Source organism: the organism of the source record quoted next, unplaced genomic scaffold (assembly GCF_019419815.1).
Source record: "Pyrus x bretschneideri cultivar Hongxiangsu unplaced genomic scaffold, Pyrus_bretschneideri_v1 Contig8, whole genome shotgun sequence".
NCBI classification, from domain to species: domain Eukaryota; kingdom Viridiplantae; phylum Streptophyta; class Magnoliopsida; order Rosales; family Rosaceae; genus Pyrus; species Pyrus x bretschneideri.
Window position 1 is genome coordinate 8,625,936 of NW_025999820.1, and position 61,808 is coordinate 8,687,743.

General features: G+C 37.5%; 10 protein-coding genes and 1 non-coding gene across 19 annotated transcripts in view; 8 read left to right on the forward strand and 3 right to left on the reverse strand.

The window, feature by feature from the left end:
- Positions 1-6,280, forward strand: part of LOC103967794 (alpha-mannosidase-like) — a 6,536-nt gene extending 256 nt beyond the window's left edge. Inside the window, exons 2-29 of the mRNA XM_048575237.1 lie at positions 196-279; positions 369-457; positions 554-728; positions 857-976; positions 1,089-1,172; positions 1,276-1,347; positions 1,491-1,604; positions 1,686-1,786; positions 1,927-2,020; positions 2,135-2,302; positions 2,428-2,517; positions 2,605-2,670; positions 2,758-2,814; positions 2,887-3,106; positions 3,229-3,365; positions 3,496-3,561; positions 3,662-3,724; positions 3,861-3,932; positions 4,159-4,206; positions 4,375-4,494; positions 4,634-4,699; positions 4,827-4,939; positions 5,040-5,127; positions 5,216-5,326; positions 5,408-5,503; positions 5,601-5,648; positions 5,751-5,819; positions 5,910-6,280. Coding sequence (XP_048431194.1) covers positions 196-279; positions 369-457; positions 554-728; positions 857-976; positions 1,089-1,172; positions 1,276-1,347; positions 1,491-1,604; positions 1,686-1,786; positions 1,927-2,020; positions 2,135-2,302; positions 2,428-2,517; positions 2,605-2,670; positions 2,758-2,814; positions 2,887-3,106; positions 3,229-3,365; positions 3,496-3,561; positions 3,662-3,724; positions 3,861-3,932; positions 4,159-4,206; positions 4,375-4,494; positions 4,634-4,699; positions 4,827-4,939; positions 5,040-5,127; positions 5,216-5,326; positions 5,408-5,503; positions 5,601-5,648; positions 5,751-5,819; positions 5,910-6,098 — 2,820 coding nt within the window. The 3' untranslated portion in view covers positions 6,099-6,280. The remainder of the gene's footprint in view (positions 1-195; positions 280-368; positions 458-553; positions 729-856; positions 977-1,088; positions 1,173-1,275; positions 1,348-1,490; positions 1,605-1,685; positions 1,787-1,926; positions 2,021-2,134; positions 2,303-2,427; positions 2,518-2,604; positions 2,671-2,757; positions 2,815-2,886; positions 3,107-3,228; positions 3,366-3,495; positions 3,562-3,661; positions 3,725-3,860; positions 3,933-4,158; positions 4,207-4,374; positions 4,495-4,633; positions 4,700-4,826; positions 4,940-5,039; positions 5,128-5,215; positions 5,327-5,407; positions 5,504-5,600; positions 5,649-5,750; positions 5,820-5,909) is intronic.
- Positions 6,281-8,391: 2,111 nt separating this feature from the next.
- On the forward strand, positions 8,392-11,406 carry LOC103967792 (protein EARLY-RESPONSIVE TO DEHYDRATION 7, chloroplastic-like). Its single transcript, XM_009381100.3, has 4 exons — positions 8,392-9,564; positions 9,934-10,100; positions 10,592-10,676; positions 11,007-11,406. The coding sequence occupies exons 1-4, from the start codon at positions 8,606-8,608 to the stop codon at positions 11,194-11,196; spliced, it is 1,401 nt and encodes a 466-aa protein (XP_009379375.1). The 5' UTR covers positions 8,392-8,605; the 3' UTR covers positions 11,197-11,406.
- Positions 11,407-18,212: 6,806 nt separating this feature from the next.
- Positions 18,213-24,321, forward strand: LOC103967791 (histidine kinase 1). Of its 2 annotated transcripts, none has more exons than XM_048575280.1 (13): positions 18,213-18,820; positions 19,082-19,324; positions 19,420-20,220; positions 20,420-20,667; positions 20,905-21,064; positions 21,140-21,266; positions 21,358-21,447; positions 21,544-21,738; positions 21,846-21,915; positions 21,988-22,030; positions 22,276-22,416; positions 22,530-23,696; positions 23,933-24,321. In XM_048575280.1, the coding sequence occupies exons 1-13, from the start codon at positions 18,629-18,631 to the stop codon at positions 24,146-24,148; spliced, it is 3,693 nt and encodes a 1,230-aa protein (XP_048431237.1). In that variant the 5' UTR covers positions 18,213-18,628; the 3' UTR covers positions 24,149-24,321. The 2 variants fall into 2 exon arrangements, with proteins under 2 accessions (XP_048431237.1, XP_009379374.1); XM_009381099.3 differs by having other exon boundaries at positions 18,218-18,820; positions 19,423-20,220.
- A 2,298-nt stretch (positions 24,322-26,619) lies between these two features.
- LOC103967790 (proteasome subunit alpha type-7) lies at positions 26,620-29,048 on the forward strand. Its single transcript, XM_009381097.3, has 3 exons — positions 26,620-26,831; positions 27,560-27,974; positions 28,662-29,048. Exons 1-3 carry the CDS (start codon positions 26,659-26,661, stop codon positions 28,821-28,823), a joined length of 750 nt encoding a protein of 249 aa, XP_009379372.1. The 5' UTR covers positions 26,620-26,658; the 3' UTR covers positions 28,824-29,048.
- A 481-nt stretch (positions 29,049-29,529) lies between these two features.
- TRNAI-AAU lies at positions 29,530-29,603 on the reverse strand. Its single transcript has one exon. It is a non-coding gene; the product is annotated as a tRNA-Ile (tRNA).
- On the forward strand, positions 29,588-31,425 carry LOC103967789. Its single transcript, XM_009381096.3, has 3 exons — positions 29,588-29,744; positions 30,819-30,932; positions 31,157-31,425. Exons 1-3 carry the CDS (start codon positions 29,727-29,729, stop codon positions 31,292-31,294), a joined length of 270 nt encoding a protein of 89 aa, XP_009379371.1. The 5' UTR covers positions 29,588-29,726; the 3' UTR covers positions 31,295-31,425.
- Positions 31,426-33,427: 2,002 nt separating this feature from the next.
- Positions 33,428-35,641, forward strand: LOC103967788 (protein POLLENLESS 3-LIKE 2). Of its 2 annotated transcripts, XM_048575258.1 has the most exons (5): positions 33,436-33,496; positions 33,551-33,791; positions 33,910-34,122; positions 34,210-34,365; positions 34,461-35,641. In XM_048575258.1, the coding sequence occupies exons 2-5, from the start codon at positions 33,615-33,617 to the stop codon at positions 35,373-35,375; spliced, it is 1,461 nt and encodes a 486-aa protein (XP_048431215.1). In that variant the 5' UTR covers positions 33,436-33,496; positions 33,551-33,614; the 3' UTR covers positions 35,376-35,641. The 2 variants fall into 2 exon arrangements, with proteins under 2 accessions (XP_009379370.1, XP_048431215.1); XM_009381095.2 differs by having other exon boundaries at positions 33,428-33,791.
- Positions 35,642-35,796: 155 nt separating this feature from the next.
- Positions 35,797-37,639, reverse strand: LOC103967787 (L-ascorbate peroxidase 3). Its single transcript, XM_048575259.1, has 9 exons — positions 37,477-37,639; positions 37,216-37,349; positions 37,089-37,138; positions 36,882-36,947; positions 36,757-36,805; positions 36,594-36,676; positions 36,417-36,493; positions 36,214-36,316; positions 35,797-36,111 (listed from the first exon to the last, which is right to left on the reverse strand). The coding sequence occupies exons 1-9, from the start codon at positions 37,587-37,589 to the stop codon at positions 35,932-35,934; spliced, it is 855 nt and encodes a 284-aa protein (XP_048431216.1). The 5' UTR covers positions 37,590-37,639; the 3' UTR covers positions 35,797-35,931.
- A 4,798-nt stretch (positions 37,640-42,437) lies between these two features.
- Positions 42,438-46,563, forward strand: LOC103967785 (protein ALTERED PHOSPHATE STARVATION RESPONSE 1-like). Of its 2 annotated transcripts, none has more exons than XM_009381090.3 (5): positions 42,438-42,714; positions 42,887-43,641; positions 44,074-44,291; positions 44,759-44,982; positions 45,369-46,563. In XM_009381090.3, exons 2-5 carry the CDS (start codon positions 42,915-42,917, stop codon positions 46,147-46,149), a joined length of 1,950 nt encoding a protein of 649 aa, XP_009379365.1. In that variant the 5' UTR covers positions 42,438-42,714; positions 42,887-42,914; the 3' UTR covers positions 46,150-46,563. The 2 variants fall into 2 exon arrangements, with proteins under 2 accessions (XP_009379365.1, XP_009379364.1); XM_009381089.3 differs by having other exon boundaries at positions 42,890-43,641.
- An 86-nt stretch (positions 46,564-46,649) lies between these two features.
- On the reverse strand, positions 46,650-48,738 carry LOC103967786 (L10-interacting MYB domain-containing protein). Of its 3 annotated transcripts, none has more exons than XM_048575606.1 (3): positions 48,590-48,738; positions 47,346-47,702; positions 46,650-47,268 (listed from the first exon to the last, which is right to left on the reverse strand). In XM_048575606.1, the coding sequence occupies exons 1-3, from the start codon at positions 48,590-48,592 to the stop codon at positions 46,744-46,746; spliced, it is 885 nt and encodes a 294-aa protein (XP_048431563.1). In that variant the 5' UTR covers positions 48,593-48,738; the 3' UTR covers positions 46,650-46,743. The 3 variants fall into 3 exon arrangements, with proteins under 3 accessions (XP_048431563.1, XP_009379367.1, XP_048431564.1); XM_009381092.3 differs by having other exon boundaries at positions 47,346-47,721; XM_048575607.1 differs by lacking the exon at positions 48,590-48,738 and adding an exon at positions 47,958-48,579 and having other exon boundaries at positions 47,346-47,867.
- Positions 48,739-51,458: 2,720 nt separating this feature from the next.
- Positions 51,459-55,000, forward strand: LOC103967783. 4 transcript variants are annotated; one of them, XR_007255055.1, is made up of 3 exons: positions 51,459-51,638; positions 52,538-54,611; positions 54,699-55,000. XR_007255055.1 is itself a non-coding variant. In XM_048575636.1 (2 exons), the coding sequence occupies exon 2, from the start codon at positions 52,897-52,899 to the stop codon at positions 54,082-54,084; it is 1,188 nt and encodes a 395-aa protein (XP_048431593.1). In that variant the 5' UTR covers positions 51,459-51,638; positions 52,538-52,896; the 3' UTR covers positions 54,085-55,000. The 4 variants fall into 4 exon arrangements, 1 of the variants encoding a protein (XP_048431593.1); XR_007255057.1 differs by having other exon boundaries at positions 54,705-55,000; XR_007255056.1 differs by having other exon boundaries at positions 52,538-54,344; positions 54,412-55,000.
- The last annotated feature ends 6,808 nt before the right edge of the window (positions 55,001-61,808 follow it).

Here is a 61,808-nt window from a genome sequence, read left to right on the forward strand (position 1 = left end):
ATAATATATGAGTTCGTTTGATATGGTTTATGCACCTAATAAGCGTTTTTGCTAGAAATGATTTTGATCACTAAAAAGTAGTTTTTATGATGCAAAAACAGCATATAAGGTTTTTGCCAAAAGTGCTTTTGATTGTCTTAATGTGCTAATTACTTTAATCATTAACTAGTTAATGAATTTGCTCATTTTGATTAGGGTGCTTGTGTTGAGAATACGTTGGATTCTGTTGTTGAATCGTTGGCTCGTGATCCGAACAGGAAGTTTGTGTTTGCTGAGATGGTAAAGCCAGTAATTAAGCTCCACAACATGATAAAGTTTTTCAATTTTTAGTTCTTTTTGTTTTCTGATTTGTTTAGCATGAATTTTAGGCATTCTTCCAAAGATGGTGGTTAACACAAAGTCCGGAAATTCAAGCTCTCGTGCGAAAACTAGTAGATGACGGGCAGTTAGAGTTTGTGTATGCTTCTATCGACTTGAATCTTTGATTTGCGTAAGGAAATGTGTTTGGTTTGCATCTTGTAATCTGTTTCAAGCAATTCTGTTGTATATATAGAAATGGTGGTTGGTGTATGCATGATGAAGCAACAACCCATTACATAGACATGATTGATCAAACGACGCTAGGTCACCGTGCAATAAAGGCGCAGTTCAACAAGACGCCTCGTGCTGGATGGCAGATTGATCCCTTTGGACACTCTGCCGTGCAAGCTTACTTACTCACCGCTGAGGTCATTTTGTTATTTGAGTCCTCAATGCTTCATCATTTTTCTATGTTGGTTTAGTCACATGATTGAATCTTAACTTTATTTGGTATCGTATAATTCTCATGGAGTTGATTCTTACAATGTTCTTGCAGCTCGGGTTTGATTCTGTGCATTTTGCAAGGATCGATTATCAGGACAGAGCGAAGCGCAAGGTGGATAAGTCTCTTGAGGTTATATGGCGTGGATCCAAAACTTTCGGTTCTTCATCTCAGGTTTAGAACTACAACTGCTGCACTGTTACCATTTTAATTACAAAACTTTAACTTTCCCTTAATTCAAAAATGTAATCTAAAGCTTACATACAACTACCCTGGCCCTTTGCAGATTTTTGCCAATGCTTTTCCAGTTCACTATAGTCCACCTCCCGGTTTCCATTTCGAAGTATTTGACAACTTCGAGCCTGTCCAGGTTCTAGTTTCAACAGAGTAACTTTTCACCATCAAGTACTCGATGTTCTTTCAGGGTGGATGTAATGAGGTATCAACTAATCTGTTGAATGATAAAACTGCAGGATAATCCTCTTCTGTTCGACTACAATGTTGAACAGCGTGTCAGCGATTTCATCAGCGCTTCACTTACCCAAGTAATCACCTTATCCCTTGAGTATATAATGAAGTTTTAATGTTCCTAAATGCTCCTTTAAATTTTCTTATAAACTTCTGTTTTATCTAATGGTTAAAGTTGAAGCATGTATATGATAAATGATTGAATGATCTTTCTGTGCAGGCAAATGTGACAAGGACGAATCACATTATGTGGACGATGGGAGATGATTTCCAGTACCAATATGCAGAATCATGGTTCAAACAAATGGACAAGTTAATTCACTATGTTAATAAGGTGGAGTTTAATCACAAACCTCATACTATTATGCGGATTTCAAGTTCGAAGTTGCATCATTGAGCTTATTTTTGTTTTCAGGACGGTCGAGTTAATGCCTTGTATTCTACACCATCTATCTATACCGATTCTAAAAATGCAGCAAACCAGTCATGGCCACTGAAAACTGAGGATTATTTTCCGTGAGTATTATTCTCTCATATTCCCAATGATTGCCAGAGATAAATAAATGTGAAAGCAAAGAACCTTCCCAGAGATAAATAAATGCCTACAGAACAGGACTTACTGACTTAATCTATTGCATACCAATGATTGCCAACAGGTATGCAGATGCGGTAGATGCTTATTGGACTGGATTTTTCACTAGTCGCCCGGGTTTGAAGGGATATATCCGCTTGCTAAGCGGATATTATTTGGTATAAAATCAAATTAGTCTTTATAGTAATCATCTATAGCTTCTGATGCATTCTGTCAGTTTTAAGTGCAATCCAAGTGGTACTTTGGTGTGAACTTCTATTTTTGCAAAATAGGCGGCACGAGAACTAGAATTTCTGGCTGGAAGGAAAGCAAATGGTTCCAATACCGATGGCCTTGCAGATGCTTTAGGAATCGCACAGCACCATGATGCAGTCACCGGCACTGCCAAACAACATACTACAGATGACTACGCAAAGCGCCTTTTCATTGGAGCTTCTGAGGTCTCCAGCTAGTATCTCTACACATTTTGGTCCTTTGAGTTTTTGCATTTGTCTCCGACACTGTTATTCATCGTCTGTGCTAAAATATGCCTTAGATATCTTATGTAGCATATGACATTTTATAGGCAGAAGCTGTTGTCAATTCCGATCTTTTGTGTCTAACTACAAATAAAACAGGAGATCAATGTACTAACTCAACACCGACTTTTAGCCAGGTGATACTTCAATTCATTGTCATTTGGATTATTGATGCTAATTTTCTGGATATACTTATAATTTGCTAATTTTGCATCGTTAAACAGTGTCAATTACTCAATATCAGTTACTGCCCTCCAACAGAGGAAGATATTCCACAAGGGAAGAGCTTGGTAATTTATCTCCTTTTTCTTCTAATTTACTTGTGGACATTTCGCAGATGAAACCTTTTGTTTATCGTTCGTTCTCTTAAATTTCAGGTCGTTGTGGCATATAATCCTCTCGGATGGAATCGGACTGAGACTGTTCGGATTCCTGTGAGCATATGTTCTTCGCATTTAGTTTATGCTGTCATAGTGTAGGTTTGCTCATTTTTTCTGTTCAACCAGGTTAATGATGCAACTCTTTCTGTTCAAGATTCTTCGGGAAATATTCTTGAGGTACAATATGTAAGTTTGGACAATGTAACAGCCAATTTAAGAAACTTCTATGTAAAAGCCTACTTGGGACAGCCACCAGACCAATTTCCAAAGTACTGGCTAATCTTTCAAGTCTCCGTGCCGCCACTTGGTTGGAACACATACTTCGTTTCAGGAAGAGCTACCAAACGTAGATGTACGCATCTTTCCCCTTGAGGATTCTCAAGTGTTATTTCTTATGAAGCTCATGTGCTCAAAGTATACTAGAATAAATTATGTACTATCTGCATTTCTTTGCCCTTTCTTCTGTAGTGAAAAGCGGAAATGGATTTCTTTCGGCGATGGACAGTCCACAGAATGAGACAATCGAAATCGGACCTGGAGATCTGAAAATGTCGTTTTCTTTAGCTTCGGGACAACTCAATCGGATGTATAATTCTAAAACAGGAGTAAGTTGTTTCACATGTGCAAGTGACATAGGTTTAGATTTACAGCCCTCAAAATGAAGAGCCGGTTTACGTTATTTATTTAGACTGGTGGAAGTTTAAAGCAATTTTAATTAACAATCATGTTCACCAGGTTGATGTACCGATACAGCAAAGCTACCTCTGGTATGGTTCAAGCACAGGAGATGCCGATTCCCAGGTGTCGAATATTTCTGCTAGGACTTTGATTTACTTTAGCACGTAATTCTGGTTGATGAAGTGCCTGCTGAACTAACATGCAGTTTATGTGATCTATCCAGCAAGCTTCTGGTGCATACATATTCCGGCCTAATGGCGCCCCTCCAACTGTTGTGTCAAGATCAGTAAGCCTTATTTTGCGTATTATCATGCACTTTCCATGCTTTGAATTAGATGGAATTTCACTTTATAAAATAAGGATTGAGAGATAATATCTGGTTCTTCACTATAAATTCTTAAAGTTTTTATTTTATTCTACAGGTTCCTTTGAAGGTCTTTCGTGGACCGATAGTTGATGAAATTCACCAACAGTTCAGTCCATGGATCTATCAGGTTATTGACACTTTGTCAAATTGCCTTCTCTGGTTGAAACGTCTTTTGTATCGGAAATGCTTAAATAGTTCACTGAATTTGTTCATATGAGGGTTTACGTCCATTAGCGAGCTATACACATCATTTTGGACCCTAATAAAACATAATACAGAAGTGAGGAAGTTGACATTGTCTTATGTTGTTACCAACCGTATTTTTCTGAACGAGAGATTTCATTTGTTATTAGGTTACTAGACTTTACAGAGACAAAGAGCATGCCGAAGTTGAATATACGGTGAGTCATGCACCTTCCATTTTATTTGGAATGGAAACATAATTGCCTTTACTTTGAATGTCCACCGTATTCATCTGGGCCGATGAATCCTTTCTTTAGGCAAAGCAAAAGCAGTAAAGTACTTGGTAGACTCAAATCATGTAGTTCTGACATATTTTTGTTTTGAAGATCGGTCCTATTCCCACAGACGACGGTGTTGGAAAGGAGGTGATCACAAGAATGACAGCAAACATGGACACAAACAAGGAGTTCTACACCGATTCTAACGGAAGGGATTTCATTAAACGGGTAACTCCATTATGAGTTTCTCATACAAATTAGTATTCTCCACCGAAAATTTTAACAGATGAAGTTTTCTGGTTTATCATTGTCTCGTGAATTCTTAATTTGGAAAAGTGAAGTAACACATTAGTCATGGTTTTTGCAGGTACGAGATTATAGACCAGACTGGCCCCTTGTGGTTAATCAACCTGTGGCAGGAAACTATTATCCTGTAATTTCTTCAATTTTCTTCCATGATATACGCACATACACCACAACTAGCTAATTTCATTTAATAAATGGTGTGATCAGTTAATAGTAATTTTGTTCACGGTAGCTATCTTCCTTCTTTTTTTCAGCTAAATCTTGGAATGTTTACTTCGGATAACAAATCCGAGTTCTCAGTCTTGGTTGATCGTGCCACTGGAGGATCAAGCATTGAAGATGGACAAATAGAGATGATGCTTCACAGGTTTGATTCTGACAGACAAATTTTCGGCATCTAGGTCAAATAATTGCTTTATTCTGGATATGGATATGTTGACCTAATTCTTCCGTGCTTGAAACACAAGGCGTATACTTGAGGATGATTCGAGAGGAGTGGGTGAAGCACTTGATGAAACAGTGTGCATCGAAGAAAATACATGCGAAGGACTAACGGTATCATGCTATACAACAATAGTAGTTTCTATTTCTATGCAATGAGAGTAAAAACGCTTATTTCTTGCACATTTTATATTTTTTGCAGGTTCGAGGGAAATATTATATGAGCGTAAACCAGGCAGGGTCAGGTGCCCCCTGGCGCCGCACAACTGGCCAGGAAGTTTACTCTCCGCTTCTTCTAGCATTCGCCCACGAGGTATGACTTCACCATAATTACAGAAGAGTTTGTAAAGCTTCATTGCTGTTGACCTTATAATATATGATTTTAATATTTCAGAAAATGGAGGATTGGACTGCATCACATTTGACAAAATCATCTACCATGGATCCTAATTACAGCTTGCCTCTCAATGTTGCTTTGATTACTCTTCAGGTGACAGTAAACCACTGAACAATGACACAAGTGCTCGCTAATTGTCTCTCTCTCTCTCTCTCTCTCTCTCTCTCTCTCTAACATTCTAGTTTTGCAGGAACTGGATGACGGTACTGTGCTCCTTCGGTTAGCTCATCTATATGAGGTAAAAATATAAGCAAAAGAACATGCTACAGTGACATAATTGATTTGATAATGCAATTAATTTAGTTTGTCTTTGCGTCTTTTATGCTGTTGATTCTAACAGGCAGCCGAAGATCCTCAATATTCAACACTGGCCAAAGTTGAACTGAAGAAGATGTTTACAGGAAAAACGGTAGGTTTTATGTTACATTATTTTGCCCGACATATGTTTTCGGGATTATTGGCGGTTGCCATAATGTGCTTGTTGGTGATTGTATTTCAGATAAAAGAGGTGAAGGAAGTGAGCTTGTCTGCAAACCAAGAGAAGTCGGAGATGAAGAAGATGACATGGAAAGTCGAGGGTGACGGGGGAGATGAACCTGCACCGGTTAGAGGGGGGCCTGTCGATAGCTCAGCTCTTGTTGTTGAGCTTGGAACCATGGAGATCCGCACCTTCGTGTTGAAATTTTAGATGCTGTGTTTTTTTATTTTTGTTATAACTTGCAGCGCAAGCAATAGGTGTGGCATGAAAATTATGTCAGAACTATATGAATGACATATAATTCGATTGTATTAAGGTAGTAAATTAATGAGTATTGTGAAACTAATTATAAAAGTGGGTGAGAGTGAGGACGGGAGAGAGAGAAGGGCTCATATTTATCTATAGAGGAATGTTATACCGTGGACAAGTAGGTTGTGGTGTACTGCAGCGACATTGAAAATAAATGGGCATCATCAAAGTCTCTGAGTTGTGTACCGACCACAGAGATTTGCAAGACGTTGTTTTCTATCAAGGAAACTTATTATGCTTTGTGTTGAGACCGAAAAACTGTAATGATCGATTCTAGCCTTAACGTGATAACGGTGAAGTAGGAGGCGCAGGCTTCTCGGGCACTATTAGCTTGAATCATCGGGGGATTTGCTTTTAATAGAGATATATTGTCAAAAAAATGAGACGTTATGAAGATTATGTGGATGTGTGGCGTGATATTGATATCAAACGCAAGGTTTCCACATTGAATGCAGACAAGAAGCAATGGGTTGAGGTTGATCGTATCAATGACCACATACTGATCGTGGGGCACGAAATTGGAGTGTACAGCTTAGATTTTGAACAAACATGCCGCTCGTGTATCATACGAGTGGTAACATCTAACGGCCCCCAACTTGGACCTGCGTGTCAAGCAAGAAAAGAAAGAGCGCAAAAGAAGAAGAACAAGACGTGTACCTAGACTTCGACATGTTAGATAAATTGGATTTGGGATGTTGATCACTACGAAATTAATTAGGTTGTATAGCGATTTTGTAACTCAGCTTCAAACAAAACTGAAACACTCTCCATAGCACCCAAAACTGCATTGTAAGAAACACATTTCGTTGAACCCCTTTGGCTTCCTTTGCACGTCCCCACATTTCCCTGTAGAACACACTACTCTAGCTAACTTGAGAAACCAAGTGTGCAAATCTCAATTTTAGTTTGCATCGCAATGCTCATTTTTTTTTTTCACATTTTGATATCTAAAGATTGGTTTTTAAAACAAATATAAAAAAAAAAAAAAGTTTAAAGAACGATACCAAACCGTCTCTAAAATTTCAACAAGAAAGTGTGAATCTCCATGGGTCCGAGCTCAACAAGAAGACTTGAATTATTCACAGGACCTCCTCTCACCGGTGTAGGTTCTTCTGCGCCATCTCCCTCGACCTTCCATGCCTTCCTCTTCATCTCTGACTTCTCTTGGTTTGTAGACAAGCTCACTTCCTTCACCTCCCTTATCTGAAAGTTTAAAACACACCACCAATCAAGTTGCTAAATCACCTCCCTTATCTAATGAGTTTTAAACATGTTTTCTAATGTAAAAAGTTCACTTGATCAGTTTTTACACATGTTTCCTAATCAAAAAGGCATTAGGCGGCAGTCAAGTGCCTAACGCCTAGGCCCTATATTTTAAGTATAAGTAAGTTTATTATATAACATATAAATAAATATCTATTTATACTTAAAAAATTATAATTGATTGAGATATATAAATTGTAAAATTAAATGATATATATATATAATAAAGTATTAAAACATATCGAAAACATAAGGAATAAGCATATAATGCATATTCATTCAAATATTTAACAAGTCTCTTACAATTCATTGAAAAAACTGAAATGCAAAATTAAAATCTATTTTTTGTCTGAGTGAGAGTCACGACCTAAGTGGGTATAGATGGGCTAGGCGGTCTAAATTGGTTAGGTAGGCGCTTAGGTAAAGCGCCATTTCTTTTAGGTGCCCTTTCTTCTAGACGGAAATTTTAAGAACAATGTAAAATGTACCTAGAGACTTGATGGTCTAGAGAGACTGTGACAATGAAAAATAAGGGAGTCCCCAAATGAAAAAAAAAGGATCCTTGAAATGAGGGTGAAAGAGCCCTATTGTAGAACAAGGGTTTCTACATTACCTACTCTTATACGTGGAAGTGAGATAAAAAACAGAGAACTAAATATGTATGACAATCGGGTAAACTGACCGACTCATTCAATATGTTTGTAGTTGTACTGACATGAGACGAGATCAAACGATATCTAATTCAAAGAAACTTATTCAGTTGTCAAATCTAAAATTTCATCCTAAATATGACCAAAAGAATGACACAAACAAATTGAGTTAACCTCTCAACGTCGTCGTCATCAGTTAAACTTTCTTTTCGTTTTTTCCCTCCAAAAATAGAAAAAGATAAACACAAAAAATCGTTAACAGTTACTCGCGCGGCAAGGCGCCGAGACAGTTGAGCTAACCTTCCTTTAAAGCTGCGTCTCCTCCTAATCCTACTTGGCATTACCGAACAACCGCCACGTGTCATGCAGACTCCGGTCACCATCTCGAGAAAGTCCGAGCGCCGTGGTCCCATCCATCTTCTTCTCCGTCATTTCGCTTAGTCTGAAACCCTAATCTTCTCCAATCTTCAGAGCCAAACAGGAGAAGTCACAGCCATGGCGAACCCAAACCTCGTTCCCAAACAGCCCCTCTACCCGGAGATCATCCAATCGAACCCAGAAGCACCTTCAATCCCTACCTCCTCAGCCCCAAATCTCTACCCTTCCCTCGACATGAAAGACCTCTACGAAAATCTTTTCCCGGAATACCTTAACCCTACCTACCAATACCCACCCTCCGCTCCGCCCGAGGAGTCGGCTCCACCCGAGGCTCCGCCGTCAGCTCCACCGGTGGCCACCGAAGAGGTTCTCATCAAAATCCCCGGCACCATTGTTAATTTAATCGACACGCACTACAGTGTCGAGCTGGACTCCGGCGACTTCACGATCATACGCCTCGTCCATGGTGACGACATAGTCGCCGTCCTCGCCCGAGTCGGCGACGAGATCCAGTGGCCTCTGGCGAAGAACGAAGGCACCGTCAAGCTCGACGACTCGCATTACTTCTTCTCACTCTACGCTCCGCCGGATTCCGATTCCGGGTCCGGGTCAGACCCGAAATCAAAGGCGAATGATCCGGACAGTTTTTTGAACTACGGATTGACGATCGCGTCGAAAGGGCAGGAGGGATTGGTGAAGGAATTGGATGGGATTTTGAAGAGTTACAGCAGTTTTTCGGTACAGAAGGTTTCGGACAAGGCGAAGAGGAAGGGGGAGGCGTTGGACGATACCCTGGCATTGGAGACCTCGCCGGAGGAGTTGAGCTCGGAGAAGAAGAAGGAGTTGGAGGAGAGGAGCGCTGTGTATTGGACCACATTGGCACCGAATGTGGAGGATTACAATGGAATGGCTGCCAAATTGATCGCGGCCGGTTCAGGCCAGCTGATCAAGGGCATCTTGTGGTGTGGGGATGTGACGGTGGAGAGATTGAAATTGGGGAATGAGGTTATGAAGAAGCGGATGGACCCGCGTTCGAATAAGGAAGTCAGTCCCCAAACCATGAGAAGGATTAAAAGGTACAAAATTTGTGTGTTGTTTGTGTCTTTGATGGATGCATTAGTCCCGGTTGTCTATTGAAACTTGTCAAATTTTAAGACAAATTAATTATGGAAAATTATGAATCTTTCGTACTTAGATTGATGCCCGAGACCAATTTTCGTATTTGGAGTTTGGTCCTTTATCTTCATACGTTCTCGTAGGATCCAGGGAAGACATTAGTTGCAAGTATCTGGACATTGCCTTATTGTTCTACAGCACTGTCTATGAACATTAGTTTGAAGACAAGGGTGTCATCTTCTAGTCGACTGTTTGGGTTTTTGCCCTTTTGCTTTCTGGGGTCGATAGAATGGTTTTGATCAAGAATCTAACTTTTACTTGTTCTGCAGGGTTAAGAAGGTGAGCAAAACGACACAGAAAGTTGCAGCCGGTGTCCTTTCTGGGGTCTTGAAAGTTTCTGGATTCTTCACAAGTTCGGTGGTAAACTCCAAAGTGGGAAAGAAATTCTTCCGTCTTCTGCCTGGGGAAATTTTGCTAGCATCGCTGGATGGATTTTGTATGTTGATCATCTCAGTACCTTGATTTTGATGCTTTCTTAATAACAGGCTTGCTAAATCTTTCAATTAAAACCTCTATCTTGTCGTTCTGTCGTAATTTCATTAATACTTTCGATCTGAATGATACACAAACTGTCCGTATAAATGTGTCATTTCATTGCTGCTTGTAGTGGAACTCCGGTGAGCTCGTTTATAAATTACAAGAGTGGTGCAGATAGTTCCCGAACAAAAGTTTTATTTTTGACCTTTAACTGTAGAAGGGTAGATTTTCTTGCAGCTAAAGAGATTTTTCTTACCGCTATCACTGCGAGTGACCGTGAACTTAGCCAAAAGCCTTTAGATATATAACTACATTTGACTATTAGGTAGATCTAAACATGCCATCATAGATGATGTATTAATTGTCCTTACCTTTTGTGTTTCTGTAATCTTATATGACTGTTTCCAATCAGATGGTTGAATTTTAATGTTTACATGTTCCTGTAACTAGGCAAAGTCTGTGATGCTGTTGAAGTAGCCGGGAAAAATGTCATGTCAACGTCGTCTACTGTGACAACCGAGCTCGTCTCCCACAGGTAAGGTTCACTAGATGCTTGATGCTAGAGTAATGTAACAGTAAATGAAACAAATAAAGACTGAAAAGATATGCACGATTCATGTGGACAGTAGACCTGCTATTTTGGCCCACTATAACTTAGGGGATGCATTACAAGAGGTTATTAACATTTGTGTTGGTTTCGGATCAACAAGTTAACCCCCGGTTTCAAACCCTATATGTTTGTTGCCGGTAACAACTATTGCCGGTAGCAATAGTTGATGGCCTACTTCACGCTTTTCAAAATTCATCAGACGAGTGGTATGCTTCTGTGATAGGGTGTAAACGTTTGAGTATGACTGTCCTGCAGGTATGGTGAACAAGCAGGTAAGGCTGCAAACGACGGGCTTGATGCAGCAGGACATGCTATAGGAACTGCATGGACTGTTTTTAAGATCCGAAAGGCACTCAACCCGAAAAGCGCTTTCAAATCCTCCACCCTAGCCAAATCTGCTGCCAAGGCAGCAGCTGAGGAGGTAAGGACTAAAAAATCCAAATAACTTGTTCTAGGAATCTTCATTTAAGCCCTTCCAAGTTTTCATCCCCCATTTTCCCCAAAGGGTTTCGTGCTTGCATGGAACGTCAAGTTCTTCGTGTTGCTGTTGTACTACAGTCGAAACCATGGATGCATGTTTTCATTGTAACTGTTTTTTGTATATTTATTGAAGATGGTCATGACTCGTATTGGGAATGGGAACTTTCCTCCTTCACAATTGTTTACGTTGCTTGATTTGTTGTGGCTCTGTATCGCTTCAAAATGGAACATCACAACACTCACTGCTCCAGGTCCTTTGTCTAGAGGGATCCCTATTTTTGTGGAGCCCACTTCACATCATCGAAATTCAACGATTCAAACCGTTTATTTTTCTAATTTGTACTTTGTATATTATTCTTGCAAAAATATTAGTCAAAACGAAAATATTTAAAGTATATAGTTGAGTTTAAAAAAGATGGTAAACATTATGTTCTAAGAAACATTGAAATTTCATCATGACAATCAAATGAGTAAATGATTTTACATTAAATTTATTTTTTGCAAAGATGATTTATAAATGAAGTCTTAAAAATTTGACCACGTATTCATATCACATTGGTGTTCCACATGATGTGACAAATTATTCATACAATCATCAGCCAATAAGATGAATTAATTGACGTGTCATGTACACAATATTTGTCAAATCAAATCGTATGCTAATGTGGTATAAAAATGTGGTCCCCGTAGTATTTTTCACTATGTATGCATAAATCACCATACAATTTATAGCGAAATGTTACCTGTAAAAAGTTCTGAAACAGATATTAGCACCTGGAATAGTGAACAATTTGAAAGTTAAATTTTGGTTTAGCTTTTGTATCATTTAGGTTTTTCTGAGCGGCAATTTGAAGTCCTATTTCCACTGAATCACACAAGAAATAATAAAACCATATTAAGCTTTTTAACTTTTTATTATTAATTTAGTTAATTAGTTGGTCTTGGTACACTAAATATGAATTATATTATTATTTCTCTGAAGAATCAAGCTGAGCTGAAGTTTTTCTCGAACCGTCTCATGAAAAATTTCTAGCTGCTCACGTGTTTTATGAATCAAACACATCAATGCTCAAGTTTGATTTGTTTCTTAATTGAGACGAATTAAATTTAGCTTAAATCTTTCACGTACCAAATTTTAACAAACCAAACAAGAGCCGAACCTGATGGAAGCTCGAACTTTTCGAACCAATTTACATCCCTAACCATACTAATGTTGCAGCTGCCACCAGTGCAACCACCATCGGTGTGTCCAATTCTATAACCGATCATGTTACATGTACCAATAATATGGACCCAATAATATAATCCAACACAGTGTGAGTGATTGATCGGTGGACCCAAACACCTCTTGGAACTTGCAAAGCGTACACGCTACAGTCTACACCCCATTTTCTCAATCCTGCAATCCCGTCACCGTCACGTCCAACCTTCGTTGCTACGAACAACAAAAAACCAAAATATTGTACACATTTCTTTGTACATTCAACGAAGTGCGGTTCTATCGCATACGAGAACACATTCAAATTAAACAAGATTGAATGAAATCAAATACATTTTTATTATTTGTTGAATGTGTTGTCGTGTGCGACAAGACAGACAACACATTCAAATTAAACGAGATTGAATAAAATCAAATACATCTTTATTATTTGTTGAATGTGTTGTTGTGTGCGACAAGACAGCTGCACTTAGAATTGGCTTTAATTTTAAGCCACCAGTTCCTCATGACCTCAAGGACATTTTCAAGTCATTAGCAACGAATCAAATCTCTCTTTAGTGTAAATCCTCTCACGTGCGATATTCTTGCCCAAAGCCGATTTATGCAGCAAAGTCTCTCCACTTGATTTGCTTGTCTGATTCTAAATTACGAAGTTTTCTGACCCTCTAATTTTTTTTATTTTTTTTTTGTGATTAATTTGAGAGATTGTTGTTATCTCTGCAAATTACGAGATAATAATATAATTGGCATCAATAATCCTCTCCGACAATGTCCTTTTTCCCACGAATTGGAATTCAAATAATTGACATTGACAATCTTACCTAAGATTTTTCATCATTACTGCTTAAAGTGCGAGGACGAGTCATGATAATGATACAATGACTTGCCTTGACAAAATTGAAAACATCCATTTTTCGGTTTTTCGCATAGAATGACTCATTATTCTTTACAGAAAAATTACAGTTTGACATATGCATAAACTGATTATTTGTGCTTTTGATTAAGGATCAATTCCGGATAACTACCAAATTGTTTAGCGGTGATTCCAAATTGTAGCTTTTTAAAACATTCCAAATAATTACCTGAAGTTTTGAAAAATGAATATCTATTAGGTTCACTAGTGTTCAATGATGACATTGACAAATAGTAAGCGAGTTTTAATCTTCAAGTCATCTATGGAGATTTAAATCTCCAAATTGACACCATTAGCTAAGCAAATTTATGGTTTAACTATACTAAAATGGGTTGGGGATTGGAACTCCAAATACGTCGATTAGTGAAAATCAACTTTAGCATTTGTCTACCTCATCATTTTGCTAGTAACGTCATCACTTAATGTTGGTAAAATCCTCAATAACGACCAGATGTCTAATTTTCAAAATGTTAGGTAGTTATTTGAAATATTTAAAACAGTTGAGACTAATTTAGAATCACCCAAAAAAATTGGGTAGTTTTTATACTTAACTCTTTAATTATTATTGTTATTTAAAAAAAAGAAAAAAAAAGAGACCAACTGGAGGTGGAAAGACTCACATAGACATTTTAGTCCTTTTAATTAATTACTAGCATATGGGCACGCACAAAGTGTGTGAGAAATTTTTTTTTGTTTTTGTTTTTTGTTTTTAATTAGAGATATGTTAGGATTACATGTAGGTGAGACTTTGAAAAAAAAACTGCAAAATTTGGTTATGTGAAATTACATTTCTGTCTCATATTTCTTATTCATATTCTGTTTTAATTAGATGGTTAAATTGATAATTTCATAGGATTTTGGTTGATAGTGAGTGTTTTATTAACTAGTAGAGATTAAATATATCAATTTGTGATTTGCATGACAAGCTTGTTGAGACATTTCAGCCCCTTTAATTAATTATTAAATATATCAATTTATGATTTGCATGATAAGTTTGTTGAGAAGAACGTTGAGAAGCTTATATATCATATCCTATTCATACTCAATGATTTAGTACAATGCTAGTACATTGTACCGCAAACTTATAGGTTGTACCCCATATATGTAACTTTAGATAATTTGGGTGTGACACTTTATGATCGGAGTAGATCTCAATGAGATTTCAAAGCAAAATGCTGTCGTTTAACTAGGAAAAGCATGTAATTATCTATACTACTGTATAAAGCCAGCAGCCTCATTTGGGATCAGAATTCACCAAAATAAATGGGATAAAAATGCCCTTCAAATAAAAAAGTTAAAAGCAGCTTAAAATAATGCATAAAATAATGTAAGGGTATTTTCGTCATATAAATAGTATTTTTTATAGTTTATTTTTTTTTGTGCAGTTTTTTATTTTTTATTTTTTTATAATTAGTACCTCACAATGAGCTAGCAATAATATGATTCAATCATTTATTTATTAAATATTATTTTTTCTATTTTTAAACATGTTCAAAACATATTAAGAGGTGTAGTGCTGGTTATAAAAAAGATCTTTCGCACGCACATTATAATGTGATGCAATTAGTTGTCAAATAATTTCTTTTTTTTGAACAAATGATATTATCTACACTAAGGGAGAGCCCTGGAAGGGTTGGGCTTAACCTCACAATGAATTAACAATAACGTGATTCAAAAAATGCATAGTCGCGCATAGTACACTGTAATTCAAAAAATGCCATTTGCACGCACGTAAATGCATGCTTGAAAGCTAGTGTCCTTGATAATGCTAGGAGAAATGCTAAGAAGCCTCTCTTAAAAATACGACTCTTTATGGACTCTTTACCAACTCATATTTTGACACAATATTTTATAACATTGGTACGAAAATTAACAAAAAATTGTAAAATGGCAAAGAGGCTCCACAAAAAGACTTACTTTGAGACAATTTCCTTAGCATTTATCTAATGCTAGTGTTTAAGTTGACCCCAGTCTTTTCACCTTTTAGCCTGCATATTTTTTTTAACTCGGATCCGTTAATCCATATATCAAATGGACTTCGTGCTGGAAGCCATATAACATGAAAATTATAAATCAAGTACATAAAAATTATCCTAATTACTTAATCAAATATTTAGTCAACATCTCTGGAGAAAGAGGATGTGCCACTATCCACAATAATATCATTTCCTAACCTTTTATTAGGTCATCCAAGAATAAAATCACATAAACCCTACTTGATTTCTTACAGTTAATTATTTTTTGCCTATAAATAAAAAAATGATACTACAAATCACTATGGGGTGACTTAGTGGTTGGTGATAGATTTCAAGCCTGTATTCCAAAAAGCACGTTTTAGATTCGAATTTTGGCACTAGTAAATCACACATTGGTGGCTCGAATAGGTTGAAATGTCTTTGTGAGTCCTTTCAGCTTCCGAAAGAGTAGATTGTCGTAACAAAACCACTAACAAGTCCCCTTTAAAAAAAATAATACGTACAAAAGTGATTTATAAGAGAATCTTGAACCTAAACCAGAAACATACATACATAAAAACAACTAAATGAAAAGTTTATGCATGTATATGAAATTGATATTTGTTTACAAAGATAAAATATTCCTCGTACGTAAAGAATCGAGTGCTTTTAAACGCACAATCTTATTAGCAGTAGAGCGTGTAGTTTAGATTAAAAAAAAAAAAAAAAAAAAAAAAACACTCCAAACATACATGATAAGTGATAACTAGTGACTGGTGAGTTGGATCACAAATCCTACGTTCTAGATGATGAATTATCAAATTCAAATTAAATGTGCACGCCCATTTATCTATTTTGCATTAGTCCGTACATCCAATTAATTATTATTGCCACCTTCGACACCATCATCTCATTGTAAAAGAAATATTATCAGCAGCAGCTACCCCCACTAAATTTTTTTTAAAAGCAGTTTTTCAGAAAGAAAAAAAAAATTGGGGCTAAAATATATTTAGTAAATGAAAAAAAAAAAAAAGGGTGTTATGAGTGTAAAATAACAAAAGTAGAAACAGCTCTATTCATGTTTCTCAAAAAAACCTTTTTTTTTATTTTTTATTTTTTTATAGGAGATGGGTGAATAGTATTAATTAATGAAACTTTCATATCGACAATTCTATTTAGTGTTTTTTTTTCTTCTTAAAAGCGTTTTTAGCACTATAGTTTACCAAACACTCACTTGTTTTTTTTTTTCTTTCACAACTGTTTATACTCACAGCACATCAAAAGCAGTTTTGGAAAGAAAAAAAAATTTGTTTATTCTCACAGCACAACAAATTTTTTTATGAAAAATTCAAAATCTAACGGTAGGAAAATTTAACTAATTATACAAGTTTATGGGGTAATTGACAAAGTAAAAATTTAGGAAGAAAATTGGCACTGACTTACAAATTCAAGGAACAAATCAGAAAATACCTCTTGTTTTAATCTCCCTACAAGTTGGGTTGCAACTTACAACATTTTAATGTCACCTAGTGATCTAAATGGTGATTAGAGTCTAATTACCATTGGATTATCATTGGATGTGAGGTTTTATTTACCATCAAAAGAGAATTGGAGGTCGAATTAGGAGAATTGATACTTTAGATGCAGGGTTAAATGATTTATATTTGAATCACTCTTTTAGAGCACTTGACAAGATATTGAAAGATGGAGAAGTTTAAAACCAAGAGTTCGAAGATAGGGTTAAATGACGGTGTTGTAGGACACTATTTCCCGTTAAGTAACTTTAATTAAGGACTTTGACCCCAGCTAGGTTACATTTACAAAGCTTTATTCCGAATCATTTCAACCTACCAACTAAATAAGAAACATGATGACAGTTGACAAAACTGAAAGATCGTTGGTCCACTATACAATTCTAGGAGGAAATTTCTAAGATCACTTTTACATGTCCAGTAAAATTGTCCTCAGTTTTTAACCCTCACTCCCTCAGATTATCTCGACATTTGGTTGCAGAGATATCCAAAGTATAAAAATCGAATCCTCATCGCTAACGTCATCTTTTTATTCTGCTGAAAGAGGTTTTGAGCACTGGCGGAGCCAAGTTAAGGGCTACCCTAGGCTGTAGCTTAGGTAGCTTACGGTGAAAAATAAAATTTTACATGTAATTTTGATTGATTTTCGAATGTAGCCCACCAAATATTTAGTCACTAATTCGAAATCTCTAGGTTTAACTACATAAAATTATATAATACAGTTTGCAAACCATCTCCTTTTCTTACATTATTTTTCTCATCGCTTCTTGTACATGTACAAGTTTGGATTTGTTTAATTTTAACACGTATTTGTTTAATTACAAAATTTTTTGGCTCACCTTGTGAATTTTTTAAGCTACCTGATTCTATGAAAAATAAGGTATCAAGTTTCTTTATTTATAAAGATTTAAATTTTTAATCTAGCCCACCCGATAAAAAATTTCTAGCTCTACTATTGGTTTTGAGTTCAAATTTTACGAATCTCAGATGTTGAATTATAGATAAAAAGACATCAAGTAATCAAATCTGCAACCGGGGTCCTATTTTCGATTCTCCATTCCCTCTTATCAACAATATCTAAACATAAGCATCTTTCATTTGGTGCTAAACTTTTTACTCACTCAGATTATCTTCCATTTGGTGAATTTCATTGGTAGACATCCAACGTATTAAAATCGAATCCACTAAATCCAGTTGATAAATGTAGTATGAGTTTGAAACTATGATCCACTTGCGTTGATCTACGTTTACTCACCCTGCAACCGAAATTTTACGTTCGATTATCCTTTCTCCGTTATCGCTCGTATCAAAATAAAACAAAACAAATATTATATCCAGTTGATAAGGTTTCTTTAGTAGCATGATCCTGGTGGACCCTGGCTAACCCACATCATGTAATTCTCAAATGGCTGTAATGGAAGCACCAAAAATGTGTTCACTCCAATGTCGGCTTCTGCATTAAACAACTGGTTGGGTTGCCCTAAAATCCAAAAAGCACCACCAGAGAGCCAGCAGTCAGAATTTGGGCAAAAGCACTATTGAAAAAAGCAGATTTTAGAGAGATGTGGCATTGATGCTTTGGATTGATAGAAGGAATAAAAACCACCCACAAGCACTTCCCACTCACAACACATTTGCATTAAGCAGAATGTGCTGTGACTCAGGAAACCAGTATATTTTATAATCCCACCCTCTCCAACACCTCTCTCTCTCTCTCTCTCTCTCTAAGTTGCAGGATTTGTTTAAGTCCCTTGTGAGAGTCACATGAATGTTCACCAATGGCAACTCCTCTAGGAAAAGTGTTTAATAAAATTTCAAGTTTTGCCACACCTTGGAGAAGGAGCAACACTACAACTCCTCTGGGAAGAAGAATCTTTCATAGGGATGTTGAAAGAGACCAGTTCCAGTATGGAAATGCTCATTGCCTCTCCTCCTACTACAGCGTCTTTGTTGCCCGCCTCGCCATCATGGTTAGTACAAGTTCATGCATCTCCTAAATTTGAAAGTTTGTTCTACATGATCAATATGTTAAGCTTGAAAGGGCACTCGATTTTTCGCCTCGTTGAGAAACCCTGCTTACCAGCAACTTACAGTTGAATGTGTTCATAATTGTTCTGTTCGTGCTTTTGACTAGTTAATTTTGCATATGTATAACTGTGATATGCGGGACGGAGAAACTTAGCGTACTGATTACACATAGCCTTGTTATATTGATGGTTTTTTGTGTGCAGGTTATGCTAGCAATTTTAATAGGGCTACTAACCATACTGACATGGCATTTCACAAGGATCTACACTGCAAAATCGCTGAGCAACTTAGCATACGGGCTTCGATACGAACTTCTGCAACGTCCTGTGTTAAGGATGTGGAACATCTTAAATTCCACGGCAGAAATAACAGCAGCGCAGGTTAAGCTTTCGGAGTATGTGATCAAACGGAACAGCAACCCTACCAGTCAAGCAGAACAAGTGGAGGTTGATTAATTGTTACACCTTTTTCATGTTCTTGTTAATTTGATTTGAGATTGTTTTACCTATGTTCTTGATTTGATGCATTTTTGACCTCTTAGCAGCTATATGAATCAATGAGGGCTGTGACGTGGGCAATGTTCGCGAGCCGTAAGGCTCTCAATGCAATCACTATAAACTACAGAAATGGTTTTGTCCAGGCATTCCACAGAGATCACAGGAGCAACAATACATACTACATCTACTCAGATCTCTCAAACTATTCGATCAGCGCAAGTGGTGCGTATGATGCTAATGCAGTGACAACACATCAGGCGTGGAGTGATCAGTCCATACATGGCAACATTTCTGCGAAATGGTACCGCGAGCCACTTGATCCCGTCACAGGGGAGAAGACAGGGAAAGCAACCCAAATTCAACCGGATGATCTGATCAACATTGCAGGGCTTTCACAAGTACCGGATGGTGTGGCCACTTGGCACGTGGGGGTGAGCAAGTATTCGGATTCACCACTTCTTTCGGCTGCACTGGCGGTTTCCGACCCTTCAAATAAAAGTAAAGTGGCGGTTGTGGGTGTTACTACAGCTCTGTACAGTGTAGGGCAACTGATGAAAGAGCTCGTTGAGTTTCACAGTGGACATATTTACTTAACTTCTCGAGAAGGTTACTTGCTTGCTACGTCAACAAATGCTCCACTTTTGACGAATTCGACGAGAGGGCCTAAGCTCATGATGGCTGTCGATTCTGAGGATCGCATAATACACTCAGGAGCAGAGTGGTTGCAGCGAGCCTATGGTGACAAGTTTCCTCCTAGTCATGAGGTTCATGTTGAGAATGCCAGGCTTGGAAACCAGCAGTATTACATCGACTCGTTTTTTCTAAATTTAAAGAAACTTCCTCTGGTAAGCTTTCTCTAACATCAGTATTGTTCCCAACTTGTACTTAACCGCGTGTTAGCGCAGTAAGTGTGATGTTTCATCATAAAAGGCATCGGTTTAATTAGTAGTGTCGTATTTTGTTTTGTCAAGCTTCCGACTGTGAAGAATAGGCTTTCTCTAAACCATTTAAGAAGGAAACTAAATCAAGCTACGGTTTGTGCAGGTAGGGGTTATTATCATTCCGCGAAAATATATAATGGGGAAGGTAGACGAAAGAGCGTTCAAAACGTTGGTTATACTGATATCTGCATCCTTGTGCATTCTGGTGATTGGATGTGTTTGCATTTTCATACTCACGAACGGAGTTTCAAAGGAGATGAAGCTGAGGGCAGAACTGATAAGTCACCTAGATGCAAGAAGAAGGGCTGAGGCCTCTAGTAACTACAAAAGCCAATTTCTAGCCAATATGAGGTAGAAAAATCCAGCATTTCCGAGAGTTCGATATATAGCTAATCTCTTTAATGCCCTCTTCAGTTACAAACCTACGCTACCAGGCTAAGCATTTTCGACACTTAGTTATTATGACCATTATCACGTATACTTAATCTCTTTGTGAAGATACTTGTGAAGATACGGGTTTTGCTCGTAGATTAGTTTAAACACGCCTTGTGATCTAATCCAAGCGTATGTAACTTTGTTGCATTGCAGTCATGAACTGAGGACACCAATGGCGGCGGTGATTGGGCTGCTGGACATTATGATTAGTGATGATTGCCTTACAAATGAACAATACTCCACAGTTACTCAGATCAGAAAATGCTCGACCGCTCTACTTCGGCTTCTCAACAACATATTGGATCTCAGCAAGGTTAGACATGGGGACATTGCACCGTTTATCCGAAAAAGAAACTAACGATTGGTTATGTTGGAATATGTTTTGCAGGTTGAATCTGGAAAAATGGTGTTGGAAGAAGCCGAGTTTGATCTGGGAAGAGAACTCGAGGGGCTCTTTGACATGTTCTCCGTGCAGTGCATTAACCACAATGTGGAGACTGTTTTAGATCTTTCTGGTATTACTTAAACAGAAATGATTAGTATTTCATTTAGAAGTCATTCTATTTTTTTCATGAAAATTTATTTGATCGATCTTTTTTTCTTCAGATGATATTCCGAAATTAGTTCGAGGGGACTCTGCAAGAGTTGTTCAAATATTTGCTAATCTAATCAGCAACTCTATCAAGTTCACTACATGTAAGTAAAACTTCCATACTATAACGATTTCGCTAAGCTCTGTTTTATACAACCTTTGCTGTATTTTGTATGACGAATTGTGACAAATGTTTGCAGCGGGTCACGTTATACTTAGAGGATCATGCGAGAACTTCAACGTTTCTGGTGACACCAGGAGAATCCTTCTTGATCAGAAAAATTTGTGGCCGTCTCATAAGGCAAAGCTGAAGCAAGGCAACCATGTAAAAAAGGCTTCCAACAAGGACGACAACAAAATGATTCTTTGGTTCGAAGTTGATGACACTGGTTGCGGTATGCAACGGAGAACCTTATTTCAAGCACACGCACAAAAACTCACTCGGAAAACGTTCTTCCCATGATAACTTGTGTCGTTTCATCTTTTTACTATATTTTGGCAGGAATTGATCCGAGTAAATGGGAGTCTGTTTTTGAAAGCTTTGAGCAAGCTGATCCCTCAACAACTCGAACGTAAGTAAATCAAGCAACTTCCACTGTCCTGTGGTTTTTCCCAGCATGCTTATCTCTGTTATCTTTTTTTAGGCATGGGGGAACTGGACTTGGACTTTGCATTGTACGAACATTGGTGAGTTAACAATTTCTTACGTAGAGTAGTCATGCATGTCAAAGTAAATCACATTCCACGAACACCTAAACACGAAGATTATCTTAGTTTCGTGTAAGTTATGACCTTTGAACAATCAGCTGCACGCTTGAAAGCTTCGCCAATTCTAATCAGTTTTCACCCTGATCTGCAACAATGTTATGTTATTCTGCATCTTCTCCATGCTTGCTTTTACACTTCAAATAATTGCATAGCGGTGATGACAGGTTAACAAGATGGGTGGAGAAATCAAGGTTGTAAAGAAGGACGGGCAGGGTACTTTAATGCAATTTTACTTGGTTCTCAATACGCCTGCAGATGGCACGGAGCAACATTGTCAAGTAGATTTTGCAAAGAAAAATGTAGTTGTAAGTTAACTTTCTTTTCGATTTTCAGGTTATCCGAAACTAGAAACTGAGACGTTATGTGGATTTCTTGTACTTATCTACTAAATACTACTAACGATTGAATGTGAATGCAGGTGCTGCTTGCACTACACGGCAGCATGGGGAGACTGATTATGTCCCAGTGGTTGCGAAAAAAAGGAGTGTTCACTCTGGCAACATCTGAGTGGAATGAACTGACACAAATTCTTCGAGAACTCTTTCATAGCAGGAATTCGTCTTATAAAAACAGTTTCGAAAAACAGTATTCGCTGAGTGAATCTTTGAGAGGTGAAATACGAAACGCATGTGACATGAGGAACCCAGCTTTCGTCATGGTTGTCGATATAGGGCTGCTTGACCTGAGCACGGATATATGGAAGGAGCAGCTTAACTTCCTTGATCAATACTCTGGGAAAGCAAACTTTGCATGGATGCTGAATCATGATACATCCAACGCCGTAAAGATGGAGCTCCGAAGAAAAGGGTATGTTTTGATGGTTAATAAACCGATGTACAAGGCAAAAATGGTTCATATTTTGGAAACTGTCATGACAGAGAGAGATCTTGACACCCAGAGGAGATCCGCAACCTGTTTGACAAATAGCACAAATGAAGGTGACTTGCATGAATGCCTTGAGATCGATTCTACTCATTTTTATGTTGGCTGCAGCTCTGATGATTCTGATATATCTGAAAAGAATGACTCTAATTCTGAAAACACATCTCATGTCGAAGAAAAGCAAAGAGACGGGATCATGAAACCTAGTTCCCCGCAGTACCAGGCGGTTAACAGCTGCTTAGTTGAACTCACACGCGTGTGCTCGAAAGACAATAATTCAAGGAAAGAAGACACAGAAGATAAGGAACATAAAGCAATGAGCAACAATCAAGCATCCCATGCAACAAAATCACAATGTGAAAACTCGAAAGTTCAAGAACATCATTCAATCACCAGCAGTCCGAATGAGAATGGTAGTTCATATAAAAATAGAACTACAAATCAACAGAAATCTCTCGAAGGCGTGCGCATTCTACTCGCAGAAGATACACCGGTGCTGCAGAGAGTTGCAACTATAATGCTCGAAAAAATGGGGGCTACTGTGATTGCTGTGGCTGATGGACTGCAGGCAGTAGATGCTCTCAACTGTATGAACAAATCAGAAGATTGTAGAAAGGAATTTCACTCGAAAGATGGAGATACGAACTTGGATAATCAAATATGGGGTTTCCGTCCATTCGACTTGATTCTAATGGACTGTCAGGTAAGAATCAAAACTCGAAAAACAATTCGTATCTATATGCTTAAGCTCTTAAAATCTCGTCAGCATTACATTATTCATGATGGAAGAATTAAACCCTACTTCTTAGTACTAAAGAACCCCTAAACCCTATACAAATCTGGCCGCATTGTAAATGTAACAATTTGTTTCTTATACATGCATCGCGTCGTGTCATGACTCGTGAAGTTGATGAACTTGCGCGTGTTTATGTGAATCAGATGCCGAAGATGGACGGTTATGAAGCAACGAAAGCAATCAGGAAATCGGAGGAGGGGACCGATTTGCACATTCCGATCGTTGCCCTAACAGCTCATGCAATGTTATCAGATGAAGCAAAGTGCTTGGAGGTGGGGATGGATGCTTATCTGACAAAGCCAATTGACTACAAGTTGATGGTGTCTACCATTCTTTCACTCACTAGAACAACAACCTAATTAACTTTCCAACTTATCAGGCAAAAAATGTAAGCAAATTTAACAAAGTTTGCTTAGGAAGCCTTTTTGATGTATAATTAGGGAATAATACTTGGAAAATACAACATATAGCTTCTTGTGTTTTGCTTGTTTGGCTCTGAAAATATGGGAAGAGCAAGGTGTTCTTTTGCTAATTCCCACCAAAAAGTATTTTGCAGGCTAACTAGGCCAAATCAAGGTTAATCCAAATTTGGGCAAGCAAATCTGCTAGTTCCTTTCACTATTGGCAGGGGAGAGGGTACTAGTCTACAAGACCATCCTTTTCCTATTAAACATGATATCATATTTTCAGCGTTTGTTTTCGCTTTTTAAAAAATATTTTCACTTTTAAATAAATGAAACTGATTTCGAAATCGAGCTAAATTTTGAAAACTCACATGTAACATCCCACATCATCCAGGGGAGTGGATCATATAAGCCTTCGATGTATATTCCCACCTCTACCTAGCACGAGGCCTTTTGGGAGCTCACTGGCTTCAGAATTCATTAGAACTCCGAAATTTAGCGAGTTCGGACGAGAGCATTCCCATGATGGGTGACCCACTAGGAAGTTCTCGCGTGAGTTTCCAGAAACAAAACCGTGAGGGTGTGGTCAGGGCCCAAAACGGACAATATCGTGCTACGGTGATGGAGCGGGCCTGCGATGTGGTAGACCCCAGGCCGGGATGTGACACACAAATGTAGCTTTTAAGTTATGGTGTTCAATTTTGAAAAGAGTGGAAAATAAAACAATTATTTCAATTTTTAAAAAGTGGAAAATAAAACAACTATCAAAAAATATTTTAATTTTATTTTTAAATATAGAATAAAAATAGTTATTAAACGATCATAAGATCTTTTTTTTTTTTTTTTTTTTTTTACGAACGATATTATCTACATTAAAGTAAGAAGGAATGAGCTTAGCCTCACAATAAGTTGGCAATAATGTGATTCAAATTCACCTTTGGTGAGAATCGAATTTATGACATCTCACTGTGTTTTTATCAATAATAGCCAAAATTTAACACCAAATTTCATAAATGTCACATTTGATAAAATCTTTCAAATATAACAAAAAAGTTACTTAAATAGACCTAAATACCTTCAAAATTAAAACCAAATCAAAATTAGTGGCAAAACTCTCACCCCACAACTATATATCCAAGCAGCAACATTGCTAAACTTCCCAATCATTTTCATGTCTAAAAATTTAAAACTTTCTGCACATGAATTGATATTTTTAGCCCCATTGTCGAGAGCGGCATTTTCGCACACCCTCACTCCATTGTTTAGTTTTGATTGGTTTGTGAGATCGGGTACAATTTTGAACTTGCTAATAGGGATTATAGATTAATTAGATTTGCGGGGAAGAGAAGCACGAATTTAATTGAAATGATCCTCTTATGAAAACTGTTATGGTTTTAAATCCATGTCATCCAACAAATTTAAGGAAAATTCGTAAGCACAGTCGGATTGGAATTTGGTTTCAATGAGTTAGAATCCTCAACTAATATCACGTCTGCCAAATGATTGTACAAATAATATTTTACCGTGATGATATTGTATTAACGGTAACAATTGAGTTTTAGACATGAGCAACAAATTTTCAATTTGGTACTCAATTAGTTGACAGTTGGACAACACCCGCAACTGCTCAACGACGTTTACCAACTGTCCTCGCGGCCTTGCACTTTGAACAATAATGTAGAGGAGATCTATTCAAGTGCTTTGGGTTTTCTGTGTAAATGATTTTTGAGATTTTGAGCGTATTTAGGTCCATTCACATGAGTTTTTTGCTATATTTGAAAATTTTTATAAAATGTGACATTTATAAAATAAGGTGTCAAATTTTGGCAATTATTGATAAATACTCCTCCTCACTTACAAGTGATGAGGAACATCATAGACCGTAGATTTTTTTTTTTTTTCAGTACACCATAGACCGTAGTATTAAGTGACTTATTATTATTTTTAACACCATAAGATCTTTTATGGATTGGAAAAAACGTATGACAAGAATTGATTGCTCGGTAGAACCGTGATAATAGGGGAATCAAACAATAAATCTAGTAAACACTTTTTAATCAATTGAATTTGAGGTACAAATCCTTTGTAATTTGTAGTAAATGTTCGCTTAAACAAAAGAAAAAAAAATTACAAAAAAATAAATATAGAAACAATTATTGTCAGTCCAAAATTTTTATTAAACACCGTCAGTATAATTTATTTTCCAAATATAAAAATTTTAAAGTGCACAATCAAAATTCTTGAGTGGCAATTGTAATTTCTATAAAATTACATAAAACCCAAAAATCTTAAATGACCATTTTGCCCCATGGTGCGAAGGGAAAATTAACAAGTGACTTGTGGCCTAAGTCGAGAATATCAAAATATAATTGTCACTGCGAAAGAGAACTCCCAAACCGAAAAGGCACCAGCTCCCCGGAAAACCCAGATCAGAAGAAAGAAGAAGAAGACGAGGCAGCAGAAAGATGGCGAGGTACGACAGAGCCATTACGGTTTTCTCTCCAGACGGTCATCTCTTCCAGGTCGAGTACGCGCTCGAGGCGGTCCGTAAGGGTAACGCCGCCGTTGGAGTCCGTGGCACCGACACCATTGTTCTCGGCGTCGAGAAGAAGTCCACTGCTAAGCTCCAAGACTCCAGGTATCGAGATCACACGTACATATTTTGTTTTCTTTGCCTTGATCTAACTGAGGAAAATTGAAGTTGGGTTTATGGTTAGGGTTTTTGAATCGCATCGATTTCTGATTCTTTTGGGTTTTAATCGCTGCAATTGGTTTGAATAGTCGCTTAAATTGCAGTTGAAAGTAATGGGTAAGATTTCAATTGGGTCGTTGCAATTTTAAGACGAACAAGATGTCAATTTTAAGGTGGAAATTCTAGTCTAATCAGTGAAAAAATATATTTTTTACTTATTTCTAAAGTAGTCGACAGCCCATTTGTTTAAAATATTGGTAATCATGCTTGGAAGTCCTAATCGAATCTGAAAAGTTATTAAATTGTTATAGACTCTTTCAGTAGACTGCATTAACTAAGCCCCGTAGATTTCTGATACAAATATCTGATTTGGTGTTTTGCTTTCTCTACTGCGATTGAATTAAGATTGTTACTGAAGAAGTTATCAAAACACTATCTAGGTTATGCGCGGTCTCTATGTACATTGGTGTCAATAGGGTTGTATGGATCTATGATGCACCTTGCAGACCTACCCTTCGACTGGAGCACAAACCACACTTTAGTTGCTCATTTTGGATGCAATATATGTCATAAATCAATTTCCTTTGAACATTATGAGTAGTTGTTAAGGAAAAGAAAAAGAGATTGTGCTTGTGGACTGTCTTTCTAACCATATTCTTTCTTCTGCTGTGCAGATCGGTGAGGAAGATTGTGAACCTGGACAATCACATTGCTCTAGCCTGCGCTGGGCTCAAAGCAGATGCTCGTGTGTTGATAAACAAGGCACGGATTGAATGTCAAAGCCACAGGCTTACTGTTGAGGATCCAGTGACTGTCGAGTACATAACGCGATACATTGCTGGTCTTCAGCAAAAGTACACACAGAGTGGTGGTGTGAGACCATTTGGTCTTTCAACTTTGATTGTCGGATTTGATCCATACACAGATTCACCATCACTATATCAGACAGATCCTTCTGGGACTTTTTCAGCATGGAAAGCCAATGCAACTGGAAGAAACTCCAATTCGATAAGGGAGTTTCTGGAGAAGAACTACAAAGAAACTTCTGGGCAAGAAACTGTAAAGCTTGCAATCCGGGCTTTGCTTGAGGTAAGTTGTTTGGGCTTCCTTTATTTGTTGCACGTAATTTTCTGTTCTCTATGACTGATCTCAGAACATTCTTGATGTCCCAAACCCAGATTCGATTCAACAAATGAATTTAGGACCCATCATTTTGTTATGTTTTTCAAACTATATGTTAGTTGGGAAAGTTTCTAAATGATAATAATGGGAAGGCAATAAATTTTGTCCATCTGAGGCTACACGATGATTTGAAATGTGACATAATGGTGAATAGGATATGCAAATCAAAATGCATAGCAATTTTAGATGCTTGTTCAGTGCCTTTGTTCATATATGCAGTAATAGTGCATTCGTTTTGATTGTTAAGTTTTTTTTTCGTACACCTTAAAGCTTGATCATTTTAGAACTGCCACTACTGGCTTATTGCCAGCACTAGAAACGACACAGTGGCATAGCATGTGAAATTGTAAGTTATGATGGACTAAAACCGTGCCACATCTTCTGCTCAAATTGCTTGCGGGTCCAAATAACCAGAGAAAATCTAGTGCGCCATTAAGGCATTAGAGTCTAGATTTTTTGCATGACTATTACTATTTACCTTGAGACTAGGGAAGAGAGCATGTCATTTGTACTTGTGTTATTGTATGCTATATGTTACATATTTTGTTCCCCGAGAAATATAAATTTCAAATTGTCTAAAATCTCATTTTGTAGGTTGTTGAGAGTGGAGGGAAAAACATAGAAGTTGCTGTGATGACGAAGGATCACGGTCTGAAGCAACTTGAAGAAGCTGAAATTGATGCCATTGTTGCTGACATAGAAGCAGAGAAAGCAGCTGCCGAGGCCGCAAAGAAGGGACCTCCCAGGGAGACATGATCTTACGTATTTTCCTTTTGCAACTTTAATTTACGATGAACTCCACCTTGCTGTTCTTTTGGAGTTGTACTTTGCACTTGATTTGGCTGAAACTGATCTCAACCTCCTGCATTCTGTATGCTCATGAGCTTCGAAATTGCTAGTTATTACAGCTTATATCTTCAAATGGATTCAGATTTGCTTATTCAAGTTTTAATCGAAGCCTGCTCGAATTGTTGTCTTTAACTTTGCGATTGCTTACGGCATCTATATGAATTCAACCGTACCATTTACGGCCAAGAATGGCCTGTTGGGCAGGCTCTCCGGTGTCTACCGTTTAAACTCTCGTTTCCAATTGTAACGAAATTGGAAATGTAGCATACTGGTGCATCAAGATGAAGGACTAGAGAGCTTGCTACCCCTCCATTACCAAGAGAGAGTTATCAAGACCGTCATTACAAACGAACCAGACACATTGACATATTGAGCATGGCATGCTGTCTGATTTCATAACGACATTCTTGATAACTCTCTCTACGGTCTTCAATAACATTTCTTGACAATGTTCTTATCATCACTTGAAAATTCGAAACGAAATCCGGATTTGATACTACCATCAGTCTCACTTAAAAAGTTGTCAGCGGATATCGATCGTGAGGGCTTCGTTTTGGTTGGCCACTAAAAAAATTAAAATTAAAATTTGAAAAAAAAAAGGGACTGGTAAAAATGGCCCATGCAGGTCTCGAACCTGCGACCTTCGCGTTATTAGCACGACGCTCTAACCAGCTGAGCTAATAGGCCAATTTGTTCGTGTATTTCTAATGATATATTTAAAGAATTAATTTCTGAAACTCTTTCTTTCTACTTTGTAGTTCCTTCTCTCTTCCACATTGGAAACCCCCACGGAGACCCAGAGCTTCCGCCATGAAAGAAGATTACGAGGTACTCTTGTCTCTCCATACTCCCAACTTAATTTCATTTTTCCTTTTATTTGGAAGAAATTAATTTCAGTTTTAATTCTGATATTATTATCACGACCTTAATCTCTTCTCTCTTTCAACCCAAATCAAACTCTAGAGCTTGGTTTATAGTTTATCTGGGAATTCATTAATTTCAAGCCTCTAGAGCTTCGAATTTGTGTGAGAATTTTGCGTATAAACCAACCCAAATCAAACTCTCAAACGTCCCAATTCATAAAAATTGGGTTTGATCGGGAAATTAGGACCAACAGTCGTCAAATTCAGGAACCCAAGTGATCTGGAGTGAATCACTCTCAACTCTCAAGGATGAAATTTTGTAGACCCCTTTCCACCCTCCAAGCTAATCCTGCTCGAATAGCCGTAGCTTCCGCCTGCAATGGGGAGAAAACGTTTACCAGCTTACTAGCCCCGCCCCTCCAGTTCTTTGAGCCTCGTTCCGGGCACCATCAATAGTTCAACATTCGCCTTGAGACGGCCGCGATATGTTAGTTCTGTAAAATGCAAAAAGAATATGCATGGTTGAACTGTTTTGGGTAACAATTGATTGGTCTAATGGGGAATGACATTGTTCCATGATTCCGGTCTTTGTTGGTCTAGTGTTTTCGATGTGCCCCTTGTTCCAATGGGGCATGATAGTGCTCCCTCTTCACTTTTTTCACGATTAGCTAAGGAACTAGAGGGCTATGGTGAAGTGATAGCCAGAAACTGTTTAGATTAGGTCCGGCTATTATGATCGAGTTTGGAAACTCCACGAACGTATAGTCTGTTCTATTGATATATAGTAGATTTCACTTGTCATTGCTTTTGTTGACTGATATGCTTAAATTTGGTGACGGAACCATTGGTACCTTTTCAAGTTCGAATGTCTTGAATAGTTTGTGTACTGCTGGCGGAAAGAGGTTTTTATTGTTTGAATTTGTTACTTTCGTTTATGTTTTAAATCAACTGGTTTTTGGTGTTGGAAGTTTGATGAGATACTTCTTAACTGCCGAAACGACTTACTCTAATTTGCTCTCCATTGGCTTTGTTTATATAGATTGACGAGAAAAAGCAAGCCGCAGCTGATGTTTTGTATAACTATTCAAAATTTGTGATGGCGTGCATTGGAAATCAAGTTCGACCTTGTGACCTGAGGTTGCATCTGATGAAGGTAATCTGGAATTGATTGTTTTACGTTACTCATTTGCAATACTACCATGTACTTCTATATTGTTTTGACAATGATGTAATGAGGAACGCATATAAAATGAGGTCTATTGCTCCATTTGAGGTGACGGTGAACAAAGGTTATCTCAAGAGAGGATAGACTTGCCCTGTCGGATTCTTGCCCCGTCTATAGATTATGTTAACTGATACTCTCCTCTTATTCTTCAGGAAATTTCAGGTATACCAACTTCTCTGAAGAAAGATGCATCCCAGAGAGCAGCTTCCCCAGATGCAATGGGCGAATCATCAAGCTCGGGTACAGCTAGACTTGACAAAACAGACAGTTTTCGGGACCGGTTGCTGTAGTCCGAAGTGGTGGCCGTCAGTTGTTTGACAGTCAAGGCCTTTGGCTGCCATGGCTACCGCCCTCTTGTATCCGGTTGTATGTAGTGATCTCGTTTGTGGGACATTTGTAATGTGATGCAGAAGTTCATCTATCCTTGTACTTTCTCTTTTTCCTTTTTAGGATGCAAAATATGCCATGACTTGTAGTTCACAAAGGCATTAGGGGCATTTTGATATAGATGCCTCAAATTTGAATTTTTTTAATCAAACATCTATAACTTTTAAAATTTTGATCAAACATTTTCCTACTAATTTTTAATTAAAAATTATGATTTTTATTGTATTTAATTAACCAACTAGTTCAGAAAATAATATCACAAATATTCTAAAATCAGCACAAACATCCTATCTTGTCTTATCATAATTCGTTCAAAATGAATTTTTCTTATTCAAATAATTTGCTATTTTAAATTCTAAAAACACATAAACATCCTATTAACATACAATTATGAGATATAACATGCATATATATTAAATATGACGTACCAAACAAATATATTAAATATAATGTACCAATCATTTGGTACGTTATATAAATTTAATCTGGGTATGTATTAGTATTTTGGTACGTTATGCAATTCTTTATTTAGTACGTACCAATTTATTAGTACGTTGTATTATCCTTATTTTGGTACATACAAAACTTATGGTACGTTATGTGTAAGTTGTGTAAACCAAAAAAAAAATAACTTTTCACATTAAAACATTGCACTAAAAAATATTTTGTCAACTCTTAATAAATAATTATTGAAATAAGGACTCATTTTAAATAAAAATAAAAATGTGAAAACTCTTAGTTCACGTTTTTACTATAAGTAGTTATTAAAAAATTCAAATTTATTTTCAACTGCATGAAATTAGGCAGTCTAGTCTACATCTCAATTTTAATTATAAACGAACTCTTCTTTTTTTACAATCTATATAAAATGTTAAGTTGGAAATTGGAAAAGCTATACTTCATCCAATTAATCTTGACCCCAGTAGATATAATTGAATCCTTAAATTGAGGAAGGGATGAGATTCTATAAAAATAGCAAGAAATTAATGAATATTATTGAGTGCATTTTTTTTTACATAGAATTGGATTTAAAAGAATTTATAAAATACTTAAATTAAGAATATACATGGAATATAAAGTTTAATTAAAAGTAAAAGCACTTTAATCAAAAGTTGAAAAGTAACAAATATTTAATTTAAAAAAAATCTAAAATAAGGCATCTAATTCTAATTTATCTAATTGAAAATTTCAGAATTTTGAGCTGCTAGGTGTGCTGATCATAATGTTGGGCTTGGGTGAAACTTTTTTCTCTCTTTCTGAGAAACTGGGCTCAGTGGGCCTATGTCCATCTGGTAGAGATTGATTTGGTCTTATAACTAGGTAGAATTTGTTTGCGGATCGATCTGGGACAACATTTTATCAAAGAGTAAATTGTATCAATGGTCTCTCAATTTTAATCAAATTGGAGCAATGGTCCCTCAACTAAAACTCCATTACTATTGGTTCCTCAACTCATCAAAATGTGTAGCTAAACATTTGTTCCTTAAAGAAAAATGTTTGAAGCAAAACATAGAAATTCTTTGCCCTACTAACCATTCTATAAAGATCGTTTATGAAAAAAATTAGTTAAAGCTAAATTCGTTTAGTTGGTCAATTATTAAAATAGATAGACAGTACGCGATACTTTTCTTAATACTGATCAATTTATATTTATATTATTTGATGACTAAACCCTAGATTTATATATATATTCTTTTTTTTTTTTACAAATATATTTTTACACAGTGATTTATAATATAAACAATTATGATCTGAAGCATGTCTTTTCCAAATTTTATTTCTTTATGATTTTTCGCACTTTTATTATCATCTGTCATGTTGCATATGTACCCTCAAAGAATCAGACCAATCATGTATGAATGTATGACCATACATTACAACGGTGCGGATGCTCGCATAGGATCATTTTCCGCAACATCACACAAGCACACACCCTAACGGCTAGTTGTAGAACGGTAACCCCCAACGGTCAAAAATTCGAATCCCTATATTTTACTCATATTACCCCACAAGTCACACAGATTCTTCATCCTCTTCCCTTCCCTTCCCTTCCCTCTCTCTCTCTCTCTCCCTCTCCCTCTCCCTCTCCCTCTCCCTCTCCTCCAATCTTCTTCTCTCCTCAGAGGCTTTCTTTCTCTTCAATCCAAAGCCTTCCACATATCTTCTTCTTCATCGTTAGATTTCGCTTCCTTTGTGAGATCAAATCATTCATAATTTTCAAAGATGTTGCAGGATATGTGGAATGCTCCGCCTGGTTTCAGACCCACCAAGTCTGCTCCTTCCTCTCCGGCCAAGCCTCTCGGAGTTTCGAGGACTCGCTCTGTCGGGACGGAGTTGTTTCACGTGACTCACAAAGTCCCGGTAGGCGACAGTCCTTATGTCAGAGCCAAGAATGTTCAGGTAAATAAATCTTCTGGGTCCTTTCAAAATTTGGTTCTCAGAACTTGAATTTTTCTGGTTTTGATTTATGGTTTTTTTTAATTCATTATTTGATTAATGGGTTTCGAAATTTGAATAGCTGGTGGAGAAGGATCCGGAGAAAGCAATCCCGCTGTTTTGGGCAGCCATTAATTCTGGGGACAGAGTGGATAGTGCTTTGAAGGACATGGCGATTGTGATGAAGCAACAGAACCGGGCGGAAGAAGCTATCGAAGCCATCAAGTCGTTGAGACACCGGTGTTCGGATCAAGCCCAGGAGTCCCTTGACAACATCCTTTTGGATCTTTACAAGGTACTTTATGAAAACCCCGAAAAGAATTTCATAAAGTTGAATGTTTACAATTTACTGATAATTTTGGGTGACTTTTAATTTATATAGAGATGTGGGAGATTGGATGACCAAATAGCACTTTTGAGGCACAAGTTGTATTTGATTCAGCAAGGGATGGCTTTCAACGGAAAGCGCACGAAAACCGCCAGATCTCAGGGGAAGAAATTTCAGGTCTCTGTGGAACAAGAAGCCACTAGATTACTGGTGAGATTGCAATCCAAAACCAAAACCAAATATTTGTTTGATTCAACTCCGAAATCACTGAAAATTAGTACTAATTAACTTTATGTGCGTCTCAGGGGAACTTGGGGTGGGCTTTGATGCAGCAGAACAACTACATTGAAGCAGAAGATGCTTATCGCCGAGCACTCACAATTGCGCCGGATAACAACAAGATGTGCAACCTAGGAATCTGCCTAATGAAGCAAGGAAGAATCTCCGAGGCTAAGGAGAATCTCCGCCGCGTTAAGCCGGCAGTTGCGGATGGTCCAAGAGGGACAGATTCCCATCTCAAGGCCTATGAGAGGGCTCAGCAGATGCTCAAGGATCTCGAGTCTGAGATGATGAACAAGGGTGGAGACCGCGTTGAGCAGAGCAGACTTTTCGATGCCTTCCTGGGTTCTTCGTCGATTTGGCAGCCTCAGCCTTGCAGAGACCACAACCATGCAAGCCTGCCGGCAACAGCCGAGTCTGTGAAATCTCAGCCCGATGAGTTTGCTGATGAGAATGTCAATTCTTCAAACATTTTCGCGAACAGGAAAATAGGATTTCCTCAGACTAAAAGTATAAATCAAGTCCCTCAACCAAACTCATTGAATGTGGCTGCAAAGCCTTACTTCTCAAAGTTCATTCCGGCTCCCCCAACCGCCTCTCAATTTGCTGAGACCCTTAAGAGGACAAGGTCTGGGAATGCTGCTAATTCAATGAGAGTGACCGAGGCGATTGAGATCACGAAACCTGCTTTGGATTTGGGCGTACCTGAGAACAAGACGAGAAGAAGGCTCTCTCTTGAAGAACCAGGGAATGAGTTGACAGGGTTGTTGCCCGACAACAAGGACTTCGAAGAGGCTATCATCGCGGCGGTCATTGACCCGACTAATGAGGCTGGGAACGCGATTGGAATCAGCAACAGTTCCGGGATGTTTCCGAAGAAGGTTGAGAAGAGGCTCAGGGTTTTTCAGGATATTACACTGTCTCTAAGTCCAAGGGCCTAAACTAACTATAATTGCTTACCTTAATTACCTTAATTCGTTTAATTCAAGGAGTTAAATATTACCTTAATTCGTTTAATTCGAGGAGTTAAATAGTGTTTTTCGGCTGGAGATGAACTTGTTCTCCCCTTTAATTATCTTCTGGCATTGTAGTTGAAGTTGTAATTTGTCACTTTAATCCACTCTACGGAAGCTGATGATTCTATGTATTCATCATGTAAGCTAAGTCTTTCAACAGAATAAGAAAACCTGTTTAATTTTTGTTTTAAGTTCTCATGCTTCCCTTTGCTGTTTTTTCATGACGGCCAGAACTCCCGGGGCCTTTGCTGAGACCAGCGCGGTTGGCCTCCCTGGTTGCCGGGGTAGCCATCAAAAGATAATCGTTTGAGGGAAATTATGGAAATATTCATTAGCGAGTTCAAAGTTTTGAACAATAAAACCAATCTAGATTATATAATGAAGTGTTGAACATAATACATATACATGCTGTGGTGACCATGTAACGAGAAAGATTGAGAGAGACGGGTATATACAAACGAGGGATAGGTACGTTACTGCCCTAAACGAGAGTCTTCATGTCTTGGACGAAACTTTTGCATTTATCGTACACCAATGCAGCGATTAGTGCAGCAATTGTAAGAGTAACTAGGACTTTCGGAGCCGAAGAAGGTTGAGTGAAGCCTAGTTCTGATAGTTTCTTGTGTGATACTGCATAATCCCTGAAGAATGCATCATTGTCCTGCACAGATATGGTAATATAATCAATTATATATTGTATGAACTTTCCCACCACAACTGTGTGAAACTATTTACATTTTCGAAATAGCTTCATCTTTTCTACCTTAGCATATAGCTCAACATAGCGACGGAACACTGGATCCTCCACCAACACCCTGTCCGTCGGAAGTTGCAGGAGTCCCTCCGTTTTCCCTTTCAGTAGTTCCCTGATGACAGAATTTACATCAAAGGTACGGTTTTATTCGATTGAGATATCCATTGATTGCTGCATACAAAAGTAGATAAACCTTTTCACGAATGTCTTACACGAAGTATGAGTTGTCGAATTTCCAAGGCTCCTTTGTCCAGGGGCCTTCAAAGCCAGATCTCTTATTTGCCTTTCCCTACACAACCAACAGAAAAAGATGATTTCTAAATTTTAACGCTCTGTTGAGTAAAATGAAGAACATTTTCTACTTTTACTACGGATGGAGAGCAACTTACCAATGTATGGCCTCCCGATAATACCACAATGTCTTTGTCGGACAGGCCCATGCGGTAGAAAACTTCTCTTAAATGTGATGCACCTATTAACAAAATCAAACAACTGCAGATTTCGAAACCATTTCACGATACAAAACTCAGATGAACACGGTTGATGACATACCAAGTTTGGCATCTGGAAGGCGGCCTTCAGGTGGAGATTGATTAGAGTCCTGATTGAGAGGTAAAGAAAGGTATTAAACAAGAACAAGTTAGGTAGGTGATACGAAACTTTTCCAACGCACATACTTTTCTACCCGGAACAAAGTTAATGGATGGACCTCCGGTGATCTCTACAGCAACAACCCCTGCAAGCTGGAAGACAAGCCATTAAAGTTAGTCACGTTGAGGGTTTTATCAAATTGCATCACTTTTGTTGGTCTGAAAGCACTTTTAGCCATTAAAAGCACTTCATAATAGACCCCTAAACCAATAAAAACATTTGAAAGTGAAAACCTGGTAGAGGTCAGCATATGTGATTTTAGGGTGTTTGGCCTTCACTTCTTCTGCAAGTCAAAAGCAGAATCAGAAACAAATTAGAGAGTTTAATTGAGAGATTAAGCGTATGAAATCGAAAGCTTACCACAAAACTGAACTGCAGTTTCCAATCCCTTATTTGCACTGTGGTTTAACTCTTCCTTGTTCCTGATAGAGCCGTTAGGCCCTCCAGGTATTCCATTCCTTGTTCTAGCATCGTACGTTCCAGCATCATGCCACCTATCAAAATACAATGGTTATAAGCGTATCAGAAGTTCGGTACACTGAAATAGCTAACTTTCTCGAGCAAGCAAAGGAAATTTAATGGGGGAAACATGTTAAGGAAGAATCAAGGATAAACATTTACGCTATGCGAAGCATAATAGGAGCGCAGTTCTTGCTGTAGATAAGAGCACGAAGGTCTCGGCGAGCCTTCTCAATTTCCTGGAGGTACTCTTTGTTTACAATTGGCGCAGCCATGAGAGCGTGTAAACGTAAAAGGAATACTGAATTTGCAATTCTAAATGACAAAGTTTTTGCTGCCGTGTATGTATATAGGGGCTTAGAAGAAGAATCAGAATAAAGGGAAATGATAACAAGAGTGTTTCCCAAGTAAACAAGAAAGAATTAGTTTGCTGTTTTGAGAGGGCAAGGAAGCATCTTGCACCTTCTTTCTCATGATATTCATATTTCTTCGTCAAGTTACGAAAAATCAAGAAACGTGATCATGAATATCGGAAGTATGAATATCTTCGCTTACAAGAAGTATGAATATGGACGCTGAATCAAATATACATGACCGACATCTAATGATGAAATTATTAGAATGACAACATTTTTACAAACTTCGTATAAGTAACTCAGGGTCACCACCGCAGCAGTAACAGCAACTCCCACTACACTTGTGCCAATATGGTATTGGTCTTCACAGCTGCCTTCACACTGGAAGATGGAGGGCCGGCCCTGAGGGTAGCCGGAGTAGGCATCCGCCTAGGACCCTCAATTTTTAGGCAGAACTCTGTAGATTTGGACGGAGATAGGTGAGAGCTATGCGGGCTTATACGTAAAGGCCGGAATCGAGAAATCTTTTGTTGCAAGGTTGGCCTCACGCGAGGAAGAAGACAAATATGTTCCCAACATCATTTTAATTGCACGATTTTACTTAAGATGGTCCCCCCATCTTTTTTTATAGATGCACGTCTTCTCCCTTTTAAATAGTTTTCATCATCTTATTTTTACTTTTTTTGCTTGTCTCTTAAATATCACCGTTATGTTTATTTTTATAGGGTTTTATTACCCTATTTTAATATCACACCACATATATCTTTATTATGTACCTGAAAGGTTAATACTCACCTTTTTGAAAAATGACATTATTTAATATTCAAATTAATTAGTTTATATAATTTATAATAAAGTATTCAAATCCGTCTCGTTCGTCTAGGTTCGTATACGAAATTTACTATCCTCTTCACTCTAGTATTTTCCCTAGCTGTAAGATGTTGTCTGTGTAATCCAACCATTCATTCATTTATTGAATGTAATAAGTAACATTGTAATAATAGAAAAATGATTAGAATTTGGCGTACTGAGTAGGGACTTCTCTTTCGGTTTGAATTGGTTGAAAAATCAGATTATGTAAACTTAATAAGTGCATTTGCATCTAAAAATGCGAGATGGATAATATTTGAGTAATGTTTATATATCTTTTTTTTTATATTAAATTTTAATGATATTTGATGTAGAAATAGACTTTTCATGTATATAGTGATTTTTTTTTTTTTTTGCACATGTCAATGTACAAAAGGTCGAGAGTTGGAGAACTCTAGTACCCCACTTCGAAGGCCTGCCTAGGACCCCCAAATTTTCAGGACCGGCCAGTAAGCTCGGATAGTTTCTTGTGTGACGCTGCGTAGTCTTTGAAAAACGCATCCTCATCCCGCATGAGCAAAAAGATAAAGCTTTATTTCGTCAATCAACATTTCATCGATCTTAAAGTTCCCAGAATATACCAATTTTCCACAGATGAACTGAATTAAGTACCTTGCATAAAGTTCAACTTCACGGCGGAACTCAAGATCGTCCAGTAAAGCCTTATCTGCGGGAAGTTTCAACAGCCCCTCTGATTCCCCTTTCAGTAGCTCCTGATAAAGATTCAAGTACAACGTAAACACTAGTCAATACGTCGATCAAACGAAAGCAAACTAAATTAACTTTCAGGGTCATTCAATAAAAAATTGCCACAATTCCACAAACGAGGCTGGATTAACAAACTCAGTGCCCTACTGAACTTTGTGAGAGGCTCACGGTATTTGTGAGAGACTTTGTAGATGCAGAATAACAAACTCAGTGCCCTACTGAACTTTGTGTGACAATACAAGTTTATCTTATCCTACTAAGCAAAAAGCATTTAAATTGGTTAGCTTGGACCTTCGTGGTTTATATAATAAATCTTAAAACTTCTTCGTCGTGCTTCAAAAAGAAAATCGTAAATTTGTCATTACCCTTCTTAATATAGATTTTCTCAAAGAAAAACTAATGGAAAGAATTTGAAAGCTTTGAGTTTTAACGATAAGGACAAAATAAATGGTAAAATGAATAGTATCCAAATTGACTTTTTAATGTAAAAATGTAGTTTTTTCTTAAAATGAACAGTACTAGAAATTTTTCGTTAAAATCCTGTTTTCTCAATTGTAGTGGTATGGGGTGAACGTATGGAGTACTCATGGAAGCCAAAGAGTTCCAAGTGAGTTCGTACAATTTTTTATGCCGTTGGTCTGCTGCATATGTTTCAAAAAAATCTGCTACACATGGATCTACAGTGTACTAGTCGGTAACCAAACGAAAACCCAAACGTGGCAACAGGTTTAAGCTCTGATCTCCTTGCTTAATTACTTTCTGGTACAGGAGGATCACGAAGATGCATAATTTGCTTTGCATCTGAGCAAATCAGAGAATTCAGCTTTGGAAAGCACTAGGTCTATAAAGTAACAATAAGAAAGCATTATATTAACCTGAGTTTGTGTTCACTACAATGCTCCACACATGCAAGAAATTCTTACGATGCGGTAATAATATTGTCACGTGGTGTTATTAATTTATTAAATTTTAACATATATGGTGAAGGATTTAGAATTTGAACAATGAGGATATCGTATTAAAGATTTAAGTTTTTTAATAGAAACAGTGCGAGAAGAGAGCAAATTATTTTTATTTTATTCGCTGAGGAATTTCATCTAACATTTTGGTGAGTTTGTTGTAATCAACCGAATTATTTGTGCACAAGTCAACAATTATTGACGAGTGTTCTCGATGTATCATACAAAGTGTTGTTCAGATATGCCTAACATACATTACATCAGTGGGTCCTCAGAAAACCTTCAAAAAGTCTTCAGAAGACCTTTACATGTATATATCTCAAACTCCGAGTGGTCTTGGGACCACCTTCATCTCAATTTACATCTGTCACCAAATACATGTTTTGATTATACTGAAATATAACGTCTCCACTCATACAATAGTACATTGTTTATAACTTCAAACAAGCAATTGAAATTTATTTTTAAGAAGTGGAAGTGTACTTTGATCAACACATTATTGTTCATGCATACCTATTAATAAGTGACTTACATTTTCTATTAATCTAACCTAACTCTCGCTCTGCCCACGTTGCGATTTTCATTATTTGGGCAAGATTTAATAGTACACAGCGGGTCACCAAATCACTCAATGTCAGTCGCTTGATCAAATCAAACGGTGAGAAAAAGTTATGTATTCAAATCCGGGTGCATAAAATCGCACAACATGACTGCATGATTTGATTATTTTGACTAAGTCGTCAAAGAGGTTGTTATTGTCTCTCTGTCACTCATCACATGATAAGATATATTATGAGTGAAATAAGAAAAACTTCTTCATCTTAGACATTCGTATAAAGTCACCAAACATAAGAGATGAAAACGGAGAGTGAGCAAGTGAGATTAAAATATTATGTGAGGTGTTTTGTACGCGAAGCTAAACAGTCACGAGATCTAGTTATCCCCACAAAAATTTCTCGAATAAAGAGAAAAGAAAAACTTAGATGACATGACGTGTATAACATTTTGTTCATATAAATCATGAAAATACAATAGTTTACACACCACATTGTTGATGACTCAAATCATCAAATATGCAATAGAATTCGAATGTTGAAATTCAGGGCCTCGTGCCTAAATCTGTCAGCGTGCTCTCAAAATCTAGTGACCAAAAATGAAGGGAAGAGATCATCTCCGCATCTCTCCTACTAAGTTCATCAAATTCAGTGTTCAGGACTTTTGAAATTTGATCCGATGTCTAAAATTATTATAACTTTTAAAGAGACCTCTTGCTTTTAGTTGTTGGATCAAATTTTAAGGACTCGGATCACTGAATTTTGTGGACTTAGTGGGATCTCTTCTAAAAAATAGAAAGGAAAGAAAAAGGAATTTACTTTATGTTTATGTCTAAATTTCCAAAGGACATCACATGATTCACACCCTTGAAATGGGTAGAAAATCTCATTAATATGGCCCAATAATTTTAAAAAGAACGGGACTTAACTGCTGAAGAATCAACAACAACCCTTGCTGATAACCAATTATGGTTGGACATATATCCAAGTTATTGATTTTCTAAGCATACCTTGGACACATGTCCAACCGTGATTGGTGATCAGCAAGGGTGCTGTTGATTCTTTCAGCACTGAAGTTCTATCCTTTTAAAAATCGAAACGAAGCTAAGTAGATGAGACATGAGTAAATTAATTGACCAAGAGAAAGTCTTATGTCCAACATCCGAACCACCTCATCTGTTTGGTCTGGACTCAAAAAATTCTTTATAGCCTAGCACAGCAAATGAGACATGAATACGCGGAAATTATTTTTGTAAACAAGAAATAATTCACAACCTTTGAATTTATTTTGCCACAAAAAGTATCGGTGAGTATTATTGTTACCATAGCAACCCCAACAATGGTAAAAGTAACAAAAAGTAAATGAAATAGAGAATTTTAATGTAAAGTTTCTCGTACTATTTATTTTAACGAAAAATTATATTTTTACACTAAAAAAATCCATCATTGTATTATTTATTTTATTATTTTCTTTAAACAAAATTTTTAAATAATTTTCATTAGTTTTTTCAACAAAATAAGCTTTTGTAAAGTACAATACTCATAAACTCAAACCTTTGGATGCTGACTGTTTCAGTTCCAGAGACTGACACAGACGAATCAGTGCAAATGTGAGGGCAATTTAGTCACTAAATTCAAATATAAACAAGGCACCCACTGGCTCTCTGCCCAAAGCCACATTGCCCCTGCTGCAGCTCAGTGTCCGTCCTTTTGTGCCTTCACCACATCAGGATAAACTCCCAAACTCCACCGTCTCTCTACTCTCTAGAGAGAGAAACAATACACACAGAGAGGAGAGAGAGAGAGAGAGAGAGAGGAGCACGCACAGAGATCAAAAGCTCCAGAGTTGACATCAAAATTCAAATCAAAGTTTGTAAATGTTACTTTTCCAACCCAGAAGACCCTACAAGAAGAAGTCAATTTGTAGCTGCTAAAACACTGAAATTTTTTTAGGTAAGTTCAAAATGTGCGGGGGAAAGAAGCACTTTTGAGTTTTTACGGCCTCCATTCATGGAGACATAGCAAGCTTCATAAGCAGCCAAAAGAACCCATGTTATTTCTGTTCCCAAAAAGCCCCTCTTCTTCTTCTGAATTTTTCTTCTTTTTTTTCTCTGCTTTTCTTTAGCAGCAAATCGAGCTGACCAGGACCAAAAATGGGATGCTGCTATTCGAGGGTAGAACGGGAAGAAATGGTGTCGAGATGCAAATCGAGAAAGCGGTACATGAAGCAGCTGGTGAAAGCACGGCAAGCTTGGTCAGCTGCTCACACCATGTACCTGCGCTCTCTCCGCTGCACGGGCTCTGCTCTGCTCCAGTTTTCGAATGCCGAAACTACCCTCCATCACCACCACCACAACTACAACCACAACCACCCCCACAACTACAATCACCACCACCACGACAACTACCAGTCACAGCAGCCGCCGCTGCAAACCCCGCCAACCCCACAACCGCCACCGCCACCACCTCCACTCAGCTCAAGTTCCGATTCGTGGACGACTTCCACCACACCCTCAACAGCTCGCCCACCTCCGCCGCCACCGCCACCTTCGTCCACGTGGGATTTCTGGGACCCATTTGTGGCTTCCTCTTCAAGGCCAGTGACGGAAGAAGAGTGGGAATCTACGACTACCGCTTCGGAGGCGGTGGTCACCGTCACTGCGGCGAGCACGGCGGAACCGCCGTCGGTGGTGAGCGGATTTTCGAAAGAGAGCGGGACGACAACAAGTGAGCTCGCGATGGTGGTGTCGAGAAATGCTAAGGATCTGGTTGAGATTATAAAAGAGCTGGATGAGTATTTTCTCAAGGCTGCTGATGCCGGCGGAATGCTCTCTTCGCTCTTGGAAGTTCCCAGATTCTCTTCTTCTCAGACCAAAGGAGGTAAAGGTTTTTTAGTTTTACTGTTGTTTAGAGGATAAAGTTTTAATATTTTTACTTTTTTTAACCATGTTTGTTTGCTTGATTGATGAGGAATTGAGGGGAAAAAATGAGAGGAAAGAGAACTTTACTTTTGAGAACTGTTTTTGCACTCGAAAATAGTCATCGTGCACTGCTTGAAATGCATTTTGCTCCATCATGTGACGACAACCTTTTTGGAGTGTCAATAACAATTTCTCCATATTTTCGTTATGTTTATAATTACAAGTGTAATTTGAAACCATCACAACAAAATAGTCATCATGCACCGCTCGAAGTGCAATTTCTCCAAATTGTGTTTATTAACGACAAGTGAAGGGCGATTTTTTGGGGTGCCAGGAACAGTTCCCTTTACTCGTTGTGTGTTTTGATGTAGTAGATGGATTTTTTTGGCAGGTAAAATTTATGATCATGGGTGTAATTTGAGTCAGTCGCTGTGGACATGGGGAAGTTCAAGTCAAAAGTTTGGAGGATTCGGTAAAATGGGTTGTGATGAGATGGTGCTTAATCAAGTAGGTGGTGGGGTTGGAGATGAAGGTGTGGCGAATAGTAGCCATTGTTCTACTGTGGAGAGGCTTTACGCTTGGGAAAAAAAATTATACCAGGAGGTCAAGGTAAACTTTTGGTTATCATGTATTTTGTGGGCTCCTGGTTGAGCTTTTGTCCATAAAAACATTTTATCCTTCTTACTTTAGTGTCCCAGAGTAACGCTAGAGTCGCCAACTTATTAAAACGACTTTGGATACCAATTTATGTGGTGGTGTTTCTATGTGTACGCCGGCGGTGGACCTTATCTATTCACAAAAATAAGAAATTGTCACATCAGTTGGTATCCAAAAATTGGTAACTGTAGCATTATATCCCAAGAATAACTTTTGAACTTTGGGGGTTTTAATGTTTTTCAATGAGATTATGCACTGACATGTGATACCGCCACAAAGTCATCACCGTTGAATGGAAGTCGTTCTTTGGGCCCAAGCATAACATACGAATGTTTTGGAATTTGAAGTTATTCAATGACATCGTGCACATCCATGAGTTTTATAATTCGGTTTACATATGTTTTCTGGTGTGGTTTTAGGATTCGGAGACACTAAAGGTAGAGCATGAGAAGAGGGTGTCAACACTGAAGAAGCTAGAGATGAAGAGGGGAGACTATGTGAAGACAGAGAAGACGAAGAAAGAGGTGGAAAAGTTGGAGTCGCAAATGATGGTTTCTTCACAGACCATTGAGACAACGTCTGCTGAAATCATCAACCTTCGTGAGACTGAGCTCTACCCTCAACTCATCGAGCTTGTCAAAGGGTTAGTCTTGCACTCATCGAATTGATACCGTGCAATTTCTTTTCATTCCTATCTTACTTAGAAGGAACCAAAATAAAAAAAAATACCGTATCTTATTTTCTTTTCTTTCTTTTTTTTGTCGAATATTTTCTTTTCTGTTACGTCTTTTTTCATTAAATATCTTTTTTTGAATGAATAGCGAAAAGATATTGAATATATGGCTATTTTCTTTTGACTGCTTTTTATTTGTTGTTTTTGCGTCCCTTGTTTGCTTTTCTTTCGAACGATGTACTGATTTTTAAAGAGCCGTGTAAACTTTTGTTGAGTAGCTATTGTTGTAGAACAATCAGGCAACACTTCCCAAAAGAAGCAATTTTTACTGTTGACGGAGTATATTTGCTTTACAGATTGATGTGCATGTGGAGAAGCATGTATGAGTGCCACCAGGTCCAAAAGCATATTGTTCAGCAGCTCAGATACCTCAACACCATTCCATCTACCGAACCCACGTCTGAGATTCACCGGCAAGCAGCACTCCAGCTCGAGCTTCAAGTTCAGCAATGGCATTTATCATTTTGCAGCCTGGTCAAGGCTCAGCGTGACTATATCCAGTCTCTCACAGGATGGCTCCGTCTTAGCCTTTTTCAGTTTCGGAGACATCCAATAGCAAAGACAAGTCAAGAATCAAGAATTTACACGCTTTGCGAAGAATGGCATCATGCAATTGACCGGATTCCCGACAAAGTAGCATCTGAAGGAATCAAAAGCTTTTTAACCGTAGTTCATGCTATTGTAGTCCAACAAGCAGAAGAATACAAGCAAAAACGGAAGTCAGAATCTACATTTAAAGAGCTTGAGAAGAAAGCAACTGTGCTTAGATCGCTCGAGTCCAGGTATGGGCCATACTCGATGCCCGATTCCTCGGGCAATGCTAAAAAGAACCCAGTTGCTGAGAAGCGAGCAAAAATAGAGGTCCTGAGAGCAAAAGCGGAGGAGGAGAAAAGCAAGCATGAAAAGTTAGTGAATGTGACGAGGACCGTGACAATAAGTAACTTGCAGATGGGGTTTCCACATGTCTTTGAGGCGATGGTTGGGTTTTCAAGTGTGTGTATGCAGGCTTTTGAGCAACTATATAACCAATCGAAAAGTGCTGATCAGGAGCTTGATGTTAAGATGTTACTACCTTGAGGGAAAAAGTTCAAATTCAGTAAGATTGGAAACACGGTAATCAGTTTTTTTCTGTATATTGCGCATCCCTTCAGTAAGATCAGTTTTCATGTATAGATAGATGCACATCCTTTCAGTAACCATTAACCGTAGCGGAGGGGACTAGCAGTGACAGGATCCCCCTTTCGAAGATAAACTTGACAGTTTACGCAGATTAGGAAAAGAATGGATACCGAAGAGATTGAGTACTCGGAATGCAACAGAGCAAGAGGATTCTAGTTAGTTTTCAACTTTTCACATCTTTGTTCTGTTTTGTTGCGGGAAAGGCGTTCGGAACTTCTCGCTTGTTTAAGCTTGATAGTTTCCTTTTTCTTCTTTCAGGGTGACTGTTTGGTTTACTTAATTATTCTTAATGAGGTGTTTTTGGTCTGTTTACCAGTTTGTATGAATTTTTATGACAATTGTTATGAACCATGAAGATTTCGGGTTCGGAGTTCGGACAAAACGGAACTTCGACAAAATAGGGTAAAACCAGGCTGGCGGAGTTGGACATACACAAGCCAAGAGTCACATAATACAGATTAGATAACATCAAAACTACATAAAGTTATCAATCTAGAGAGCAGGAGCTGCTGTGCACTTGCTACGCAACCAAATCAAGCGTTTTTCGCCTTTGAGAGACAAGAACATCTCCCTTGCAACTGGTTTGTTGAACAGATCGAGAGCAGCGAAATAGACGTGTTCATCAACACCTTGCATTTTATCCAATTCCTCGATACAACTAGCTATTGTATATCTAGCATCACGTTGCTGTGTAGCGGCCGCCCTCAGCCTTGACGCAGCCGCCATCTCCAATATAGCACCCGCAATAGCATCATCAGTGCCCTTGCGTCCTCTTTTGCGGATGGCAGGTTGAAATGTTTCCTGACCATTTACAGCATCATCTCCTTCCTGAGAATCTGATGAGGACTCTTCTTGGTTCAAGGACACGGGCTCCGATGGACGTGAATTTGGATCCCCACCCTCATGTTCAGCTGGATGGTCATGTTTCCCGTTCGTTGGCGGTTTTGAAAATATAGTGCATAGCTCTTTGAAAATTGGGCAGCCACTGGTTTTTAGAGTCTCAGCATCAGGATGTTCCTGCTCCAAGAAGATTCGTCCGCATCAGGTAGATTTCGAATTGTAGTTTACAAGCAACAGATATTAAACGAACATACCCTGATGTGTTCAGCCCACACTGCATTGCTGGCTGCAATAACCCCGGTGGATTCATCCCAACTGAAGTCACTTCGATCAAGCAGCGACTTGACTGTAACATACATCCTCCTCAAAACAGTGCATCGGTTCTTCAGTTGTTCCTTGTCCCATTTCAGACCCGTTCTCTTATGGAATTCATCGCATACAGACTTCCATGCTTTCTTTCCCATATGACCATTTTGTCTATTCCCTCTGTGTACTTGATCCACCATTAAGTTCACCAGTATCTTAGTAAGCTGCATTGTCCATTTAGCCCTCAACTGGTGCCCCTGATGCTGCAGCGTTCGTCCCCTTGACCGAGCAGAGCAGTTCGCCATCTAAACCCACAAAAGAGACCTGTTACAAAGAAACAAACATATACGCGTAGAACATTACAAGCCGAAGTACCCTCGCTCGCCATCTACAACGAGCAATATATGTTCTGAATGTCCAAAGCGCCTCAAAATACGATGTCCAACAGTCACTTATAGACTAGAAAGCAGCTACGAATTCGAAGAAATCACATATCAAGTCCAACCGAATCGAAATAAATCACATCAACATTCGTTCGGATTCATCTCAAAGAATATTACCCTAAATTTGTGCCAACTTTGCACAGACAAGAATGCAGGAAATGCTGTTCATCTTCATGAAATAACTCCTTACATGAAAGCTGACTGACATTGGAGCTCCAAGATGTTACCTAATTTAATGAACCAACGTCTTGATGACGAAAAACGGAGGTTTTCAGGAACTGATGAACAACACTCAGTTGCAAAGATTCCGGTGTTCCTACGTCGCGGTACAACTATCAAAGTACTAGACAGTGTAGTAGAGTACTAGTATAAGGCTACCAGCCATTTCTTCTTACAAGTTCACTTGAATTGAACAAGTAAACTCAGAACGTTCACTACAATTTCATACATCAAAATGCACACCCAAATAACAATCCGAATTCAAATTCTATCAGTCACAAACAAGGTGAATAATCACCACTTTTAATTATACACAAATTATAATTGGTTTGTGCACTAATTTAATTAGTTTCTCCGATACAATTTCCATTAAAAGTGAAGGTAAAAAAATCATAATTCCACCCAAAAAACAAATTGCAACTGTTAAAACAAGAGGAAGTAAGATTAAAACCATATTTATATATATATAGAGAGAGAGAGAGAGAGAGAGAGAGAGAGAGAGAGAGAGAGAGTGAGAGAGAGAGAGATACCATTAACTCTACGTTGAGGAAAAGACTGCTGCTATATAAATGATTCCGCGTTTTTCCGGCGGAAGAATTTCGCGCTCCCAAACAAGGCACTCTCTCTCTCTCGGTCCAAAAAAAAATCTAAAAGCTTTGCGGTCGTATGTTCAGTACAGAAGAGTCATTTTACGCAAAAAAAAAAATCTTTGGTCAAGCATTTTACTAAGTCGGCAGTAGCTGAAAATAAATATGAAAAAAAAAACCGGTTATAAACTTTTAATCACACTTACAACGCTAAATAAAACATGTGTTGTAAAATATCATCTGATCATTAGTTATTGAGGTTTTAGGACTGGTTTTGTATTGAGTTGCTTTTATAAAAAGTGGGTATAAAAAAAGCTGAACTAAAAAAGGTGTTTGTTAAATACTTAAAAACAGCTTATTTTCATAATTTTGGATTAAAAAAAAAACTGAAAACGTGAAGCAGCAAAAATGAGCTTATTCTCACAGCACAGAAGCAGTAGTTTTTTTTCAAAGGACATCAATACCAAACCATCCCTTAATATTCTTAGGGCTTGTCACTTAGTACTACTAGAGTCTATTGGTATTCTTCTTCATATGTAAGTGAGAGGTTTTAAGTTTGATTCTCGCCAAAGATAAGTTTGAACCATATTATTGCTAACTATTGTGAGTCTTCTCTCTTAGTATAGATAACATCGTTTGTTCTAAAAAAAAAAGTTCTTAGGGTTTAGTTTTTATTATTAAAAATTTATAATCGGATCCATAAATAAATATTTCTCTGACTTGGGTTAATTTTGTTTCTTTTCCGATTATAATCCATTTTGATCGATTTGTATATAAGGGTAAATGAGGAGTAAAATGTAAACTTCACTAAAGTTTGTATATAATTAAAATTTTGGTAATTTGTTGGGTTGAAAAGTAATTGACAGAAAGATGAGGGTCATCATGTTAGATATTCAAAATTTTGAATGCAACGTTGCTTTACATACGAAATTAAGAAAAGATTTTTCAATATATTCAGAATATGGAGCGGAAAACTACATGTTGTTATGTAATTAAAGGAAATTTTTTCTTTTCAAATGCCTCTAATTGTATAATCACATGTAATGTTCTGCTTTGTGCTCCAGATACATTGAAAAATAGATTTGATTTTGATTCAATGTGTGTTTGTCGGGTTTGATTTGCGTTTTTGTGGGCAATGTTCATTCTTTTGGATTCGATTTTTGTGGTTCGTAGATATGTATCAATTTGGTTGATTGGGGCAAATAGCCCTTCAATGATTATCATGGATTGACTAATTGAGGAAACAATTGGTCTTCTTCTAAAGATTTTCGTTTTCTACGAACATTTGTGATGCAGGAGGTAGAATGCAACCCTGTTATACAATGATTTGGGTATTAATGCATGAAGTCGGTTTTGCAGCTATGGCTTTTAACAAGAACACAAGAGGTAACTCTAAATTAAAGACACTCTTTTCTGAAATGCAAATATCCTAGCCAAGGAGCAAATGAAAGACAATTAGGGTTTTAAAAAGGAAGTTGCTTTTTTATGGTCAGTCAAGGACAAGGGACACTTGTCAAAGCTGAGCACGATCTATGCAAATCAGATGCTGAGATTTCATGTGATATCCCTGTGAACACGGAAAATTCCAAATTTCGATGTCTACAATCCCGTCCCCAAAATTAGTATTTTATTTCTTTTTAAACGTATTTTGAAGATTTAATTGAAGTTAGTTCGTTAATTCTCCGGTTTTGAGAACAGTGAAGTGGGGGTACTTTAGTTATTTCCAATTTTATTCGACATTTTCAATCAACTCTTGAGTTGTTTAGGTAAAGCTTGAACCCACGAGTGCGTAAGAGCAAACGGATCTTAGGCCATCTCCAACCGAAGAGTCCAAAAGGCCGAAAATACCCCGAAAATATTCTGAGTTATAATGAAGAAGTTAGAAACGTTTAAAGTGGGAGATATTTTGGTTATTTAAACCTGACCAGAAACAGTGGGCTTCCACAAGTGGATACCCAGATTCTTGGAGGTTTCCATTTCGGGAAACTGTACCTAAAAGTCCAGAAACCCAACCCAAGTGACCCACCGCAACCCATGACTTTCCAATGCCGATTCCGGCCAACTCCGATGGAATTTTTCGACGCCACCACCACCAAATTAAAGCTCTCACTTCCCTCTACAAACCGCACCCAAGAAGCAACCCCTTTAACCACAGTACGTGGCTGTGCAAGGTCACAAAATCCGACGAAAATCAACAGTGCTTCGGCCACCCTTTCATTTTTCTGGTGAATCGGCAAAGTGATGGCCGATGCTACCACTTGGAACTTGTAGCCTATCATCCCAGGAGTAAATCCCGACTAGACTTGACCCCATTTGACCACTGTAGGCGGCTAATCGATGCCGAGAAGCTTTAGGCACCCTTTTCGTCCACTTTTAGACTTTGTGGCATGTGTAAAATTTGTTCCTCTTGTTAAGCTATATCTTCCTGTAAATTTTGGTAGAATTTGAAGTTAGCAAAAAAAGTGGGTTTGCGATCGCCGCACAGCTGTGCATGTGGCAACGAGTGGGGAATAGTCAAAATTTATGGATTTTGGATAGCGAGATATTCTCGATATCCTGAGCTCACATTTAATGTCTGTTCGTTGAAATTCGATACAATGGTTCGATTATTCAATTCTTTTGATAATTATACCATGTACGATTTTTGTAATTGATAATCCAACGATCGTTAATTACAAAAATTGAATTAGAACCCTCTATTAAAATTATAAATCAGTCTACGACAAAATTTAATTGCACGAATTGCTAGCTAGTGCTATGTGAATGTACCATGTCACTCGCAATTCTAAACTTAGGGAAACACTATTTAACAAATTAAAAGTCCAAAAAAAATTAAGAATTAAGCGCACTAAGGCGGTAATCTCTCTCCGTCCACAGTCCACACTCCCTCTCCCGTCTCCACCTCCATCTCCATCTCCGTCGCTGCATAGACAGACCGACAGCCTCCTCCCGTTGGAAATCGAAACCATCGCCAAAGTCAAAGCTAAAAAAGGTTTTTCCCTCCTAATTGTCGTCTTCAATTTACGTTTCTGATGGATAAACCCATCAGTTTTCTGTGTAATTCTCTTAGGATTTTCATTTTTCTTTTTCGATTCTTTTGCGAGTTTATTGTGAGTTCTTCCCCTTCTAATTCTCTCATCTGCAATTGTTTTACCTTCTGCGGGGTGGGGATGTAGCTGGGTACTATTTATGGATTGGTGGAATCAGAGTTCAATTCCATTCAATTTTTTCATGGATTTGGGGGAATCAGAGTTCAATTCCATTCAATTTTTTTTAGTGGTATAATTTGTGTGTCGAGCTCGGGTATACTGTTACTTAATTGACATGATAGATTTTGACAGGATCATACTGACTGCAAATTTGTAGATCAACATTTAGCTAGGGCGTCCTAGTCATATGTTTGATGTATAGCTTATTTGTCAAAAAAATATTGCATATAAAGTATAAACACACACACACAAACACACACACGCATATATATATATATATATATATATATATATATCTGATACTTAAATCCAAGTCTTAGAGTGTAATTGAATTGATTTGTTATTTCAGTAAGTTGTGTGTTCTTACGAGAATCAGCATTCATGTTGTACTTGTAATGTTTTGGAGGGACGGTCCTGGTTGTTATTGGAAAATATGGAGTGACTGTGGAATGTGGGTATTGGAATTGGATTGAATTTATTTGTTATTTCAGCTTAGTTGCATGTTTGAACTTCAACTTCACAAAAAGTATGCATTTTCCATGTTTAAGAGGAAGTATACGCGGTCATGCTCTTGGATTGGCTCTTCACCTTCTCCCCAAACTTTATATTCTTTCTTCCTACTCTTTTTGAAGTTGGTTGTGTGTAGTAAATTAATACAACCATCTTTCATGCTTGTTTACAGAATATATCTCAGCCTCAGCCTGGTACAAGCAAGGCAACGTTACTTGGTCTAAGAATGGATACCAGGTACCAGTACTAGCAATCCACGACATGACTGAGATAAGAATCAGTACAAGTGAGAAACAAACGTCTTCCTTGTCCAATGTACAGTGTTTCTTTTCTTTATTAGAAACATCATTTAGCTGTTCCTTTAGATCTTTCGTATACCTTAGATTTCACCTCAAATCACTTTTTTGTTCTTTCATAGTTGCACAGAACATCTCTCTCTCTCTCTCTCTCTCTCTCTCTCTCTCTCTCTCTCTCTCTCTGTGTTTTGCACACACACAATGTATGTATAGATGTACTTGCATATGGCTATAGATGCAAATGCAAGCCTTGAAACCGCTTGTGTTCTCACGCTCACCTCTATATTTCCGGTACCTTCCCTCTAATGCAGCCAAACTTTCCATCTCTCTTTTTTCATCTCTATCTTCACCCACCCAAATTCTAAAACCAAATGGAAACTCCCACCTCGCCGATTACCTTGTCAATACCTTCAAATTCACCAAAACCCAAGCCCTTTCAATCTCAAGTCGATTCTCATGGGTCACATCCCCTGAAAAGCCTCAATCTGTGTATAGCTTTCTTCGAGAACTTGGACTCTCTGACACCCATATCCAATCCGCTGTGCGTGTCTCACCCCAAATTTTGTTTTCTAATATTGACAAAACCCTGAGGCCTAAGCTTGACTTCTTTCAACAATTGGGTCTTTTGGGTTCTGATCTCGCTAGGTTCATTTCCAAAAATTCCACACTGTTGACTGCTAGTTTGGACAGAAAATTAGTACCCTGTATTGAAATTCTGAAGAAACTTTTGGGGAATGATGAGAATGCTAAAGATTTGATTCGGGTTTTACATAGATGTAATTGGGTAGTTACAAGGGACCCAAAATCAAGGTTGTTAGGAAATATTGCCTTTATGGAGAGTTGCGGAATTGTTGGTTCTCAGCTTTCCATGCTATTGAAGAGGCAGCCATGGCTTTTCATCGTTCAGGAATCTGTACTTAGAAGCCTTGTTGCACAGGTTGTGGAAATGGGTTTCTCATTGAATTCTGGGATGTTGGTTCATGGTTTATATACAGTTAGCTGTTTACGGAATGGGACAATTAGTAAAAAATTGGACTTGCTTTGTGGTTTTGGTTTCTCAAAGGATGAATGTATGGATATGTTTAGAAGAACGCCAGGTTTGCTTAGGACCTCAGAGGAGAAGTTAAAGTTTGGAATTGATTTTTTCTTGAATACAGTCAAGTTCAAAAAGTCGGTATTAATTCATACCCCTTGGATTTTGATGTATAGCATGGAGAACCGAGTGAGTGCTCGATACAGGATTTTAGAGGTTATAAAGTCAAAACGGTTATTGAAGAGAGATCCGAGTTTTTATGATGCACTTATTTTGCCGGAGAATGAATTTTTGGACAAGTTTATATCAAGATTTAGAGGTGATGCAGAGGAGTTGTTCATTATTTACAAGGCTCGTCTCCTGGATTCTACTGACGAAGAAGATTCTTAGTTCAATCCAAATTTTGTCTTCCCAGGTGGTGGTTTTGTGCCCGCTGCCCAGACAGATCTGAAAAACTCGTTTGCGCCTTGTCTGGAGAATGGGGTGTGAGCTCAGCTTGAAATTGAGTGAAAAGGCGACAGTGTTAAGACTAACTTTCCATGTTCTGAAACTGGATTACCATGTCGTAGTTAAGTTTTGGATATTCTATTTCTGTATCGTTTACTCTTTTATGCTGCATTGCAAAAACAAGAAAGATATCATATCCAAAGGTATATTTTTCCCTTTACCAGTATGCTGATTGTGTACCGGAGGTCTCTGAATATATTGTTGTTTCAGCTTAGTTGCATTGCGTTGGATGTACACCAGAGCGGATTTTATCATCTTTGATGCTTGTTGGCGTTATCTAGTCTCCATTGTTTTGCTAGTACTGTGATGAGGAGGAAATAAATACCAAAAATACCGAAAGGTTGAGGAGGAAAGAAATTAAAACAACTTCCTTACTGCAACGTTTAGCACGAGAAGACTTATTGACACAGGTACCTATTGCTGCTTCTTTTCGTTTCTTTTGGAGCTACATTATACGAGCTTAATTAAATAGTGTAAGTGATGCTACGGCGTGATAGTTTTAGAAGAAAGAAATGGCAGGCTGGGAAGTTGATCTGCCTCTGCATCTCTGGGAGGTTGGCGGTCTCCGTGGCAGGAATGCATACACAGGCAAAATTCAGCAATGCAGAACCCAAACCCTCCAGCTCCGGGATGCGACTTTGCACACGACTGGCTGCAGTCTGGTAGCTTGCACAAAGTGGGAGGGTTGGTAATTTCCTTGTTCTTGCAAAGCTGCCGTGGCTTGACTATGTGGCTTTTACCTGTGGAAAATTGGATGATAGTACAAAAAGTTAATTGAAAAATAAAACATTTTTACGTCGCTTGCAAAGAGTCTAGTAATGAATAACGATTTATTTAATTTTAAAATGTAGATTATGACACTAATCTGGATTTTTTATGGTGTTCCGAAGTATGACATACTCTAAATTTTTAACTGTTAGATCTTTATTCAAAATTTAAAAAAAAAAAAAAAATCAGCATCTAATCATTAAAAAATCAGCATCTAATGCAATTTTTGCTTCTTTAATATAAAGGAATAGTGTACTTGGTAAACATAGAAGCTATTTCCGTGGCCCAACTTCTTGGTTAAAAAAAAAAAAAAAAAAACTACTTGGCGAGTTAGTTGTCCCATGCAAATTGGTGCACTTGCTAAAGAAATAACCCAAAAAGAAAATAATTTCTTTGACAAATTATAAGATTTTAGGGACTGATTGAGAGGATTTTGCGGGAGGCCTAAAGACATCTACACTATTGCTCTGATCAATTTGGCTGACTCTATATCTATATCTTTGTTGTTATAAAGCCAGAGCCGGATTGACAAGAAAAAATAGATAATAAATTATAAAGAGTACTGATATACTCATGTTTTATTTTCTCACCCATCATTTAATAAAAATGTTAATGAGATTTATCCTTTTAAAAGAAAACTTTTAAACCCCTATTGAGTTAATAAAATTTTGAAAAAACAAAACATAATTTAAAATAATAGATAAATGATGGTGCGTGGGGTGTGATTTGCGGCAAAGAGAGGCTGGAAAATATTCTACAAATGAAAATTAATATTTATATTTAAAGGACTTGACCCTTGCTATGTTTCATCTAAGTTCATTGTATTTGCTTCTACAAATGAAAATTAATAATTACATTTAAGGGACTTGATATTACATTTAAAGGACTTGACCCTTGCTATGTTTTATCTAAGTTCATCATATTTGCCTCTACAAATGAAAATTAATATTTACATTTGAAGGACTTGACCCTTGCTATGTTTCATCTAAGTTCATCGTTTTTGCTTCACACATTCTCTTATGGCAGAGTTCCACTCAAACACACCACCAATATTCTTTGACGGTTTTGAAGGTAGGACCATTAAATCACTGCCCTCGCCCCTATGCCCCTTGGTCGTCTGAATCGTGATCCTTTGACTCCCAGAACTTTGTACTACGATCTAGTGATATTCTTCTACACTTGTAAGTGAGAGGTTTTAGGTTCGATTTTCACCAAAGACAAACTTAAACACATTATTGCTAAACCATAATGAGACTTAACTCACTCCCTTCTCTGTGTAGATAATATTATTTGTTCAAAAACAAAAATACCAAACTAAACACGTATACAAAAATCCCACATTCCAAAGGCAAACACGGAAAGAGATCCTTTAAGGATCCCTTCCACCAAGTATCCACCAAGTCCACTCATCCGGGCCATTGAAATTTGATCCAACTACTACAAACAGGGGATCCTTTTAAAAGTTATAATAACTTTAACCGTTGAATCAAATTTCAATAGCTCGGATGAGTGGACTTGGTGAACTTGGTGGAAGGGATCCGGAGAGGATCCCTTTCCGGCAAACATGACTAATTCAAGTTGAACTAAATCAAATTGTTCAAGTATTCCGGTCTGGTTCGTTCAAGTTCAAGTAATAATGCAGTCAGTGTAAGTATTCTGCATACTTGACTGAACAAGATGGTCAGTTGTTGCTTCTTGTTTATTAGTATTACCATGCTTTATAGATGAAAATACTATTATTTCACTTTTCGTTTAAAAATTTTCAACACTTTAGAGTTTAGACTTTAGACTATGACCCCTTGGTGTAATAATCCAAAATCCTCCTCTGGTTGATTACACACTTTTTAAGTTATCTCGGCCCAACTTGAACACCTTGTTATTCTATTCTGCTCGACTCAGTTCATTAACACTTCCTACAGTAGGACAATGACTTACATTCCACGGATTTATCGCTGCAGTCAACACATCTCGTCTCGGATATCCAAATGGACACTAAAATCAAGGCGTGATGACCGACTGTGGAACATTACAAGCCAAAGTACCGTCGCTTGCCATCTACAACGAGCAATATATGTTCTGAATGTCCTAAGAGCCTCAAAATACGATGTCCAACAGTCACTTCACTTATAGACTAGAAAGCAGCTACGAATTCAAAGAAATCATATATCTAAGTCCAACCGAATTGAAATAAATCACATCAACATTCGTTCGGACTCATCTCAAAGATTATTACCCAAAATTTGTGTCAACTTTGCACGGACAAGAATGCAAGAAATGTTTTCATCTTCATGAAATAACTTCTTACATGAAAGCTGACTGACATTGGAGCTCCAAGATGTTACCTAATTTAATGAACCAACATCTTGATGATGAAAAACGGAGATTTTCAGGAACTGATAAACAACACTCAGTTGCAGAGATTCCAGTATTCATACGCGGCGGTACAACTATCAAAGTACTACACAGTGTAGTAGAGTACTAGTATAAGGCTACCAACTAGGGATGGGCAAATACCCATTGGTTATGGATAACTGCGGTTATCCGCCCATTTAAATTTGATGGTTACGGTTATAAGTAACCGTTTAGATAAATAAACGGTTATAGGTATAACCATATACCCATGAAATTTAAATGAGCGGTTATAGGTATTACCCGTGGTTATAAACGGGTACCTATTTAACCGTTTATTTTAATATATGTAAAAAAAAAAATTAGTTTCTAACTAGGTTTAGTATCCCGGGATATAATTGGTTATAAAGGGCCATATAATATATATATATATATATATTTTTTTTTATGCCTCACTTGAGAGAAAAATATAATTGATAGAACGGACTAGTATTCAATGTATGTGATTGAATGTACTAAAGCATTAGAGTATTCGACAGTTTTGTTTTGGAGTCTTTTGGTGCTTTGACCAATTCAAGATAATGATTACCTTGAGCATTTAGAAACATGTTATCATCGGATGATGCGTACCTATATATATTACCAGAGTTGTTAGAGATTGAAGTGAAACGGGATCCATATATTATTTGTTTATTTTCTTCACTACTATCAGATAAGAGAAATGAACGTAGAGAGGGACAAATGAGGAAAACACGATTATTACTTTCCGTTTTTCATCTTTTTGTACTACCCATACGATACAAGCATACGTCTCTTTTAATGCACGTCAAAGGCTTACACACCAAAACAATAAAAACCAAACTTCTACTATTCACGCAATATAATTTTGACTTCTATTCTTCCACTTTCCACTCATATGTGGTTGTTTTCTTTATGTAGGCATTCACACTAATTTCACAACAGAAATCATTATTTGAGTATTTATAGTCTCAACAACTACTAATGTTAGTGAGAAACAATTCAAGAATTAATTACAAAAAACAAATGGTACAATTTTGTATTACTTGTAGGGCAAGTAACCCCATTATTTTTCTTAAAAAAGGCACAAGGTACAGAGAAATATTATCACAGTAATTCCCAAGCCTATCTTTTCTCTTTATGCAGCTGCACCCCTCTCTCTCCTTCAGTTAAATTTAGGCCACAACGCATTGTTAAACATGCTCCTGACACAGAGCTAAGGAACTGAATGCTTGTTTACTACAAAGTCGTTCACAATATTCATCAAGCAATCCCAGTAATCTATAAAACATGGTTTCAATTTCGATATTTTTCCAGCAATGATTGCACGAAACATTCACCATGAAGCATGAACTCTAATTTTACGTTTTTTTTTTCTTCAAATTATAGATTCAGCTTAAATTTATTGTTGTTATAATTGTGATGAATTGAATATGCATGAATAAGAGAAGAAAAAAAAATGGGATTTTTCAAACCCTACACGCATAGGAGCCGCAGCTTGAAGTCATGTTTCCCGAGCCACCAAGTCGTTCCTGCTTCAAAGCTATAAGGTCTAAAATAAAGCCGTTTTGCATCACCTTTCTTACAGACCTGGGCTACCTGAAGTCGACCCGCAACCCAACTAGGCACATGCACCAAACCGTCCCACTTGTTTTTTTTTTTTCTTTTGGGCCTTGTTTTATTTTTGGCTCGCATGAAATAACAAGCCCATGGGTTAGGCCTTGTTTTTCACTTTTCCTCCTTAGCCCAATAATTGGGTATATAATCAGTTAACCCATTTACTTCTCCTTTATTGGCCAGCAACCCAACAACCACTCTTTTGGGCCTACAAGCCACGACAACCCCATATTTTGGGTCGTCACTCATTATTTTCACACATAGGTCCTAAAGCTATCCCCATTCACTACATATGTATATTGTGTTTGTTTGTAGGTATCATGAACATAGAGTTCGTACTTAAACTTGAACTTGAAGTTTTGAAAATAAGTGCCATAGAAATTCGAAGTTTTATAAAACAATACACCCGTAAAAATACGAAGTTCTTGTAGGTGATTTGTTAGGATTACACATAAAACAATACACCCGTAAAAATCCGGAGTTCTTGTAGGTGATTTGTTAGGATTACATGTAGATGATGCTTTTAAAAACAAGTATAAAATTTAGTTTGTGCAAATTACTTTATTGTCCATAATTTTATTTTGTGATAGAAGACAAAAATGTTTTTTCACCCTCTTATAGTTGACAAAAAGAGTTTCATTAATATGTGATTTAAATTAACTTCTTCCTTCCAAATTTGTTATGTGTAAATAAACTAACTTGAAATATGTCCAATTTTATGGAAAGAGATCCTCTTCGGATCCCTTCCACCAAATTCACCCAATCAATCAATCCAGACCTTTGAAATTTGATCCAACGGCTACAAACAGGGGGCCCCTTTAAAAGTTATAATAACTTTAGCCGTTGGACTAAATTTCAAGCGTCTGAATTAGGTGATTTGGTGGATTTGGAGGAAGAGATCCGGAAAGGGTCCCTTTCCCAATTTTATGGCCTAACAATTAGATTAGTCCACTTTTTAGTTATTTTTTTATTTAGGTCCATGAATAGGACTCCATGTGTCATCATTTTTTGTTGTTAGGTTGATACTTTGCATTGTGATTACTATTTTACTTTACTATAGCTATTCAATGGAAAAAGAAAAAAAAGAAAAAAAATTTAAAACGATACGATCGGTACTTTGGTAGCTACTTTCTTTGAAAATAATCGCTAAAAAGATAGCGACTATTCTCAAAATAAGTCGCTATCTTCGTACCGATCCTCTTTTTTCAATTTTTTTTTTTTGAGTTTGTTATTTTTTTTATTTTGTTAATATTTCTTTTATTTCTTTTACCAAAACAACAAACTATCATATTTGTGTTTTTCAAAATATGTTTTTTCCGTGCAAAATATATTATAATACTTGTAATCAATGATTTAAAACCTAAATTTAAAGATATTTTTCTATTTTCTCACCTTAAGAATCAATAAAAAAATAGTTCAAGACCTAATAATCGGTAGGATCATATCCAAAAGGTTTGCAATATTTTCCTTAAGTCCAACGCAAAATATTTCTTAAAGCTAAAAATTTCAAAAAAAAATTTTGACAAAAAACTGTGTGCTATAAGTCAAAGTTAGAATCATTCTATTTGCACCACATATTTCCTAAAATTAATTTAGGACATTTCCAAAATTTCGGACACCTATAAATCTCTTGGGGAGCCTCGCTATTAGTTATATTATTTTTCTTTTCTTTTTTCAACTCATGTACCCTATTAGTCGGCATAAACCCCTATTTCAGCTGATCTTTTACAATCTAAACTACTTATCATATAAGTACTTTTACATTCTAAACTACATGTCATATAAGTACTTGTACAAGCTAAACTACCTATTATATTATAATATTAGTCGGCATAAACTTAGATTTGAACTGATCTTTTATAATTTAAACTACCTATTATATAAGTACTTTTACAGTCTGAAGTACCTGCCATATAAGTACTTTTACAAGCTAAACTACCTATCATATTGTAACTACCTATCATGGTGGAATAAGTAATTTTACATGATTCTAACAGTAAGATGTAGTCCTCCATCTTGGTAATGTTAAAAGACCCCGAAGCTAACATAATCAATGTGTTGACCCTAAAAATTACAAAGCGTACGTGGCGCGCAGGCCGAATAACTGATAAGCTAACTAAGTCATTCAATTGAATGCGAGGCGTGCCAACTCGTCGGCCGAGGAGTAAAATTCGTTGTTGTCACGTTGAGCGCGTTGCTAACTTCTTTATCTTGCAACTGCGACCGAGGAAGGAACATTCTCGGTCTTTGGGTTCTAAAGCCTGAAGACAAGGCTACTAGTTCTACGAAATTTACAAATCGTCGATGCCAGATTCGGTCACAGTGATTATATTTGTGAGAGTATAAGCACGTCGAATCGACACCAGACTGTACGGACACAAGTATTCAAAGGTGATGTATGTCTTGATGGTAAACGTGGTTCAACCGTCAGAATGCCGAACTCTGAAACTCACTTGTGAGTATCCAATCGTAAAATCACTCGGCGCTCAACACGCCGAATGTCGTAACTCGTAACACCTTATTTCGCCGCGAAGGCTAATAAGATGATCCCTGCCAATAAGGATTCGAAAACCCTTCTCGGCCGAGACTTGGATAGGTAACCAGTCGCCCTCGACGCAGTGTTGTTTATCCAAACTGAAGGTGTTCCTCGGTTAGCTGATTCTACGGCAACAGTGCTGTTTATCCAAACTGAAGATGTCCGCCGGTTGCCTCCACAGTGCTGTTTATCTAAACTGAAGGTGTGTCGGCGGGAAAAGAATAAGAAAAATCTCAAGGTGTTTGAGAGGTTTTGCGCAGAGCAATTGTATGTTGAATTGAAGGTCATTTTCCCATTGCCATTGCACCTGTATTTATAA

Coding starts and splice junctions, on each gene's coding strand:
- LOC103967791 (XM_048575280.1), top strand. CDS start 18,629: ATGGCAACTCCTCTAGGAAAAGTGTTTAATAAAATTTCAAGTTTTGCC. Junction 19,325..19,419: donor GTCAAGCAGAACAAGTGGAG/GTTGATTAATTG, acceptor TTGACCTCTTAG/CAGCTATATGAATCAATGAG. Junction 21,448..21,543: donor CTCTATCAAGTTCACTACAT/GTAAGTAAAACT, acceptor AAATGTTTGCAG/CGGGTCACGTTATACTTAGA.
- LOC103967785 (XM_009381090.3), top strand. CDS start 42,915: ATGGGATGCTGCTATTCGAGGGTAGAACGGGAAGAAATGGTGTCGAGA. Junction 43,642..44,073: donor TTCTTCTCAGACCAAAGGAG/GTAAAGGTTTTT, acceptor TTTTTTTGGCAG/GTAAAATTTATGATCATGGG. Junction 44,292..44,758: donor AATTATACCAGGAGGTCAAG/GTAAACTTTTGG, acceptor GTGTGGTTTTAG/GATTCGGAGACACTAAAGGT.
- LOC103967783 (XM_048575636.1), top strand. CDS start 52,897: ATGCAAATGCAAGCCTTGAAACCGCTTGTGTTCTCACGCTCACCTCTA.
- LOC103967788 (XM_009381095.2), top strand. CDS start 33,615: ATGTTGCAGGATATGTGGAATGCTCCGCCTGGTTTCAGACCCACCAAG. Junction 34,123..34,209: donor TCCTTTTGGATCTTTACAAG/GTACTTTATGAA, acceptor TAATTTATATAG/AGATGTGGGAGATTGGATGA. Junction 34,366..34,460: donor AAGAAGCCACTAGATTACTG/GTGAGATTGCAA, acceptor TGTGCGTCTCAG/GGGAACTTGGGGTGGGCTTT.
- LOC103967792 (XM_009381100.3), top strand. CDS start 8,606: ATGGCGAACCCAAACCTCGTTCCCAAACAGCCCCTCTACCCGGAGATC. Junction 9,565..9,933: donor ACCATGAGAAGGATTAAAAG/GTACAAAATTTG, acceptor CTTGTTCTGCAG/GGTTAAGAAGGTGAGCAAAA. Junction 10,677..11,006: donor ACCGAGCTCGTCTCCCACAG/GTAAGGTTCACT, acceptor ACTGTCCTGCAG/GTATGGTGAACAAGCAGGTA.
- LOC103967790 (XM_009381097.3), top strand. CDS start 26,659: ATGGCGAGGTACGACAGAGCCATTACGGTTTTCTCTCCAGACGGTCAT. Junction 26,832..27,559: donor GCTAAGCTCCAAGACTCCAG/GTATCGAGATCA, acceptor TCTGCTGTGCAG/ATCGGTGAGGAAGATTGTGA. Junction 27,975..28,661: donor CAATCCGGGCTTTGCTTGAG/GTAAGTTGTTTG, acceptor CTCATTTTGTAG/GTTGTTGAGAGTGGAGGGAA.
- LOC103967786 (XM_048575606.1), bottom strand. Junction 47,269..47,345: donor TGTGGGCTGAACACATCAGG/GTATGTTCGTTT, acceptor TTCTTGGAGCAG/GAACATCCTGATGCTGAGAC.
- LOC103967787 (XM_048575259.1), bottom strand. CDS start 37,589: ATGGCTGCGCCAATTGTAAACAAAGAGTACCTCCAGGAAATTGAGAAG. Junction 36,806..36,881: donor ACTTTGTTCCGGGTAGAAAA/GTATGTGCGTTG, acceptor CCTCTCAATCAG/GACTCTAATCAATCTCCACC. Junction 36,494..36,593: donor TATCGGGAGGCCATACATTG/GTAAGTTGCTCT, acceptor TTGGTTGTGTAG/GGAAAGGCAAATAAGAGATC.
- LOC103967789 (XM_009381096.3), top strand. Junction 30,933..31,156: donor TGAGGTTGCATCTGATGAAG/GTAATCTGGAAT, acceptor CTTATTCTTCAG/GAAATTTCAGGTATACCAAC.